The sequence below is a fragment of the Coregonus lavaretus genome, assembly GCF_964263955.1.
Source record: "Coregonus lavaretus genome assembly, chromosome: 33".
Taxonomy (NCBI): Eukaryota; Metazoa; Chordata; class Actinopteri; order Salmoniformes; family Salmonidae; genus Coregonus; species Coregonus lavaretus.
In genome coordinates this window covers 2,680,693-2,752,781 of record NC_140020.1, presented here as the reverse complement: position 1 = coordinate 2,752,781, position 72,089 = coordinate 2,680,693, and the positions used below count along the sequence as shown (strand labels likewise).

The 72,089-nt window shown below is 46.5% G+C and overlaps 2 protein-coding genes across 3 annotated transcripts; both read right to left on the bottom strand.

Annotated features, from left to right (window-relative positions):
- Nucleotides 1–45,925: 45,925 nt before the first annotated feature.
- Nucleotides 45,926–54,137, bottom strand: LOC311108679 (poly(A) polymerase alpha-like; the record flags this gene model as incomplete). The annotated part of the gene is made up of 8 exons (XM_084151389.1): nucleotides 45,926–48,231; nucleotides 49,089–49,160; nucleotides 51,505–51,732; nucleotides 52,732–53,007; nucleotides 53,266–53,387; nucleotides 53,551–53,660; nucleotides 53,750–53,869; nucleotides 54,055–54,137. Coding segments are annotated over 8 exons (1,107 nt in total), but the record flags the coding sequence as incomplete, so codon positions are not given.
- Nucleotides 54,138–56,903: 2,766 nt separating this feature from the next.
- LOC311108678 (poly(A) polymerase type 3-like) lies at nucleotides 56,904–66,444 on the bottom strand (the record flags this gene model as incomplete). 2 transcript variants are annotated; one of them, XM_084151387.1, is made up of 12 exons in its annotated part: nucleotides 66,244–66,444; nucleotides 64,819–64,989; nucleotides 63,877–63,943; nucleotides 63,539–63,620; nucleotides 63,005–63,114; nucleotides 62,687–62,740; nucleotides 62,417–62,528; nucleotides 61,915–62,004; nucleotides 60,309–60,447; nucleotides 59,958–60,030; nucleotides 57,841–57,961; nucleotides 56,904–57,474 (listed from the first exon to the last, which is right to left on the bottom strand). In XM_084151387.1, the coding sequence occupies exons 1-12, from the start codon at nucleotides 66,249–66,251 to the stop codon at nucleotides 57,041–57,043; spliced, it is 1,461 nt and encodes a 486-aa protein (XP_084007513.1). In that variant the 5' UTR covers nucleotides 66,252–66,444. The 2 variants fall into 2 exon arrangements, with proteins under 2 accessions (XP_084007513.1, XP_084007514.1); XM_084151388.1 differs by lacking the exons at nucleotides 56,904–57,474; nucleotides 57,841–57,961; nucleotides 59,958–60,030 and having other exon boundaries at nucleotides 60,305–60,447.
- Between the last annotated feature and the right edge of the window lie 5,645 nt (nucleotides 66,445–72,089).

Genomic DNA, 72,089 nt, shown 5'->3' with positions numbered 1-72,089 from the left:
TAAGGACAGACTGGATCAGGAGCTATGGTACGGTGCTGGAGGGACAGACTGGATCAGGAGCTATGGTACGGTGCTGGAAGGACAGACTGGATCAGGAGCTATGGTACGGTGCTGGAAGTACAGACTGGATCAGGAGCTATGGAACTGTGCCTGAAGGTCAGACTGGATCAGGAGCTATGGTACGGTGCTGGAAGGAAAGACTGGATCAGGAGCTATGGTACGGTGCTCAAGAGACTGAGACTGGATCAGGAGCTATGGTACGGTGCTGGAAGGTCAGACTGGATCAGGAGCTATGGTATGGTGCTGGAAGGAAAGACTGGATCATGAGCTATGGCACGGTGCTGGAAGGACAGACTGGATCAGGAGCCATGGTACGGTGCTGGAGGACAGACTGGATCAGGAGCTATTGTACGGTGCTGGAAGGACAGACTGGATCAGGAGCCATGGTACGGTGCTGGAAGGACAGACTGGATCAGGAGTTATATTACGGTGCTGGAAGGACAGACTGGATCAGGAGCTATGGTACGGTGCTGGAGGGACAGACTGGATCAGGAGCTATGGTACGGTGCTGGAAGGACAGACTGGATCAGGAGCTATGGTACGGTGCTGGAAGGAAAGACTGGATCAGGAGCTATGGAACTGTGCTGGAAGGACAGACTGGATCAGGAGCTATGGTACGGTCCTGGAAGGAAAGACTGGATCAGGAGCTATGGTACGGTGCTGGAAGGACAGACTGGATCAGGAGATATGGTACGGTGCTGGAGGGACTGAGACTGGATCAGGAGTTATGGTACGGTGCGGAAAGGACTGAGACTGGATCAGGAGCTATGGTACGGTCCTGGAGGGACTGAGACTATATCAAAAGCTATGGTACGGTGCTGGAGGTTGTGAGACTGGATCAGGAGCTATGGTACAGTGCTGAAAGGACAGAATGGATCAGGAGCTATGGTACGGTGCTGGAAGGACAGACTGGATCAGGAGCTATGGTACGGTGCTGGAAGGACAGACTGGATCAGGAGTTTTGGTACGGTGCTGGAAGGACTGACTGGATCAGGAGCTATGGTACGGTTCTGGAAGGACAGACTGGATCAGGAGCTATGGTACGGTGCTGGAAGGACAGACTGGATCAGGAGCTATGGTACGGTGCTGGAGGGCTGAGACTGGATCAGGAGCCATGGTACGGTGCTGGAAGGACAGACTGGATCAGGAGCCATGGTACGGTGCTGGAGTGTCAGACTGGATCAGGAGCTATGGTACAGTGCTGAAGGGACTGAGACTGGATCAGGAGCTATGGTATGGTGCTGGAAGGACAGACTGAATCAGGAGCTATGGTATGTTGCTGGAAGGACAGACTGGATCAGGAGCTATGGTATGGTGCTGGAAGAACAGACTGGATCAGGAGCTATGGTACGGTACTGGAAGGACAGACTGGATCAGGAGCTATGGTACGGTGCTGGAGGGACAGAGTGGATCAGGAGCTATGGTACGGTGCTGGAAGGACAGACTGGATCAGGAGTTATGGTACGGTGCTGGAAGGAAAGACTGGATCAGGAGCTATGGAACGGTGCTGGAAGGACAGACTGGATCAGGAGCTATGGTACGGTCCTGGAAGGAAAGACTGGATCAGGAGCTATGGAACGGTGCTGGAAGGACAGACTGGATCAAGAGCTATGGAACTGTCCTGGAAGGACAGACTGGATCAGGAGCTATGGTACGGTCCTGGAAGGAAAGACTGGATCAGGAGCTATGGCATGGTGCTGGAAGGACAGACTGGATCAGGAGCTATGGTACGGTGCTGGAGGGACTGAGACTGGATCAGGAGCCATGGTACGGTGCTGGAGTGACTGAGACTAGATCAGGAGCTATGGTACGGTGCGGAAAGGACTGAGACTGGATCAGGAGCTATGGTACGGTGCTGGAGGGACTGAGACTGGATCAGGAGCTATGGTACGGTGCTGGAGGGACTGAGACTGGATCAGGAGCTATGGTACGGTGCTGGAGGGACTGAGACTAGATCAGGAGCTATGGTACGGTGCGGAAAGGACTGAGACTGGATCAGGAGCTATGGTACGGTGCTGGAGGGACTGAGACTATATCAGGAGCTATGGTACGGTGCTGGAGGGTGTGAGACTGGATCAGGAGCTATGGTACAGTGCTGGAAGGACAGAATTGATCAGGAGCTATGGTACGGTGCTGGAAGGACAGACTGGATCAGGAGCTATGGTACGGTGGTGGAGGGGCAGACTGGATCAGGAGCTATGGTACGGTGCTGGAAGGACAGACTGGATCAGGAGTTATGGTACGGTGCTGGAAGGACAGACTGGATCAGGAGCTATGGTACTGTGCTGGAAGGACAGACTGGATCAGGAGCTATGGTACGGTGCTGGAAGTACAGACTGGATCAGGAGCTATGGAACTGTGCCTGAAGGTCAGACTGGATCAGGAGCTATGGTACGGTGCTGGAAGGAAAGACTGGATCAGGAGCTATGGTACAGTGCTCAAGAGACTGAGACTGGATCAGGAGCTATGGTACGGTGCTGGAAGGTGAGACTGGATCAGGAGCTATGGTATGGTGCTGGAAGGAAAGACTGGATCATGAGCTATGGCACGGTGCTGGAAGGACAGACTGGATCAGGAGCCATGGTACGGTGCTGGAGGACAGACTGGATCAGGAGCTATTGTACGGTGCTGGAAGGACAGACTGGATCAGGAGCCATGGTACGGTGCTGGAAGGACAGACTGGATCAGGAGTTATATTACGGTGCTGGAAGGACAGACTGGATCAGGAGCTATGGTACGGTGCTGGAGGGACAGACTGGATCAGGAGCTATGGTACGGTGCTGGAAGGACAGACTGGATCAGGAGCTATGGTACGGTGCTGGAAGGAAAGACTGGATCAGGAGCTATGGAACTGTGCTGGAAGGACAGACTGGATCAGGAGCTATGGTACGGTCCTGGAAGGAAAGACTGGATCAGGAGCTATGGTACGGTGCTGGAAGGACAGACTGGATCAGGAGATATGGTACGGTGCTGGAGGGACTGAGACTGGATCAGGAGTTATGGTACGGTGCGGAAAGGACTGAGACTGGATCAGGAGCTATGGTACGGTCCTGGAGGGACTGAGACTATATCAAAAGCTATGGTACGGTGCTGGAGGTTGTGAGACTGGATCAGGAGCTATGGTACAGTGCTGAAAGGACAGAATGGATCAGGAGCTATGGTACGGTGCTGGAAGGACAGACTGGATCAGGAGCTATGGTACGGTGCTGGAGGGGCAGACTGGATCAGGAGCTATGGTACGGTGCTGGAAGGACAGACTGGATCAGGAGTTTTGGTACGGTGCTGGAAGGACTGACTGGATCAGGAGCTATGGTACGGTTCTGGAAGGACAGACTGGATCAGGAGCTATGGTACGGTGCTGGAAGGACAGACTGGATCAGGAGCTATGGTACGGTGCTGGAGGGCTGAGACTGGATCAGGAGCCATGGTACGGTGCTGGAAGGACAGACTGGATCAGGAGCCATGGTACGGTGCTGGAGTGTCAGACTGGATCAGGAGCTATGGTACAGTGCTGAAGGGACTGAGACTGGATCAGGAGCTATGGTATGGTGCTGGAAGGACAGACTGAATCAGGAGCTATGGTATGTTGCTGGAAGGACAGACTGGATCAGGAGCTATGGTATGGTGCTGGAAGAACAGACTGGATCAGGAGCTATGGTACGGTGCTGGAAGGACAGACTGGATCAGGAGCTATGGTACGGTACTGGAAGGACAGACTGGATCAGGAGCTATGGTACGGTGCTGGAGGGACAGAGTGGATCAGGAGCTATGGTACGGTGCTGGAAGGACAGACTGGATCAGGAGTTATGGTACGGTGCTGGAAGGAAAGACTGGATCAGGAGCTATGGAACGGTGCTGGAAGGACAGACTGGATCAGGAGCTATGGTACGGTCCTGGAAGGAAAGACTGGATCAGGAGCTATGGAACGGTGCTGGAAGGACAGACTGGATCAGGAGCTATGGTACGGTGCTGGAAGTACAGACTGGATCAAGAGCTATGGAACTGTGCTGGAAGGACAGACTGGATCAGGAGCTATGGTACGGTCCTGGAAGGAAAGACTGGATCAGGAGCTATTGCATGGTGCTGGAAGGACAGACTGGATCAGGAGCTATGATACGGTGCTGGAGGGACTGAGACTGGATCAGGAGCCATGGTACGGTGCTGGAGTGACTGACACTAGATCAGGAGCTATGGTACGGTGCGGAAAGGACTGAGACTGGATCAGGAGCTATGGTACGGTGCTGGAGGGACTGAGACTGGATCAGGAGCTATGGTACGGTGCTGGAGGGACTGAGACTGGATCAGGAGCTATGGTACGGTGCTGGAGGGACTGAGACTAGATCAGGAGCTATGGTACGGTGCGGAAAGGACTGAGACTGGATCAGGATCTATGGTACGGTGCTGGAGGGACTGAGACTATATCAGGAGCTATGGTACGGTGCTGGAGGGTGTGAGACTGGATCAGGAGCTATGGTACAGTGCTGGAAGGACAGAATTGATCAGGAGCTATGGTACGGTGCTGGAAGGACAGACTGGTTCAGGAGCTATGGTACGGTGGTGGAGGGGCAGACTGGATCAGGAGCTATGGTACGGTGCTGGAAGGACAGACTGGATCAGGAGTTATGGTACGGTGCTGGAAGGAGAGACTGGATCAGGAGCTATGGTACGGTGCTGGAGGGACAGACTGGATCAGGAGCTATGGTACGGTGCTGGAAGGACAGACTGGATCAGGAGCTATGGTACGGTGCTGGAAGTACAGACTGGATCAGGAGCTATGGAACTGTGCCTGAAGGTCAGACTGGATCAGGAGCTATGGTACGGTGCTGGAAGGAAAGACTGGATCAGGAGCTATGGTACGGTGCTCAAGAGACTGAGACTGGATCAGGAGCTATGGTACGGTGCTGGAAGGTCAGACTGGATCAGGAGCTATGGTATGGTGCTGGAAGGAAAGACTGGATCATGAGCTATGTCACGGTGCTGTAAGGACAGACTGGATCAGGAGCCATGGTACGGTGCTGGAGGACAGACTGGATCAGGAGCTATTGTACGGTGCTGGAAGGACAGACTGGATCAGGAGCCATGGTACGGTGCTGGAAGGACAGACTGGATCAGGAGTTATATTACGGTGCTGGAAGGACAGACTGGATCAGGAGCTATGGTACGGTGCTGGAGGGACAGACTGGATCAGGAGCTATGGTACGGTGCTGGAAGGACAGACTGGATCAGGAGCTATGGTACGGTGCTGGAAGGACAGACTGGATCAGGAGCTATGGTACGGTGCTGGAAGGAAAGACTGGATCAGGAGCTATGGTACGGTGCTGGAAGTACAGACTGGATCAGGAGCTATGGAACTGTGCTGGAAGGACAGACTGGATCAGGAGCTATGGTACGGTGCTGGAAGAAAAGACTGGATCAGGAGCTATGGTACGGTGCTCAAGAGACTGAGACTGGATCAGGAGCTATGGTACGGTGCTGGAAGGTCAGACTGGATCAGGAGTTATGGTACGGTGCTGAAGGGACTGAGACTGGATCAGGAGCTATGGTACGGTGCTGGAAGGACAGACTGGATCAGCAGCTATGGTACGGTGCTGGAAGGACAGAATGTATCAGGAGCTATGGTACGATGCTGGAAGCACAGACTGGATCAGGAGCTATGATACGGTGCTGGAAGGACAGACTGGATCAGGAGCCATGGTACGGTGCTGGAGGACAGACTGGATCAGGAGCTATGTTACGGTGCTGGAAGGACAGACTGGATCAGGAGCTATGGTACGGTGCTGAAGGGCCTGTATTACGAGGCCAGACCAGTGAAATACATTGCTCTCGCTCCCGTTTCTCTCCCTCTCCTTCTCTCGTTCTCGGTGCCATCGTCATTAGGACAGTGAGAGGACAGTTGGTTAGTGTGTCTCTGGCTTTCATTAGAGTGAGGACAACAGAGGTAGCTAACAGTCTGTACTTTGGAGTGGAGGTCACCTCAGTCTCAGGGGAATTTATTATACGGAGTGGCTGCGTATCCGACATTTCTGGACCGTTCTTCCCGACAGTTAAAGGTCCCGAAGCTTATAAAATAAAATAAAATAAATTGGTCATTTAGCAGACGCTCTTATCCAGAGCGACTTACAGGAGCAATTAGGGTTAAGTGCCTTGCTCAAGGGCACATCGACAGATTTTTTACCTAGTCGGCTTGGGGAGCATTTGCAGGGTTCTCTGCTTTACACTCTGCTCTACTTGTTCGGCTGCCCAGAGAACAGGCTACTCTGGCCAATGGTGCTCGTTTTAATAAGTTAGCTCAATGCTGTATACATTTTTGGGTCCGGAAAAGTCAGATCCGCAGCCTTGGCCTTGATATAAAGACAATAATAACAAAATGGTTGTTTTGCAGGCACTTCTGTCTTAAGCCATGTGGTAATCAAACCCAAAACCTATCACAATGATGATTGTGATTGCATTATTTATCAACAGAGCACCTAAAAGCCATTGAAATATCACAAACTTTGCAATAGTCAATGGATCAATATTGATATTAATAATCAATCAATAAATCAGTCAATAGATCAGTTCATTACATCTCACCAATATACTGCTGCAGTCTGTCAACACTTCCCCATCAGTCTCCTAGGTATGCATCTGCATAGCTTCATGCCTACACAGCACACACACGCACACACAGCACAAACACACAGCGCACACACACACACACAGCACACAAACACAACACACACACACAGCACACAAACACAACACACACACACAGCACACGCACACACACACACACACACAGCACACAGCACACACACACACGCACACACACACACACGCGCGTACACACACACAGCACACATACACCCACACAAAATGGAGGGCAGTGCAGCTGTGAGGTTCCAATTCAGAACTAATTTGAGTCGGTGTGAGCCCCCTACTCGCTATGGCGTCGCCATAGAGACCCAGGGGAGCCCTATCACAGCTCTATATGCAAATATCCTTCCACCTGGCCAACAGCCTGGGCAAGCTGAGACCCACCGCTTATTTATGCAAATCTCAGAGAGAGCACAACACTGAACAGAGCGCACACACACATGCACACACACACACACGCACACACAAACACACACGCTGCCGGCTATATCTCACTGGGAGAATAGAGTTCATTTGCTGTCCTGAGGAAAACAGAAAAGAGACTTGAGGACCATTAGAGAAAGTAATATTAGAGGAGTGGAGAGGAAGGTCATTTAGGTTAGTGTGTGATATTAGAGGGGTAAAGGGGAAGGTCAAATAGGTTAGTGTGTGATATTAGAGGGGTAAAGGGGAAGGTCATTTAGGTTAGTGTGTGATATTAGAGGGTTAAAGAGGAAGGTCATTTAGGTTAGTGTGTGATATTAGAGGGGTAAAGGGGAAGGTCATTTAGGTTAGTGTGTGATATTAGAGGGGTAAAGGGGAAGGTCATTTAGGTTAGTGTGTGATATTAGAGGGGTAAAGGGGAAGGTCAAATAGGTTAGTGTGTGATATTAGAGGGGTAAAGGGGAAGGTCATTTAGGTTAGTGTGTGAAATTGTCACGCCCTGACCTTAGAGATCACCTGTATTCTCTGTTTGGTTAGGTCAGGGTGTGATTTGGGATAGATTCTAGTTTATGTATTTCTATGTTGGCAGGGTGTGGTTCCCAATCAGAGGCAGCTGTCGATCGTTGTCTCTGATTGGGGATCATACTTAGGCAGCCATTTTGCCTACCTATGTTGTGGGATCTTGTTTCTGTTTCGGATTGTTGCTGTTAGCCTTTAGAACTTCACGTTCAGTTGCTTTTGTTATTTTGTCAAGTGTTTATTATAATAATTAAACATGTACGCATACCACGCTGCACCTTGGTCCAATCCTTTATATAACGAACGTGACAGAAGTTCCCACCACCAACGGACCAAGCAGCGTGGCCAGGAGGAGCAGACTCCCTGGACACAGGTGGGGAAGACATTTTGGACATGGGAGGAGATATTAGCCGGTAAAGGACCCTGGGAGAAGAAGGAAGCCCAGGAAGGAGAGGATCAACGGTGACGCCGACGGTGCCGACCGCGAAGGAAGCACGAGCGGCAGCCCCAATCAAAAAATGTTTGGGGGGGCACACGGAGCAGAAGGAGGCCCTGAAAGGGCTGACTGTGGAGGAAGAGGAGGCCGCTATTATAGAGGTCCTCCAAGACATGCAGCTCAGCACTCTGAGAAAGGAGATCTACCTTACGGGGGCTGTTAGCTAAGAGAGAGCAGGAGAGCTCCCTTCAGAGGGAGGCGCTGCAGGAGGCCCACAGGGAGAAGGAGTCAGTGGATGCACGGAGAGAGGAGCTGGCTAGGCAACAGGAGGAGCTGAGAGAGGAGTTAACCCTACAGCAAAAGAGAACGCAGTCCTTAGAGCAGAGGCTGGCGGAGCCAGGTTTCAGAGTAGAGCCAACTCCCCGCACTCGCGTTAAGGAGCTTGGGACCATACAGGCACCCTGTTATGCTGTGATACGCACTGTATCTCCAGTGCACATTCACAGCCCGGTACGCTTGGTGCCCGCGCCCTGCTCTTGCCGGGCTAAAATGAGCATTCAGCCAGGACGGGTTGTGCCTGCTCCTCGCACCAAACCAGTGGTGCGTGTCTCCAGTCCGGTACGGCCCGTTCCTGCTCCTCGCACCAAACAAGTGGTACGTGTCCCTAGCCTGGTAAGGCCCGTGCCTGCTCCTCACTTTTATACAACGAACGTGACAGATATTAGAGGGGTAAAGGGGAAGGTCAAATAGGTTAGTGTGTGATATTAGAGGGGTAAAGGGGAAGGTCAAATAGGTTAGTGTGTCAAAGATGGCGCCGATAGGCATGGCCAACCTATTTCTGGCTCCTAAGAAACTTTGCAGTATTTAGTTTTTTTGTGTGTTATTTCCAACGTTATTAGCCCAGAATATTTTTTGCATTATTACATACAGCCGGAAAGAACTTTTGGATATCAGAGCGGCGGTAACTCACCAGCATTTTGACTTTCCTGAATTTGATTTTTGTTCATACCCCCCAAGGCGATTGAACTTATCCCAGAGGCTGCTCCAAGATGCGCCGGCGGAGAAGAGGTATTCGGAGTGCACTTTTAGTCCGACTCAGGAGGCGTGCACAACATCCACGAGCTCAGGGTGAGGATCTCCTTCTAGAGAGACATCAAGGACTGTAACATACTCTGTTTCACGGAATCATGGCTCTTTCCGGATATACTGTCCCCGTCCATACAGCCAGCTGGGTTCTCAGTACATCGTGCAGATAGGAATAAAGAACTATCCGGGAAGAAGAAAGGCGGAGGTGTATGTTTCATGATTAACTACTCATAGTTTGATTGTGGTAACATACAGGAACTCAAGTCCTTTTGTACACCCGACCTAGAATACCTCACAATCGTGTATATTCCCCCTCAAGCCGATACAAGGAACTACTCTGGACTTTGTGCAAACTGGAAACCGCATAACTCTCGACCATTGTTACTCTCCCTTCCGGGATGGCTACAAGGCCCTAACCCGCCCTCCCTTCGGCAAATCAGATCACGACTCTATTCTGCTCCTCCTTTCCTATAGGCAGAAACTCAAACAGGAAGTACCTGTGCTAAGGTCTATTCAACACTGGTCTGACCAATCGGAATCCATACTTCAAGATTGTTTTGATCACGCGGACTGGGATATGTTCCGGGTTGCCTCTGAGAATAACATTGACGTATACACTGACACGGTGACTGTGTTCATTAGGAAGTGTATAGGGGATGTTGTTCCCACTGTGACGATTAAAACCTCTCCAAACCCAAAAAACTTGGATGGATGGCAGCATTTGCGCAAAACCACCGCATTTAACCACAGCAAGGTGACTGGGAATATGTTTGAATACAAACAGTCCAGTTATGCCCCCCGTAAAGCAATCAAACAGGCAAAACGTCAGTACAGGGACAAAGTGGAGTGGCAATTAAACGGCTCAGACACCAGACATACAGTATGTGGCAGGGGCTCCAGACAATCACGGATTATAAAGGGAAAACCAGCCACGTCACCGAAATCGACGTCTTGCTCCCGGACAAGCTAAACACCTTCTTTGCCCGCTTTGAGGATAACATAGTGCCGCTGACGGTGGCCACTCCTGAGGACTGTGAGCTCTCATTCTCAGTGGCTGACGTAAGACATTTAGGCATGTTAACCCTGGCAACCCTAGCCACGTCCTCAGAGCATGCGCAGACCATCATGCTGGAGTGTTTACAGACATATTCAGTCTCTCCATTTCCAAGTCTGCTGTCCCCACTTGCTTCAAGATGTCCACCATTGTTCCTGTATCCAAGAAAGCGAAGGTAACTGAACAAAATGACTATCACCCCTTAGCACTCACTTCTGTCATCATGAAGTGCTTTGAGAGGCTAGTCAAGTATCATATCACCTCCACATTACCCAACACCCTAGACCCACTTCAATTTGCATACTGCCCAAATAGATCCACGGATGATCCAATCGCCATCACTGCCCTAGCCCATCTGGACAAGAGGAATAGCTATGTAAGAATGCTGTTCATTGACTACACAGCTCAGCCTTCAACACCATAGTATTCTCCAAGCTCATCATTAACCTAGTAGGACCCTGGGTCTGAAAATCGCCCTGTGCAACTGGGTCCTGGCCTTCCTGACGGGCCGCCCCAAGGTGGTGAAGGTAAGCAACAACACCTCCACTACGCTGATCCTCAACACAGGGGCCCCACAAGGGTGTGTGCTCAGCCCCCTCCTGGACTCCCTGTTCACCCATGACTGCGTGGCCACGCATGCCTCCAACTCAATCATCAAGTTTGCAGATGACACAACAGTGGTAGGCCTGATTACCAACAACGACGAGACAGCCTACAGGGAGGAGGTGAGGGCCCTGGCGGAGTGGTGCCAGGAAAATAACCTCTCCCTCAATGTCAACAAAACGAAGGAGCTGATTATGGACTTCAGGAGACAGCAGAGGGAGCACGCCCCTATCCACATCGATGGGGCTGCAGTGGAGAAGGTGAAAAGCTTCAAGTTCCTTGGCGTACACATCACTGATAATCTGAAATGGTCCACCCACACAGACAGTGTGGTGAAGAAGGCGCAACAGCGCCTCTTCAACCACAGGAGGCTGAAGAAATTCAGCTTGGCCCCTAAGACCATCACAAACTTTGACAGATGCACCATTGAGAGCATCCTGTCTGTATCACCACCTGGAACAGCAACTGCACCGTCCACAACCGCAGGACTCTACAGAGGGTGGTGCGGTCTGACCAACGCATCACTGGGAGCATACTGCCTGCCCTCCAGGACATCTACAGCATCCGGTGTCACAGGAAGGCCAAGAAGATCATCAAGGACCTCAGCCACCCGAGCCACGGCCTGTTCACGCCACTATCATTCAGAAGGCGAGGTCAAAGGTGCATCAATGCTGGGACCGAGAGACTGAAAAACAACTTCTATCTCAGACTGTTAAATAGCCATCACTAGCCGGTCTCCACCCAGTACCATGCCCTGAATTAGTCACTGTCACTAGCCGGCTATCACCCGGTTACTCAACCTGCAGCTTAGAGGCTGCTGCCCTATGTACAGTGGGGAAAAAAAGTATTTAGTCAGCCACCAATTGTGCAAGTTCTCCCACTTAAAAAGATGAGAGAGGCCTGTAATTTTCATCATAGGTACACGTCAACTATGACAGACAAAATGAGAAAAAAAATTCCAGAAAATCACATTGTAGGATTTTTAATGAATTTATTTGCAAATTATGGTGGAAAATAAGTATTTGGTCAATAACAAAAGTTTTTTAGTACTTTGTTATATACCCTTTGTTGGCAATGACACAGGTCAAACGTTTTCTGTAAGTCTTCACAAGGTTTTCACACACTGTTGCTGGTATTTTGGCCCATTCCTCCATGCAGATCTCCTCTAGAGCAGTGATGTTTTGGGGCTGTCACTGGGCAACACAGACTTTCAACTCCCTCCAAAGATTTTCTATGGTGTTGAGATCTGGAGACTGGCTAGGCCACTCCAGGACCTTGAAATGCTTCTTACGAAGCCACTCCTTCGTTGCCCGGGCGGTGTGTTTGGGATCATTGTCATGCTGAAAGACCCAGCCACGTTTCATCTTCAATGCCCTTGCTGATGGAAGGAGGTTTTCACTCAAAATCTCACGATACATGGCCCCATTCATTCTTTCCTTTACACGGATCAGTCGTCCTAGTCCCTTTGCAGAAAAACAGCCCCAAAGCATGATGTTTCCACCCCCATGCTTCACAGTAGGAATGGTGTTCTTTGGATGCAACTCAGCATTCTTTGTCCTCCAAACACGACGAGTTGAGTTTTTACCAAAAAGTTATATTTTGGTTTCATCTGACCATATGACATTCTCCCAATCCTCTTCTGGATCATCCAAATGCACTCTAGCAAACTTCAGACGGGTCTGGACATGTACTGGCTTAAGCAGGGGGACACGTCTGGCACTGCAGGATTTGAGTCCCTGGCGGCATAGTGTGTTACTGATGGTAGGCTTTGTTACTTTGGTCCCAGCTCTCTGCAGGTCATTCACTAGGTCCCCCCCGTGTGGTTCTGGGATTTTTGCTCACCGTTCTTGTGATCATTTTGACCCCACGGGGTGAGATCTTGCGTGGAGCCCCAGATCGAGGGAGATTATCAGTGGTCTTGTATGTCTTCCATTTCCTAATAATTGCTCCCACAGTGGATTTCTTCAAACCAAGCTGCTTACCTATTGCAGATTCAGTCTTCCCAGCCTGGTGCAGGTCTACAATTTTGTTTCTGGTGTCCTTTGACAGCTCTTTGGTCTTGGCCATAGTGGAGTTTGGAGTGTGACTGTTTGAGGTTGTGGACAGGTGTCTTTTATACTGATAACAAGTTCAAACAGGTGCCATTAATACAGGGAAAGAGTGGAGGACAGAGGAGCCTCTTAAAGAAGAAGTTACAGGTCTGTGAGAGCCAGAAATCTTGCTTGTTTGTAGGTGACCAAATACTTATTTTCCACCATAATTTGCAAATAAATTCATAAAAAATCCTACAATGTGATTTTCTGGATTTTTTTTTCTCAATTTGTCTGTCATAGTTGACGTGTACCTATGATGATAATTACAGGCCTCTCTCATCTTTTTAAGTGGGAGAACTTGCGCAATTGGTGGCTGACTAAATACTTTTTTTCTCCACTGTACATAGACATGGAACACTGGTATCACTTTAATAATGTTTACATACTGTTTTACCCCTTTCATATGTACAGTGGGGAGAACAAGTATTTGATACACTGCCGATTTTGCAGGTTTTCCTACTTACAAAGCATGTAGAGGTCTGTACTTTTTATCAAAGGTACACTTCAACTGTGAGAGATGGAATCTAAAACAAAAATCCAGAAAATCACATTGTATTATTTTTAAGTAATTAATTTGCATTTTATTGCATGACATAAGTATTTGATCACCTACCAACGAGTAAGAATTACGGCTCTCACAGAGCTGTTAGTTTTTCTTTAAGAAGCCCTCCTGTTCTCCACTCATTACCTGCATTAACTGCACCTGTTTGAACTCGTTACCTGTATAAAAGACCCCTGTCCACACACTCAATCAAACAGACTCCAACCTCTCCACAATGGCCAAGACCAGAGAGCTGTGTAAGGACATCAGGGATAAAATTGTAGACCTGCACAAGGCTGGGATGGGCTACAGGACAATAGGCAAGCAGCTAGGTGAGAAGGCAACAACTGTTGGCGCAATTATTAGAAAATGGAAGAAGTTCAAGATGACGGTCAATCACCCTCGGTCTGGGGCTCCATGCGAGATCTCACCTCGTGGGGCATCAATGATCATAAGGAAGGTGAGGGATCAGCCCAGAACTACACGGCAGGACCTGGTCAATGACCTGAAGAGAGCTGGGACCACAGTCTCAAAGAAAACCATTAGTAACACACTACACCGTCTAAAGTTTGCCAATGACCATCTGGATGATCCAGAGGAGGAATGGATGAAGGTCATGTGGTCTGATGAGACAAAAATAGAGCTATTTGGTCTAAACTCCACTCGCCGTGTTTGGAGGAAGAAGAAGGATGAGTACAACCCCAAGAACACCATCCCAACCGTGAAGCATGGAGGTGGAAACATCATTCTTTGGGGATGCTTTTCTGCAAAGGGGACAGGACGACTGCACCGTATTGAGGGGAGGATGGATGGGGCCATGTATCGCGAGATCTTGGCCAACAACCTCCTTCCCTCAGTAAGAGCATTGAAGATGGGTCGTGGCTGGGTCTTCCAGCATGATAACGACCCGAAACACACAGCCAGGGCAACTAAGGAGTGGCTCCGTAAGAAGCATCTCAAGGTCCTGGAGTGGCCTAGCCAGTCTCCAGACCTGAACCCAATAGAAAATCTTTGGAGGGAGCTGAAAGTCCGTATTGCCCAGCGACAGCCCCGAAACCTGAAGGATCTGGAGAAGGTCTGTATGGAGGAGTGGGCCAAAATCCCTGCTGCAGTGTGTGCAAACCTGGTCAAGACCTACAGGAAACGTATGATCTCTGTAATTGCAAAAAAAGGTTTCTGTACCAAATATTAAGTTCTGCTTTTCTGATGTATCAAATACTTATGTCATGCAATAAAATGCAAATTAATTACTTAAAAATCATACAATGTGATTTTCTGGATTTTTGTTATAGATTCCGTCTCTCATTGTTGAAGTGTACCTATGACAAAAATTACAGACCTCTACATGCTTTGTAAGTAGGAAAACCTGCAAAATCGGCAGTGTATCAAATACTTGTTCTCCCCACTGTATATACTGTATTCTAGTCAAGGCCATCCTATTTAACTATTGCTGTACATATACTGTTCTCTCCTACATATTCTTCAGATATACTATACATTCTACCCACATACAGTCCATAATGTCTATACATCCCATTACATATATATATTTATACTCCGGACTGCGACATTGCTCGTCCTAATATTTATATATTTCTTAATTCCATTATTTTACTTTTAGATGTGTGTATTGTTAGATATTACTGCACTGTTGGAGCTAGGAACACAAGCATTACACTACACCCGCAATAACATTACATTTACGTCATTTAGCAGACGCTCTTATCCAGAGCGACTTACAAATTGGTGCATTCACCCTATAGCCAGTGGGACAACCACTTTACAATTGTTTTTTTGTTTGTTTTGTTTTTTGGGGGGGGGGTTGAAGGATTACTTTATCCTATCCCAGGTATTCCTTAAAGAGGTGGGGTTTCAAATGTCTCCGGAAGGTGGTGAGTGACTCCGCTGTCCTGGCGTCGTGAGGGAGCTTGTTCCACCATTGGGGTGCCAGAGCAGCGAACAGTTTTGACTGGGCTGAGCGGGAACTATGCTTCCGCAGAGGAAGGGGAGCCAGCAGGCCAGAGGTGGATGAACGCAATGCCCTCGTTTGGGTGTAGGGACTGATCAGAGCCTGAAGGTACGGAGGTGCCGTTCCCTTCACAGCTCCATAGGCAAGCACTATGGTCTTGTAACAGATGCGAGCTTCAACTGGAAGCCAGTGGAGTGTGCGGAGGAGCAGGGTGACGTGAGAGAACTTGGGAAGGTTGAACACCAGACGGGCTGCGGCATTCTGGATGAGTTGTAGGGGTTTAATGGCACAGGCATGGAGCCCAGCCAACAGCGAGTTGCAGTAATCCAGACGGGAGATGACAAGTGCCTGGATTAGGACCTGTGCCGCTTCCTGTGTAAGGCAGGGTCGTACTCTCCGAATGTTGTAGAGCATGAACCTGCAGGATCGGGTCACCGCCTTGATGTTAGCGGAGAACGACAGGGTGTTGTCCAGGGTCACGCCAAGGCTCTTCGCACTCTGCATACACATCTGCTAAATATGTGTATGCAACCAATACAATTTCATTTAATTTCATTTTAATATTAGAGGGGTGAAGGGGAATGTTATTTAGGTTAGTGTGTAATATTAGAGGGGTGAAGGGGAACGTTATTTAGGTTAGTCTGTAATATTAGAGGGGTGAAGGGGAATGTCAAATAGGTTAGTGTGTAATATCTGAAGGGTGAAGGGAAATAGTGTTTGGGAAAGGTGCATGTAGGTTAGTATTGAATCAGTGGCAGCTGGTTAAAATGGATGTGATTGGTTGACAGAGGTCAGAGACTAAGGTGAAGGGGTATTGATATGGGTGTCCATTTGATCAGCAGCACAAGACATCCATACACCATCACTCTGTCTCCCTCTCTTTGTCACATAGAGGTTATGGGTGAGGGTGTTGGTGGCATGTGTTCGTGCACGTAAGGCACACAAAACACACACACACACACACACACACACATACATTTACACAAAAACACACACACACAAACACACACATCCTCCCCCACACAGGTGTCTATTATCACAACACCATCTACAGGTTGTGGCCACTGAATGTGTTAAAGCTCTCTCTCTCTCTTTCTCTCTCTCCACCCACACCACCCGTAGGAAAGCTATCACACAGGGAAACACACCCCTCGCCGCTCATAACATGCCACATTAATGTGCAAATGTATGCAAGAATTACACAGCCAAATGAGCTAGCTACAGTTGAATTGTCGACATTATGGATAATTACTGACTATTTTCTGTAACTTTGTTTTGCGGGGTAATTTTCCGGTGGCCGGTAGTGAGACACAGCAGGGGGAAACTAGAATCGAACTTCACCCTGTTCCGTTACACAATATGTACCTTTCACTGCGTTTTACACGCACAGGTAACTGGCCAAATAAAGGAAACACTTGAGTAAATGAGGGATACAAAGTATATTGAAAGCAGGTGCTTCCACACAGGTGTGGTACCTGAGTTTAATTAAGCAATTAACATCCCATCATGCTTAGGGTCATGTATAAAAGTGCTGCAGGCCATTATTTTGGCTACCATGGCTATGCCCCAATAGGATGACAATGTCCCCATCCACCGACCGGCTCTCACAGTCTCACGTCAGAATTAGACGTTCATTCATTCGTTTCTCAAAGGGAAAATTTCGAAGTTGTTCCAAATGGCACATTTCTAAGTGTTTAAATATTAAATTTAGGGATTCATTCAGAATTTGTAAGGTTAGGGTTAAGTTTAGGCATTAACTACAAAATCATAAGGTTAGGCATTAACTCAGAATGGTTAAGGTAAGGGTTAAGGTTTGGGATAGGTTTAAAAGAAAAACTCAAAAACAACTTTCTATCGCATGCAACCTTTGGAATCAGAAGCAGATATCACGCCCATCCGCCATCCCCATCCCCGCCATAGCAAAACCCAAACCTACTTGAAGGTAACAGCGCTCACTGTTGCCCCTAGTGGCCGGTTTCCACGTCATCTCCCGACGACCTCAGACATGGATGGACGTCGAATACTGACTTGTATCACGGGTGACCCCGGAATGGTTTGATGAGCATGAAAACAATGTAAACCAAGGTGCATTAAAAGTTCACTGGCATCAAAAGTTCCGTTTCATCATCACTCTGACATCTGTGACATCACATCAGCCTCTCTGAGGTAAGAGCAGAAGCTAGCTGCTCCAGGGATTGTACGCCTGGCGCTGTTCGTCTATCCCCCCGGTACGGTGCGTCAGCCTGGGGGCACACTGTCAGCTTTGATGCTCTGATTACCGGGCCCCTGCATTTCACCCCCACAAGAAACCAGGAGGAGGAGGAGGAAGAAGAAGAAGAAGATGGGAGGAAGTAGAACAGAAAGAAAGATGATGTCATGACTTGTCATGGCGTGATTGAGAGTGATAACGAACCTGGAACGTGAAGTATATTTTTAAAAGGGAGGATGAGTGAATGTTAGAAGAGGAGTCTTTGGTGGACAAAGAAGGGAAGGTGTCAAGAAATCCAGCAGGAGGGACGGAAGAAGGGAGGGAAGATGAAGGAGTGTTGAGCTGTGTGTTGTTATTGTGTTTGATGCTTGACAGAGTTTAGAAGTCCTTGTGCTGTACGAGGTGTCGGTAGCGCTAGAGAAGGAGATTCATTTAAATGCATGCTCACTCTATGCCTGGGTGGAGTGGTGATGGAGTGGAGAGGGGCACGCTCTGTCTGCTGAGAATTCATCCGGGCCTCGTTGTAGCCTAGCGCAGATGGGCTGATCAATCTTTAGCCCCAGTGGTCCTGTCCAAATGTATTGTTTTGATTTTTTTTTGTATTGCTTTTTTAGGTGCTAAATTATCATTATTTGGTTAATAATGGGGGCCCCGAGGAAAAAAAAATGGGCTGGTGCGTTAGAAATGCCGGGGCCAATTTCTGTCCCTGTCACCTAGTGGTGCAGCCCTGGCCTCTCAGACAGGACAGCGCTGAAGAAAGGAGATGGACAGCAATGAGATTTGCTTAATGGACACTCGTTATGTAGAAATACATAGCCTAGGCTGTGGACTCAACTATGACCATTTAGATCAAATCCATTTGTTGTCCATTTCCTCAGTTGAATAGACACATTCTGTATAGTTATATGTATGGCAGTGTACTACATCAAAACAACTTGGACTGATTGGTCAGATACATCATCATTTGGTCCAATGTTCTCATTGTAACACAAGACCGGTGTCCTTCTCTCCAATGGCAATTACCATGCATGCAGAATCACTAGAGTCTTTGGACACAACATAGACCCATTCACCCTATGTAATTTACTGTAGTGTGAGATAGACTCATTTGGAGATGGTAGTAAGAACAGGGAGAATATTCTATCTAGTCCAATAGATGAAGAAGTAGCGAAGGGCACAGTCATATAAAACACCATTTCAAAACAGATCATTCAACTCTGAGGGCTAATTAACGCTCAGGCAAAGACAAACAGCCAGGAGAACAATGGGATTCAATCTTAAGTGGTGTGTTTGTGAGCGTGCGCATGTGTGTATATATGTATGCAAGTGTGTCCACGTGCAGTATTTGTGTGTGTGTTTGTGTGTGTGTGTACGTGTGTATATGTAAGTGTGTCCACGTGCAGTATTTGTGTTTGTTATTCCTAATAGATGCTAATCATAATTGACAGATTGAATCTGACTTTTAAGTGTTTAAAGTGGTAAAAGTGTTGTGTTGTGAATTCAGACCGTCGCTGTGGATGAAACAGCTTTAAAACAAGGCTTAAAAGCAGCAGATAAGTCGACTTAAACTGTAACCTTTCTCACTGTAACCAAGATAATGAGTAGTCCTCCATGCAGGTGTGGTTCTATTCAAGCTTCATCAGCACAATGACTCAAGAGTTTCTGCTAACACTGCTTAAACTCAAAAACATCTCAAGGTTTTACCAATTTGACTTCTGTAGTTTATCCACTTTTTCTCCAATCGTCAAATTTCAAAGTGTTTTGACACCCTGGGTTGCTCTTCCTGCTCCGCAGCGTTCCGTTTCTCAAAATGTCACATTTCGAAGTTGCTCCAAACGTCACATTTCAAAGTTAAGCATTAAGGTTTGGGATAGGGTTAAAACATTACGTTTAGGCATTCATTCCGAATGGTTAAGTTAAGGGTTAAGGTTTGGGATAGGGTTAAAACATTACGTTTAGGCATTCATTCCGATTGGTTAAGTTAAGGTTTAAGGTTTGGGATTAAAACATTTAAGTTTAGGCATTCATTCCGATTGGTTAAGTTTAGGGTTACGTTTTGGGACAGGGTTAAAACATTACATTTAGGCATTCATTCCGATTGGTTAAGTTAAGGCTTAAGGTTTGGGATTAAAACATTTAAGTTTAGGCATTCATTCCGATTGGTTAAATTAAGGCTTAAGGTTTGGGATTAAAACATTTAAGTTTAGGCATTCATTCCGATTGGTTAAATTAAGGGTTACGTTTTGGGATTAAAACATTTGTTTGTGTTTTTTATCAGTGTCTACCACTGGGATTGAACACGCGACCTTCGGATCCAGAGTCATGGGATTACGGCCATTAGCCACCCTGGTCCAGAACACCCTCGCAAAATCCAAACCTACTTGATGGTAATAGCGCTCACTGTTGCCCCTAGTAGCCAGTTTTGAAGGCCTTTCCCAAAGTCCTCAAGACATGGACAGACATCCAATTTCGAAATAAATCTTGTGCGATCTGGCAGTTTAAACTATAGTCTATAACCCTGATAACTCCCTCCTCTCCTAGGACATTACCATTCTCCCATGTCACCCGACTCTTCACAAACCACAAATAGGAAGCTCAGGATGGTGTAGTTGGCAAATCAGCAAAGCCCATTCCTCCTCAGAGATCAATGGACTACACACTAACATCCCCCCACTCGCACCTCCATCTATCTAAAAAGTTATCAGTAACAAACCATCAATTGGCTGAAAGGAAGTGGAAACTTTTTGAAGGGCTGTAGGTGTTGGTGGGTTTTGGTGGGTGTTGGTGGAGTAGCTAGTCTAGGTAGCAATTAGCGCAGCGCTAATGAATTCCCACTCATTATCAGTAAATCAACAGGCCCATGCTAATTACGGTTAGCGTACAGGACAGACTCGTCTCTCTCACGGCGGCGGTGCGGGCGGCACAGCGTCAGCCTCTCAAGGTCCCTCCGGAGCCAAACCCACCAGCTGTGCCGCGCTGCCAACAGTCACAGGTGCTCCCAACACACAAAGACCTCCCTACATTTACACACGTACGCAAGCACACACACACAGCCAATGTTAAAAGACACACCGAACAACAGTGTATTTAGCTATCCATTTCCCTGATGTCCTCAGTCATCCAAGGGCCTACAGTATATCAAATCACATGGAAATTATATGGTCTTTCAATCTCGCGTCCGCGTCCAACATCTGTCCAACATGAACATCTGCTGTGGCCCAATACAAACATATCAACTGACTTCTTTACAATTGAAGCTTGTCAGGCAACAGGCAAGCACAGAGATGGCGCCGAATGAGTTGACAAAACGTCAGCCTAAACAGTAGTTGGTCTCATAGATCAAGACCAGTTTAAAAATATGCTTGTGAGAACTGTAACCAAAATATAAATAGATGATTTGTAATAAAAGTTGTTTAATGAGATTTAAAAGGTTTAATAAATAAAGGTTTGCTAATTAGCAGAGGTTTCACCAAACGGTCCCCAGCATCAGGTCACAGTGTGAGTCATAAGAACTAACCTGACGACACACACACACTGTAACACACACACTCAAAAATCAAGAAAATATGTGAAAACTTAATGCACCCGAAATTATCTTCTGTAGTCAGACCATTCTAAATCTAGTGAAGGAGGAGCAATGCTTTTTGATGACATTATGAAGTACTCAAAAGGTCCTGGCTGAGCTTCGGGCTGCAGCACACACACAGACAGCACTGGCATGGACACGTGACACACACTGTAAAATAATCCGACCAGCAAAACAAAAAAACACACTGTTTACGCAACCTATGGTAGCCTAACACCACTATCACCAATAGCAACAACAACAGTGTCACATCAAAGGTGACAGGCTCGTGGTGCTGAAAGGACAGCGACCGAGACAGTATTGGTCAAACACATAGACACAGCTGACAGACAGGCAACAGCGGTCACACACAGCATCACATGACGTTACAGAATAAGCAGCCCATTCACTCCAGTAGGCTCCATGGAATCAGAACAACACAAAAGCACAACCATTTCATTTCCAAACTGAAATGAAAGAAATCAGCTATTACTTCCCATTGCAAATAGATTTTATCACGTTCATCACACTAACCGGTGATCTAAGGTTTAAATTTAACGATGTTTCACAGTCATTATTTTCTAAGAGATACAGGGCAGTCAACTTTTGAAGAAAGCTTGGAGTGAGATTTGCTATGTGAATTTCATTGCCGCCTGGCACAACCCCTAGATGGGAGGGTCTTGGGGGGTGCTCCCCCAGGAAGATTTTACTGTTTCAAAGCTGATTTCCTGCAATTCTATGTATTTTGCCATGACCAGGATGGATGATAAAGACTATAAAAACTACAGGTCAGGTGTTTTCAGGATGTTTTGAACATTAAATGAACACTCAAAATTTGACGACTTCGTTATTTTTAGATTTTTTTTGGGGGGGGGGGGGGGGGTATGAAATTAAGGCTAATATTTTTTTTTGTAAACAGCTTGACACTTTATTCAGACAGTAATGAAATGAGATGGGGTGACAAATGGGAGAAACAGTCGGAAGGTTGGAAGCAGGGATTGATCTCTGTTCTCAGCTGGAAAGTATTTGACACGTGCTGGAGAGTGTAACCACTACACAAAAGCTTTGCACAGGAAATACTAATATTAATGGTTGATGGCAGTGGGTAACCAAATCATAGATCACAGTCTCCTTGTCCATAGACTGCTTTCAAGGTAAGGACACAAACATTTATACTGAACAAAAATATAAATGCAACATGCAACAATTTCAAAGATTTTACTGAGTTACAGTTCATACGAAGAAATCAGTCAATTGAAATGAATGAATTAGGCCCTAATCTATGGATTTCACATGACTGGGAAAACAGATATGCATCTGTTGGTCACAGATAGCTTGAGAAAAAGGTATGGCCGTGGATCAGAAAACCAGTCAGTATCTGGTGTGACCACGATTTGCCTCATGCAACGCGGCACATCTCTTTTGATGTGGAGGTGGCTTATGGTAGAGAAATTAACATTAAATTCTCTGGCAACAGCTCTGGTGGACATTCCTGCAGTCAGCATGCCAATTGCATGCTCCCTCAAGACTTGAGACATCTGTGGCATTGTGTTGTGTGACAAAACTGCACATTTTAGAGTGGCCTTTTATTGTCCCCAGCACTAGGTGCATCTGTCTAATGATCATGCTGTTTAATCAGCTTCTTGATATGCCACACCTGTCAGGTGGATGGATTATCTTGGCAAAGGGGAAATGTTCACTAACGGGGAGGTAAACACATTTATGCACAACATTTGGAACCCCATTAGTTCTTGCCAAGGCAGCAGCTACTCTTCCTGGTGTCCAGCAAATTTAAGGCAGTTATACAATTTAAAAAACATTACAATACATTCACAACAGATTTCACAACACACTGTGTGCCCTCAGGCCCCTACTCCACCACTACCACATATTTACAGTACAAAATCCATATGTACGTGTGTGTATAGTGTGTATGTTATCCGATCCTCGTTTGTTAAGTCTAATGACACTGCTGGTCCTGCTCACACTGCCCTACCCTATGCTTTGACTTCTTTCTCCCCTCTCTCTCCAGATAAAATCCTGCGACTTGTGACTGCAGGCCGCCCAACAACCTGCCCGCTTGACCCCATCCCCTCCTCCCTTCTCCAGACCATCTCCGGTGACCTTCTCCCCTACCTCACCTCGCTGATCAACTCATCCTTGACCGCTGGCCATGTCCCTTCCGTCTTCAAGAGAGCGAGAGTTGCTCCCCTTCTCAAAAAACCAACACTCGACCCCACTGATGTCAACAACTACAGACCAGTATCCCTTCTTTCTTTTCTTTCCAAAACTATTGAGCGTGCCGTCTTTAGCCAACTCTCTTGCTATCTCTCTCAGAATGACCTTCTTGATCCAAACCAATCAGGTTTCAGGACTGGTCATTCAACTGAGACTGCTCTTCTCTGTGTCACGGAGACTCTCCGCACTGCTAAAGCTAACTCTCTCTTCTCTGCTCTTGTCCTTCTAGACCTGTCTGCTGCCTTTGATACTGTGAACCATCAGATCCTCCTCTCCACCCTCTCCGAGCTGGGCATCTCCGGCGCGGCTCACTCCTGGATTGCGTCCTACCTGACCGGTCGCTCCTACCAAGTGGCGTGGCGAGAAGCTGTCTCCGCACCACGTGCTCTCACCACTGGTGTCCCCCAGGGCTCAGTTCTAGGCCCTCTCCTTTTCTCCCTATACACCAAGTCACTTGGCTCTGTCATATCCTCACACGGCCTCTCCTATCATTGCTACGCTGACGATACACAACTAATCTTCTCCTTTCCCCCTTCTGATAACCAGGTGGCGAATCGCATCTCTGCATGTCTGGCAGACATATCAGTATGGATGACGGATCACCACCTCAAGCTGAACCCTGGCAAGACGGAGCTGCTCTTCCTCCCGGGGAAGGACTGCCCGTTCCATGATCTCGCCATCACGGTTGACAACTCCGTTGTGTCCTCCTCCCAGAGTGCGAAGAGCCTTGGCGTGACCCTGGACAACACCCTGTCGTTCTCCGCTAACATCAAGGCGGTGACCCGCTCCTGCAGGTTCATGCTCTACAACATTCGGAGAGTACGACCCTGCCTTACACAGGAAGCTGCACAGGTCCTAATCCAGGCACTTGTCATCTCCCGTCTGGATTACTGCAACTCGCTGTTGGCTGGCCTCCCTGCATGTGCCATTAAACCCCTACAACTCATCCAGAATGCCGCAGCCCGTCTGGTGTTCAACCTTCCCAAGTTCTCTCACGTCACCCCCCTCCTCCGCACACTCCACTGGCTTCCAGTTGAAGCTCGCATCCGTTACAAGACCATGGTGCTTGCCTTTGGAGCAGCGAGGGGAACGGCACCTCTGTACCTTCGGGCTCTGATCAGTCCCTACACCCAAACGAGGGCATTGCGTTCATCCACCTCTGGCCTGCTGGCTCCCCTTCCTCTGCGGAAGCATAGCTCCCGCTCAGCCCAGTCAAAACTGTTCGCTGCTCTGGCACCCCAATGGTGGAACAAGCTCCCTCACGACGCCAGGACAGCGGAGTCACTCACCACCTTCCGGAGACATTTGAAACCCCACCTCTTTAAGGAATACCTGGGATAGGATAAAGTAATCCTTCTACCCCCCCCCCCCCCCCCCCCCCCACACACACAGCGGAGTCGCTCACCACCTTCCGGAGACATTTGAAACCCCACCTCTTTAAGGAATACCTGGGATAGGATAAAGTAATCCTTCTACCCCCCCCCCCCCCCCCCCCAATCTATTTTTTTAAATCTAATTTTACTGCTTGCATCAGTTATGTCACGGATTCTGCCGAGGCTACTCCTCCTCCTAGTTCGGGCAGGCTTCGGCGTTCGTCGTCCCCGGAGTACTAGCTGCCACCGTTGAATGTTTCTATGTTTGATTGCTTTTGTCTGTCTATTACACCTGTGTCCGTTTGTGTCTGATTACGTGTTCTATAAGTTGCCTGTGTTGTATTGGTTAGGTTGTGTGTTGTTTTTCGCCTGTCTGTAGTGCTGCGTGTTTTTTTCTCTGTTTTGTTGTTTTATTGTTTTACGCATAGTTGCGTAATTGCTCGCCTCTGTTTTGTTTTGAGGCCGTTCATTGTATCTTTGCCTTGTGGTTTCACAAGTAAACTTTGTTGGAATAAGCTTCGGTGTCCTGCGCCTGACTCCCACACCACATACACCTCAGCCTTGACAGAACAACACACCAGTATGGAGTCAGCAGGAGCAGTGGCGGCAGCCAAGTCGCTGGAGGATCGGATCAGCGACCAAGACACCATGATCCGGCAACTTGGGGCCGCCATGAACGAGGTGTCCAACACTCTGCGCCGGTTGGTTACGGGAGAGGTGCCCACGCCTTCTCACACCATACCATCACCAACGGCCAGTCCTCCTCTCTCAGCACCGGAACCCAGTGGCATTCGGCTCTCGCTCCCGAGGGCATATGATGGTTCTGCAGCCGGGTGTCAGGTAGCTTAGTGGTTAAGAGCGTAGTGCCAGTAACCGAAAGGTCGCTGGTTCTAATCCCCGAGCCGACTAGGTGAAAAATCTGTCGATGTGCCCTTGAGCAAGGCACTTAACCCTAATTGCTCCTGTAAGTCGCTCTGGATAAGAGCGTCTGCTAAATGACTAAAAAAAAAAAAAAAAAAAAAAAAAAGGGGTTCCTCCTGCATGTGGAACTCTACCTGGCCACCATACACCCAGCGCCCTCGGGATACGAGAGCGTCTCCGCCCTCATCTCCTGTCTATCCGGCAAGGCGTTGGAGTGGGCCAACGCCGAATGGAGGGGAATAGACGCCGCTACCATCACCTACGCGGAGTTCTCCCGCCGCTTCAGGGCTGTCTTCGATCATCCACCTGAGGGGAAGGCGGCGGGGGAGCGTCTGTTCCACCTCCGACAGGGGAAGAGGAGCGCACAGGAGTTCGCCCTGGAGTTCCGGACTCTAGCGGCGGATGCGGGGTGGAATGAGAGGGCCCTCATCGACCATTACCGGTGTAGCCTACGAGAGGACGTTCGTCGTGAGCTGGCCTGCAGGGACACCAACCTATCCTTCGACCAGTTGGTGGACATCTCCATCCGTCTCGACACCCTGCTGGCTACCCGCGGACGTCCCGAGTGGGGGTCGTCCATTCAACCCTCCAGCACCTCCGAGCCGATTCCCATGGAGCTCGGAGGTGCTGGCGCTAGAGAGAGGAGGAGAGAGAACCCGAGGGGGGCCATCCCCTGCACCAACTGTGGTCGTGGAGGACACACCGCGGCCAGGTGCTGGGGAGGGTCTCCTGGGAGAGGGGACAACAGGTCACGCACTGGGGAGTCATTTCAGGTGAGTAGGCGCCACACTTACCCAGAGCTCTCTGTTGGTCACATGAGTATACCTGTGAGATTTCCACAGGTGGCACCTCATTCCCAGCATAAGGAGCTAGTAGATTCAGGCGCAGCTGGGAATTTTGTTGATTGTGCATTTTGTTATAGGTTAGGAATTCCCCTTCGGCCGGTAGAAGCCCCCTTTCCTGTTCATGCCCTAGACAGCCGGCCGTTGGGGTCGGGGTTGATCAGAGAAGTCACAGCACCACTTAAGATGACGACGCAGGGGGGTCATGAGGAGATCATTCAGTTTTATCTGATTGACTCTCCTGCGTATCCCGTGGTGCTGGGGCTTCCCTGGTTAAGCGCCCATGATCCTACCATTGCGTGGCAACAGAGGGCTCTTATGGAGTGGTCTGCCCAGTGTGTAGGGAGATGTCTAGGTGTTTCCTTAGGGGCGACCTCGGTAGAGAGTCCGAACCAAGTGCCCGCAATGCGCATTCCCCCTGAATATGAGGATTTAGCACTTGTGTTCAGCAAAACGAGGGCAACACGGCTACCACCTCATAGACAGGGGGATTGTGCGATAGATCTCCAAACAGGAGCGGCACTTCCACAGAGCCGTGTGTATCCCCTGTCTCAAGAGGAGACTTACATAGCCGAGTCCTTGGCACAGGGATATATACGGTCCTCCACTTCCCCGGTTTCCTCAAGTTTCTTCTTTGTGAAGAAGAAGGACGGGGGTTTGCGCCCGTGTATTGATTACCGTAGTCTCAATCAGATCACGGTTAAGTACAGTTACCCTCTTCCACTGATTGCGACTATGACAGAATCATTACGCGGAGCGCGGTTCTTCACAAAGTTGGATCTCAGGAGCGCGTACAATCTGGTGCGCATTAGGGAGGGGGATGAATGGAAGACAGCATTTAGCACCACCACCATGCTCCTTCAGTCTTCCAATCCTTTGTTGACGAGATTTTCCGGGACATGCATGGGCAGGGTGTGGTAGTATACATCGACGACATCCTAGTGTACTCTTCTACACGAGCCGAGCATGTAGCCCTGGTGCGCCGAGTGTTGAGGAGACTGTTGGAGCATGACTTGTATGTCAAGGCAGAGAAATGCTTGTTCTTCCAGGAGTCTGTCTCCTTTTTGGGTTATCGGTTGTCCGCGTCTGGTGTGAAGATAGAGGTTGACCGTGTGTCGGCCGTGCGTAATTGGCAAACTCCAACCACTGTAAAAGAGGTGCAGCAGTTTTTGGGTTTTGCTAATTACTACCGGAGGTTTATCCGGGGCTTTGGACAGGTTGCAGCTCCCATTACGTCCCTGCTAAAGGGGGGTCCGGTTCACTTGCAGTGGTCAGCTGAGGCGGACAGGGCATTTGTCAAACTGAAAAACCTGTTCACCTCGGCTCCGGTGCTAGCGCATCCGGATCCCTCTTTACCATTCCAAGTAGAGGTAGACGCGTCCGAGGCCGGTATTGGGGCCGTCCTGTCGCAACGGTCCGGCACGCCACCCAAGCTCCGCCCCTGTGCGTTCTATTCTAAGAAGCTCAGCTCGGCGGAGCGTAATTATGACGTAGGGGATAGGGAGCTGTTAGCTGTAGTCCAGGCCCTAAAGGTGTGGAGGCATTGGCTTGAGGGGGCTCAACACCCTTTCCTCATTCTGACTGACCACCGTAACCTGGAGTACATCCGGGCAGCTAGGAGATTGAACCCTCGTCAGGCTAGGTGGAACATGTTCCTGACCCGGTTTGTTTTTAAGATCACATACATCCCAGGGTCCCAGAACGGTAAGGCAGACGCCCTGTCCCGGCGGTATGACACAGAGGAGAGGTCCATTGAGCCTACTCCCATACTGCCGGAGTCTTGTCTGGTGGCTCCGGTGGTGTGGGAGGTCGATGCGGAGATCGAGCGGGCACTGCGTACCGACCCTACTCCCCCCGAGTGTCCTGTGGGGCGGACGTACGTTCCGCTCGAGGTTCGTGATCGCCTTATTTATTGGGCTCATACATCACCCTCCTCTGGACATCCAGGTATTGGCCGGACAGTGCACTGCCTTAGCGTGAAATACTGGTGGCCAACGTTAGCTAAGGATGTGAGGGTTTATGTCTCCTCCTGCTCGGTGTGCGCCCAGTGTAAGGCACCTAGACATTTGCCCAGGGGAAAGATACATCCCCTGCCCGTTCCACAACGACCATGGTCCCACCTCTCGGTGGATTTTGTGACCGACCTACCCCCCTCCCAGGGGAATAGCACCATTTTGGTCGTTGTGGATCGGTTTTCCAAGGCCTGTCGTCTCCTCCCAATGCCGGGTCTCCCTACTGCCCTACATACCGCTGAGGCCCTATTTACCCACATGTTCCGGCACTATGGGGTCCCCGAGGATATTGTGTCTGACCGAGGTCCCCAGTTCACCTCCAGAGTCTGGGGGGCGTTCATGGAACGCTTGGGGGTCTCGGTGAGCCTTACCTCGGGGTACCACCCAGAGAGCAATGGGCAGATGGAACGAGTCAACCAGGATGTGGGTAGGTTTCTGAGGTCCTATTGCCAGAGCCGGCCGGAGGAGTGGTCTAGGTATATCCCCTGGGCAGAGATGGCCCAGAACTCTCTCCGCCACTCCTCCACCAATTTAACACCTTTCCAGTGTGTTTTAGGGTATCAGCTGGTCCTGGCACCATGGCACGAGAGCCAGATCGAGGCCCCTGCGGTGGATGAGTGGATTCGGCGCTCGGAGGAGACGTGGGACGCTGCCCATGTCCATCTGCAGCAGGCCATCCGTCGACAAAAGGCGAGCGCCGCTCGCCACCGCAGTGAGGGACCGGTGTACGCACCGGGAGATCGAGTCTGGCTCTCGACTCGAAACCTGCCCCTCCGCCTGCCCTGCCGGAAGCTGGGTCGGCGGTTTGTGGGGCCCTTTAAAGTCCTGAAAAGATTGAACGAGGTGTGTTACAGGTTACAACTGCCTATTGATTACAAGAATATTAACCCCTCGTTCCATGTGTCTCTTCTCAGGCCGGTGGTAGCTGGCCCACTCCAAGAAGATGAGACAGGAGAGACCCCTCCGCCCCCTTTGGACATTGAGGGGGCCCCGGCGTACAGGGTCCGGACCATCTTGGACTCGAGGCGCCGGATGAGTGGTCTCCAGTATCTCGTGGAGTGGGAGGGGTACGGTCCGGAGGAACGGTGCTGGGTGCCTAGGAGGGACATCCTTTATCCATCCCTCCTGACTGAGTTCCACCGTGGGCATCCCACGCGCCCGGGTCCGCGTCCTCCTGGCCGTCCCCGAGGCCGGGGTCGGCGCACGGCTGGAGCCGCGCGTCAAGGGGGGGATACTGTCACGGATTCTGCCGAGGCTGCTCCTCCTCCTAGTTCGGGCAGGCTTCGGCGTTCGTCGTCCCCGGAGTACTAGCTGCCACCGTTTAATGTTTCTATGTTTGATTGCTTTTGTCTGTCTATTACACCTGTGTCTGATTACGTGTTCTATACGTTGCCTGTGTTGTATTGGTTAGGTTGTGTGTTGTTTTTCGCCTGTCCGTAGTGCTGCGTGTTTTTTTTCTCTGTTTTATTGTTTTACGCATAGTTGCGTAATTGCTCGCCTCTGTTTTGTTTTGAGGCCGTTCATTGTATCTTTGCCTTGTGGTTTCACAAGTAAACTTTGTTGGAATAAGCTTCGGTGTCCTGCGCGTGACTCCCACACCACATACACCTCAGCCTTGACAAGTTACTTGACGTGGAATAGAGGTCCACGTAGTCATGGCTCTATGTAGTACTGTGCAGCTCCCACAGTCTGTTCTGGACTTGGGGACTATTAAAACACTTACATTGGGTTTACATTCAAACACCCAGAGCTCAGCTTAGTTGCACTACTTTTCATGGTTTCATTACACAATCATGGTGTTTTGAGTTTTGCCTCCCATGGTCTGTTCTGGACTTGGGGAGTGTGAAGAGACCTCTGGTGGCCACTTGTGTAGGTCTGTCTGCTGCCTTTTCGTTGTAACAGCCTAAATGCCAATCACCAAACGAGGGGATTAAATCGACTGTAAAGTTTGGTGGAAGAGGAATAATGGTCTGGGGCTGTATTCCATGGTTTGAGCTAGGCCCCTTAGTTCCAGTGAAGGGAAATCGTAACGCTACAGCATACAATGACATTCTAGACGATTCTGTGCTTCCAACTTTGTGGCAACAGTTTGGGGAAGGCCCTTTCCTGTTTCAGCATGACAATTCCCCCGTGGAACACAGACTGCGAGCCAGGCCTAATCGCCCAACATCAGTGCTCGACCTCACTAATGCTCGTGGCTGAATGGAAGCAAATCCCCGCAGCAATGTTCCAACATCTAGTGGAAAGCCTTCCCAGAAGAGTGGAGGCTGTTATAGCAGCAAAGGGGGGACCAACTCCATGAGATGTTCGACAAGCAGGTGTCCACATACTTTTGATCATTTAGTGTAAAAGCAGTACTTTTCAATGCGTGAGATATAAGAGGTGTGCCGTGAGAGTGTGAGAAGAGGGTAAAATGCTTGTGTCACACGGCCAATGCGTGAGAGTTGGCAGCTCTGGTAGCTAACAGCAAGCGAGCTGCAACAAAAAACAGTGCCACTCACAAGATGATCATTTGAAAACGAAGTTTGAAAGTTAATCTTGATGAGGGTGAAGCTAACAAATTAGCAACAACATCCACCTTGAAGTTGATAAGAGCTGCTGCAGCCGCAGTCGCCAGTGTGACACTACTACAACATAAGTTAGCTAACATTGTCACACTACAACAACACAAGCTTGCTAACATTACTAGCGTTAGCATGGGGAAACTACTGCTTGTGCCACTGATTATCATCTCTTGGGCTCTCAGTAGTGACTCTACCAGTGGTTCCCAATCCTTTTCAGTTACTGTACCACCAATTGAATTTTGCTCTGCCTGGAGTACCCCTGAAGTACCCCTTCATGTGATGTTTACCAGTAGGCCTATGGTCTCAGGAGTCTTCTCAAGTACCCCCTGTACCCCAAGGGGTCCTAGTACCCCTGGTTGGTAACCACTGCTCTAGGCCTTCAAGACACTTCACTTTTTTTTTTACGGCCCCACCCATGGCATGTCAAAATGTGATTGGTTCATTCCACTGTCACTCCAAAATTCTGAAAGCCTAGCCAATGGCTGGCTGAGCTAGCTAGATTTTTCTACCCAGAGACCACCAAATAATATCCTGATTGGATGTTTTTTTCTCCAACACAAACTGAATAGATGAACTCAGAAGATCATAATCTCTTGCACATCTATCATTCCAGTGTTAATACTAATTGTAATTATTTTGCACTATAGCCTATTTATTGCCTTACCTCCATAACTTGCTACATTTGCACACACTGTATATATATCTTCTGTTGTATTTTTGACTTTATGTATTTTTTTACCCCATATGTAACTCTGTGTTGTTGTTTTTATCGCACTGCTTTGCTTTATCTTGGCCAGGTCGCAGTTGTAAATGAGAACTTGTTCTCAACTGGCTTACCTGGTTAAATAAAGGTGAAAAAAAAGATTAGGAAAGATTAGGAAATCATTAGGAATGAAAACAAAATTGTATAAAAAAATAGATTTATACATTTTATGAATCCTTAAGGCTTCTCTGAAGGCCCTCGCGGTTCCCCATTGGGAAAGGGGATACCTAGTCAGTTGCACAGCTGAATGCATTCAACCGAAATGTGTCTTCCGCATTTAACCCAACCCCTCAATTAGAGCGGTGCGGGGGGCTGCCTTAATCAACGTCCATGTCATCGGCGCCCAGGGAGCAGTTTTTATTGGGGTTTAACCTGCCTTGCTCTAGGGCAGAACAGCAGATTTTTCCACCTTGCCGGCTCAAGGATTCAAACCAGCGACCTTTCGGTTACTGGCCCATGCTCTAAACCGCTAGGCTACCTAGCGTATGTGTTGGTTGGCAGCGATGCCAATTATGATTATGATTGGTCAACGTGTCCCTTCAGAACATAACAATACAGGAAGTTATTGACCTCACATTATACAACTCAAATGACCAAACAATTTAATTTGGCTGTAAATCTATAACATGTGACCCTAATCTAAACATAATGTAAAACACACCTGGTGTATTACGGTATTGCGTCACATTCATCTACATTTTATGCAAGGACATTTTAATAAAACGTCACTCCGTAGCAATACAAATTCAATTCCGGAGAGAAATGAAAGAGTATAGCGTGACTAGGAGGTAGGCCTTAAGGCAGTACACACAAACACTCAAAAACAATATGAAATAGTGAATAGAAGTAAATGAAACACAAAAATCATGTTTAACGTTGTAACTAGAACATGCAGGCATTTGTGATTGTGAAATTAGCCTACATCTTTTTGCAGAGGTTGGAAGCGATAGACCTAGTAAGAGACAGGCCTAGGGGTAATTCCACGGTAACAGAATTGCGCTGAGACTCTGATTTTTCACTTAAAATGTATGCCAAACAAATACCATTGATTTCAAAGTTGAACAAAAATAACAACTCAATGCACAAGGACTACTTTTAAAAATGTACACTTCCTGGAAGAACTGGGCAGATGCAAAGTTTGGTAACAGAATTTCAGTAAAATCTCTGTTTTTCCAAAAACTCTTAAATAACTGCTCCGAATTCAAATTCAACGATGCCTGCAGAAAGAATGCGGTGTCAACTACGACTTGACTCATTGACTTCGAACAAATCTCTTTTGATTATTGAACTACAGTAAGTGAAGTGGATTTATAGCCAGTAATGGAATTGTGGTAACGGAATTTCATCATGGGTCCCTGAGCTGTACTTCACAGAAATACATCATTATGGATATTAATATCATTCTCTTCATGGTGATCTAAATAGGTACACAATGGTATTAATATGCAATATTGTCCTTTGAATATTTGGGTAGACCAAATTTGGTTGGTCAGGACCGGACCAAACCTGAACCAATCGTAGACATCTATGTTTCAGAAGTTTGGACATCAAAGTACAGCACAGTAGAGCTCAGTAAAATACAGTAATGTACAGTAGAGTTCAGTAGAGTTAGATATGTGAGTTTTTGGTAGCAGAATTTCAAGGCACAAAGCAATGTTTCTTAAATTTACAGGAGGCAGAAAAATGTATCCAAAACTAAATATAAGTGTTGATATTAGTAGGCAGGGGTCTTCAACATTGTGTTTTGATGTATTTCTGATACCTTTTAAGTCTTTTTCTGGTAGCTGTTTTCTAAGACCCCTTTTCCACCTGTTTGACCAGAAATCAAAGCCTTTAGTTATGCCTAATTTTGAGGATGTAAAATGGTTGATAAAATGTATATATGCCTTAATTTTCAGAAAAACATAGACTCTTAGCTTTCATTTGACACCCAATTTGACATGCTCCTATGAACTTCACATGTGGGTGCTCATGGGTCCTTTCACATGGAAATGACCCTATATAAATGATCAGCTAGGTCACATCAGATAGACTTCAGTATTCTACGTTTGTGCAGGTCCCCAGGACGTCGGTAGATGCCTTCAATACCGTCCACTAGGGGGCAACGTGAGTGGCCATCATGATCTAGTCTGCTCGCTACAGCTCTGAGGATCGTTTATATTTTAACCCTATTCCAAACCTTAACCCTTACCTTAACCAGTCGGAATGAATACCTAAACATAACCCGTCAAAATTGTAAGTTTATCCCCCCCACCCCCGATCAGACCATGATACCTTGTTGAATTTATAAGCCCAGAAGATACAGATAGGTCCTGTTAATTGTTTTAATATGATTAGCAACAGTGCTGCAGAGGATGATAAAAGAGAAATCCCTCCCCTGTGCTGACCTCTGGCTGACCTCTAATGAATAAACAGCTGACAGTACAGGGATCTCCATACATCACACTGTGCATGTTCTCACATTAATAGAATAACAGTGAGGAACAGTGGCGGCTCCTGAAAAAATTCTCAGGGGGGGGCAATTTTTCTGATGATTTAGGTGACCTACACACATTTTAAAAAAGATATGTCCAGCAACAACATGAAGACAGGGGCAGCATATAAGTCAATACCAGAAGCATTTATTGACTGATCTCAAAAGTGTTGGTTTACCAGGGTTGGTGGAGCCCTCAGTTTCATCTTTGCCTCGCAAAGCTAACTCAAACACTCCGCAAAACTTCACACACTGGATTAGCCGGCTGAGGATGTGGCGGTTCTTGCTAATGTCGTAGTAAATATATTTGTTATAGTGAATATGGAATATGATATGTTGAGTAAAATGTTGTGCTAAGATCTATTTAGGTCAGGAGCTGGTTATAAGTTATGTTCCTATCCAATAACAATGGACAAAAGGGTCCTATCTTGTCAGCCTTGTCAGTTTCAGTTCTCCAGTAAACTTGTGATTATCAACACTAACCTCATCGTTGTGGCGGCGGACAGCTAGCCTGTATCCCTCATCCAGTTGAGTGGGAATGTTCACTCTCCCCAAAGCAGACAATCTCAAACAGCTATCCATGTGGGTCTTTGACAGCTCATGTTTCTTAATCTTTCCTGAAAGATGGTGCATGTCCGTTACACACCAGTCGCTGTCCAAGCGGTGCTGTCTGCCGTGCCGCCTTCAGGGTGAAAGAGTAAGCAGGGGGTAGCAGAAGACTGCATTAGCTACATCGCAGCCTGCTAGCCAGGTTTTTCGTTCGTACCAATTTTTGGAAAATCCTCGGGTGTAGGACTTCCCCCCTTTAGTAGAAACCTGTTGAATTATTAAATTTGGTCTGGGAGGTCCTAATTGTTTCGTTGCCAATTTATCTTCATTTGTTTGCCGACAAAAAGGAACTTCTTTCAAAGACACAATCGAGTTGCACTGAAGCCTAGCCATTTTGATAGTAGTAGTGAATTGATTGAGGCTGCTACCCGCTCTTTTCTTAGTTACGTTCATGGTTATGTTACGTATGACGAAAGCGCGTAAGTGCAAGCCCTCAGAAACCCATAGAGATTGTATTGAAAGCTCTGATATTTGAAAAAAATTGATTTTACATGGGAGTCTATGACAGACTTCTGGGCGATTTTCAACCTGACTGAAATCGCCCCAAAAGGGGGGGGGGCCATTTGAAGCACGACTTTAGCCTGATTGGACATTTAGTGGCACTGTGGCAGATCAGACGTCTAGATTACAACACTGATAACTACTGTTGCCGTGATATAATTGATTAGAAAAAAAATCCCTTCCTTTTCCCGTTTGGCAGTGCGTCGCCCATATCGCCCTATTGAACACACCGCCCCTGGTGAGGAAGCAACGTGTGTGTGTGTGTGTGTGTGTGTGTGTGTGTGTGTGTGTGTGTGTGTGTGAACTCTCTCTCTCTCTGTATGAAATCTCTGCAGAGAGACTAGAGCATGCCCCCGAGGTCTGTGTATCAGTGATAACCTTTAGAGTAAGGTGTAGTTCACGCCTCCTGCCCTCTGCTCTGCTCTATCTATCTGATGAAAGGATACGGAGGTGGTGCAGATAGATTGTCATGCAGAGGAAGGGAAGACAGGCAGCCAGGCAGACAGACAGGCAGGCAGCAGGCAGCTAGGCAGACAGACAGGCAGGCAGCTAGGCAGACAGACAGGCAGGCAGACAGACAGACAGACAGACAGTCAGACAGACAGATAGGCAGTCAGACAGGCAGTCAGGCAGTCAGACAGGCAGGCAGTCAGACAGGCAGGCAGCTAGGCAGACAGACAGGCAGGCAGCTAGGCAGACAGACAGGCAGGCAGACAGACAGACAGACAGTCAGACAGACAGATAGGCAGTCAGACAGGCAGTCAGACAGGCAGGCAGTCAGACAGGCAGGCAGCTAGGCAGACAGACAGGCCGTCACAGGCAGTCAGACAGGCAGGCAGCTAGGCAGACAGACAGGCAGTCACAGGCAGTCAGACAGGCAGTCACAGGCAGTCAGACAGGCAGGCTGGCATGTGTGATTGATGTCATCTTTTTGTATTAAGTCTCATAAGGTGTAGCAGAGTATATAGTCATTGTATCTTAGCTTCCTGTAAGGGTTGTCTTTGACTGAAAGGAGAGTGTAGTCATGTAAGGGTTGTCTTTGACCGATAGGAGAGTGTTGTCATGTAAGGGTTGTCTAACTGAAAGAAGGGTGCTGTCATGTAAGGGTTGTATTCGACTGAAAGGAGAGTGTTGCCATGTAAGGGTTGTCTTTGACAGAAAGAAGGGTGTTGTCATGTATCTCAAATCAAATAAAATGTATTGGTCACATACACAAGGTTAGCAGATGTTATTGCGAGTGTAGCGAAATGCTTGTGCAGCGAAATGCTTGCGCTTCTGGTTCCGACAGTAGAATTGACTCTGTCCTTTTGGGTTCTGGTAATGGTACTAGCTGCCTCTTTTGTGTGATATGCCCATGTCTGTGCCCTGAAGAGCTCTGCTACGAGGAGTCATAGTGTCATTCATTCATCTAGTGTAATTCTACTCTCTCACACATTCTGACAGCAAAAAATAAATTAATAAATTGAACACACTTTCCTTACCAGACACTCATATTTCAATTAACTTTTGATTGAGTTATGAAATATGAGTCTAGAACTAAACCCTGACAAAATGACAAGACATTTTCTTGTTTGTGATATTCGTCATAGAATTTCTTAAGAGTATTCTACATGACATTCAGTTAATTCCATTTGCAGTGGGGACAGGTGGATTGTCGGTAAAAGTCATTTAGTCAATCCGTTTTTCCGGCCCTTGTGTTCTATTTTTCAAACGCAAAATATGTTGCTAATTTTGCCTGTGCTCTTCCTAGACACTGCAGGTTTAATTGCTAATTGTTAAACTGGGAACGAATATATTTGCATATTAATTAGTTAGACCATTTGCATTTTTAATTTGGTGCCTTCAAAGGAGGTGAGATAAAAGGTCGAGCAATTCTGAATAATTTATGCTCCATTGGTGAAAAGAAGCCGAACAGAAGTGCTTTGCGGATGTTAACCCCGGAGAGCTTTTAGCGAATAAAGCACTCCAAAAATTGTTTTTACAAATCTAATTAAAAGGAAAAAGGTCTGAACATACAGCTGTCACCCAGAGCAGTAGAGGAGAGGGAGAGTAGTGTCCTCAGGAAGAGAGATGGAGGGATGGAGAGAGGGGGAGAGAGAGGGGAGAGAGGGAGCGAGAGAGGTCTGAAGATGCCACCCAGAGCAGTAGGAGAGGGAGAGAGTAGTGTCCTCAGGAAGGGAACATAGAGCAAGGGCGAGGGCGAGAGCGAGAGCGAGAGAAGGTGGCCTAACATGTAATCCTTCATATTGATCATATAGCCCTAAAGGGATTAAGCTGATGGAGTTATTACAGTGTTGCATTACACAAGCAAGTCACTCTCCCACGTTTAACGTTTCTGTAAATACAGTGTATTAGATATTGTGTTTTAAGATCCTCCCGTGGCATTGCAGTCATTAACACCAGTGGTTCTGATTGTACAGTAAATTAACCAGCTACCTTTGCTTTCCCTGGGAAGTGAGGAGATGAGCTCACTCACACACACAGACTCACACAAACACTCACTCAGTTGAATGCATTCAGTTGTACAACTGACTAGGTATCCCCTTTCCCTTTCACACAAACAGGGACCATCCATGCGTTCAGCGCTTCTCGTCCCTGCCACAGCCGAGGTGAACCAAACCAACACAGCCAAGACAGAGGACAGCTAGATACAGGGTGTGATTCCATTCCTCTCCATGGTCGTTGTGGATAATAAAGGTTAATTACAGTGGTTAACCGTGTCATATTTGACATGACCAGTCATCGCTCTAATTACAATCATTACAAAGGTTGTCTAGTTATCCCCTCTAAACAGACGGCCGCACAAAGACAAACTATTATTCAATCAGAGCAGAGCCATTCAGATCAGACCTGCCTGAGTTCACTTCATCAATAGGCCTGCCATCGCGAATACGCCCTCTGAACCCTAGAGAAGGAGAACCATAAAAGAGCAGTCATTTCAACCCTTTCAGACGGTCAATCACATTATCAAAGGAATGCTTTAAGTTTACTCTGACAATCAGGATATGTGAATGCATTTCATCTGCTGTTTAACATGAAACAGAGGGGATGGGTTGTCAGGTTGCCTCTGGCTTCCTCTCTGCTCCTCCCTCTCTCACCTCACCTCTCCCATATCCTCCATCTGCTAAACTTATGTAATTTAAGAGCAACAGGCCCATAATGGTGGCTGGTGTGATGTGTTCTGATTTAAATGGGGGCGAGCATTCGGCTTGCAGCACAGGCCCACGGTGTGTAATTAAGATCACCAGGACAAAGGAGAGGAGAGGAGACAGTGTCACAATGCATAGACAGGACCTGGGAAGTGGAGGGGGAGCGAATATCAGCTCCATTCACCCACAATTGAAAAGGGGAGATTGTTATGGACACTTGAGTAGCTGAATAGAAGAGAGTCACAGAGAGGAAGTCTAGTCCTTCATACCTCTAGTCTACTTACATTTACATTTTAGTCATTTAGCAGACACTCTTATCCAGAGCGACTTACAGTTAGTGAATACATATATATATATATTTTTTTATACTGGCCCCCCGTGGGAATCGTACCCACAACCCTGGCGTTGCAAACGCCATGCTCTATCAACTGAGCTACATCCCTGCCGGCCATTCCCTCCCCTACCCTGGACGACGCTGGGCCAATTGTGCGCCGCCCATGAGTCTCCCGGTCGCGGCCGGCTGCGACAGAGCCTGGATTACTTGATTGTTACTGTGTCTTAGTATTCCAGATTGGCTGATTACTCAGGTGATTCATTTCTAATGATATTATGATCATGATAATTGTGGACTGGTTGAAATGTCACAGCTACAGCAAGGAAAGAAATCAGGACCATCATCTCTATAAGTTTGTTTATAGAACGTGAAATTCTGCAAAGAGCAACTTAATTTAAACTCAAGAATGGCTGCTCAGCCCCCACCTCAGTCACAGCCAGCGAGAGAGAGCAAGAGAGAGAGAGAGAATTTACAAAATGGGACAAACACCAAATTGAGACTCTGCATGCAGAATTCTGCAAAAATATCCTCAGTGTACAAGGTAAAACACCAAATAATACATGCAGAACAGAGTTAGGCCGATATCCGCTAATTATCAAAATCCAGAAAAGAGCCGTTAAATTCTACAACCACCTAAAAGGAAGCGATTCCCAAACCTTCCATAACAAAGCCATCACCTACAGGGAGATTAACCTGGAGAAGAGGCCCCTGGGCATGCTGGTCCTGGGGCTCTGTTCACAAACACAAACAGACCCCACAGAGCCCCAGGACAACAACAACAACAACACAATTAGACCCAACCAAATCATGAGAAAATAAAAAGATAATTACTTGACACATTGGAAATAATTTACAAAACAACTGAGCAAACTAGAATGCTATTTGACCCTAAATAGAGAGTACACAGTGGCAGAATACCTGACCACTGTGACTGACCCAAAATAAAGGAAAGCTTTGACTATGTACAGACTGTGAGCCTTGCTATTGAGAAAGGCCGCCGTAGGCAGACCTGGCTCTCAAGAGAAGACAGGCTATGTGCACACTGCCCACAAAATGAGGTGGAAACTGAGCTGCACTTCCTACCCTCCTGCCAAATGTATGACCATATTAGATACAAATATTTCCCTCAGATTACATAGAATCCAATTCTGATAAACTCCCTTATCTACTGGGTGAAAAACCACAGTGTGCCATCACAGCAGCAAGATTTGTGACCTGTTTCCACAAGAAAAGGGCAACCAGTGAAGAAACAAACACCTTCATAAATACAAACTATATATATATATATGTCTATTTATTTTCCCATTTGTACTTTAACTATTTGCACATTGTTACAACACTGTATATAGACATAATGAGACATTTGAAATGTCTTTATTCTTTTGGAACTTTTGTGAGTGTAATGTTTACTGTACATTTATTATTGTTTATTTCACTTTTGTTTATCATATTTTTCACTTGCTTTGGCAATGTAAAAATATCTTTCCCATGCCAATGAAGCCCCTTAAATTGAATTGAAATGGAGAGAGAGGCCTCCACCTCAGCCTCCTCCTCTCCTCGTCACCAACACTTCGAGCCCCGTCGTTGCCCTCCTGACAAACCTCCAGGGGCGGAGCTGCCAGGCTGTGTGCCAGCAGCTGTGGAGACGCTCATTTGCATATGAAGGCCTTAATTAGGCTCTGTGTAGTGCAAGCACCCGTGAGAGAGAGTGCTTGTGTAGGGAGAGTGTGACCAGCGGGTGTGAGGTGGCACACGACTAGGGGGTGGGATGGCAACTGGGCGGTGGTATAGGGAGGGGGTATTGGTGCTGAGGGATGGGAACAGTACCAGGGAGGAAGCTAGTACAGGGATAAGGTGCAGGGCAGGGGTTGAGATGGGCTTGCCAAATCAACCTGTCACGTTCGTTGAATGACGGGTCAGACCAAGGCGCAGCGTGATATACGTACATGTTTATTAACTTATAAACACAACGACAAAACAACAACCGAAACGAAACGTGAAGTCCAAGGTAGAACACACAACATACCTACAAGGAACACAACTATACAGTGCCCAATCAGAGACAACGAGCGACAGCTGCCTCTGATTGGGAACCACACCGTCCAACATAGAACTATACATACTAGATCACAACATAGAATAAACACAACAAAGAATATCCACACCCTGACTCAACATATATACGAGTCCCCTGAGTCAGGGCGAGAAAGTACCCCCCCCCCCAAAGGTGTGGACTCCGACCGCACAACCTTCACTTAACAGGGTAGGGGCCGGGTGGGCATTCCGCCTCGGAGGCGGATCCGGCTCCGGGCGTTACGACCTCATACTCTCCGCCTCCCTGTTGCGCCCCTGGTCTGGTCTGGACCTCGGCGCGCTACTTCCCCTCTCCTTCCTCCCACGATACTCCAGGCCCTGTCTGGACCCTGGTGTGGGAGACCCCGAACCTGAAGAGGGGCTGACGTCATGGTCTGGACTGGAGCCGCTGACCGGAGCTGGACCCGGCACCGGTGGAGCAGACTGCTCAGGCTCCGGACTGGAGCCGCTGACCGGAGCTGGACTGTGCACCGGTGGAGCGGACTGCTCTGGCTCCGGAGTAGAGCTGCTGACCGGAGCTGGACTGGACCCCGGTGGAGCGGACTGCTCTGACTCCGGAGTGGAGAAGCTGACCGGAGCCGGTCCAGGCACCGGTGGAACGGGCACGGGCAGTGCCGGACTGGACACACGCACCACTGGTCTGGTGCGAGGAGCAGGAACAGGCCGGGCCGGACTGGCGACGCGCACCACTGGCTTGGTGCGAGGAGCAGGAACAGGCCGGGCCGGACTGGCGACGCGCACCACTGCCTTGGTGCGAGGAGCAGGGACAGGCCGGGCCGGACTGGCGACGCGCACCACTGGCTTGAAGGGAGGAGCAGGAACAGGCCGGGCCGGGCCGGACTGGCGACGCGCACCACTGGCTTGGTGCGAGGAGCAGGAACAGGCCGGGCCTGACTGTGGAGGCGGACTGGAGGTCTGGAGCGGAGAGCTGGCACAACCCGTCCTGGCTGAATGCCTACTTCCGCACAGTATGTGTGAGGCATCAGCACAGGACGCACTGGGCTGTGCACGCGCACTGGCGATACAGTTCGTAGAACTGCCGCAGGATATGCGGGACAGAGGAGGCGTACTGGAGACCAGCAGCGTTGAGCCGGCACACCCCGTCCTGGCTGGATGCCCATCTTCGCACGGCACGTGCATGGTGCAAGCACAGGACGTACAGGACGACACAGTAGGTAGCTCCGCATAACACGGAGCCTGCCCAGTCATACGCTTCCTCGCGTGAGTACGGGGAGTTGGCTCTGCTCTGACACTAGGCTCCGCCAACCACCCCGTGTGCCCCCCAAAAAAATGTTTTATTGGGGCTGCTTCTCGGGCTTCCTCCTCGACCGGCCTCCTCCGTGTTGCCGTTGCACCTCTCCTGCCTGGGCATCTACCTTAGCCCATGGTCCTCTCCCCGCAAATATCTCTTCCCATGACCACAAATTGCCCACCTGTGACATGGCTATTTGCTGCGCCTGGGCACACTGCTTGGTCCTCGTTTGGTGGGATCTTCTGTCACGTCCGTTGAATGACGGGTCAGACCAAGGCGCAGCGTGATATACGTACATGTTTATTAACTTATAAACACAACGACAAAACAACAACCGAAACGTGAAGTCCAAGGTAGAACACACAACATACCTACAAGGAACAAGATCCCACAACTATACAGTGCCAATCGGCTGCCTAAGTATGGTCCCCAATCAGAGACAACGAGCGACAGCTGCCTCTGATTGGGAACCACACCGGCCAACATAGAACCACACATACTAGATAATACATAGAATAAACACAACAAAGAATATACACACCCTGACTCAACATATATACGAGTCCCCTGAGTCAGGGCGTGACACAACCGCTCGTGGTGGGAGCTCAAACATTGTCCTGCTAACAAATAAACACACCACTTTGGTAAAATATCATAATTTACCTTGACATAAATGATGATGATCTCAAACCAAAGTTTTGATAAAACACCTACGTCAAAATATTGGTTTGAGACCCATTCTCCTGCTACAGGTAGCACCAATAGCAGATATAGCATGGTAAAGAGGTTAGCATCAATAGCAGATATAGCATGGTACAGAGGATAGCATCAATAGCAGATATAGCATGGTAAAGAGGATAGCATCAATAACAGATATAGCATGGTAAAGAGGATAGCATCAATAGCAGATATAGCATGGTAAAGAGGTTAGCATCAATAGCAGATATAGCATGGTAAAGAGGATAGCATCAATAGCAGATATAGCATGGTAAAGAGGATAGCATCTAAAAGGAAAGGATAGCAGCATTGGGTTAACTGGGAGGGAAACTTTAATTAGTCAGGACACCAGAGGATTTAGACTTCACAGACAGCAACTCTGAGAGGAAGAGGAGGAAGCAGGGGAAGAGGAGGAAGCAGGGGAAGAGGAGGAGGCAGGGTAGGAGGAGGAGGCAGGGGAAGAGGAGGAGGCAGGGTAGGAGGAGGAGGCAGGGTAGGAGGAGGAGGCAGGGTAGGAGGAGGAGGCAGGGTAGGAGGAGGAGGCAGGGAAAGAGGAGGAGGCAGGGTAGGAGGAGGAGGCAGGGTAGGAGGAGGAGGCAGGGTAGGAGGAGGAGGCAGGGGAAGAGGAGGAGGCAGGGTAGGAGGAGGAGGAAGGGTAGGAAGAGGAGGCAGGGTAGGAGGAGGAGGCAGGGTAGGAGGAGGAGGCATCCAAGTCAAAGGAAAGTCTGGTCTGTCTGTCTGTCTGTCTTTGCATAGTACCTAATGCATGGTTACAATATGAACCAGGCTGCACTCTCCTGGGTGCCACTTAGGAGAGGTTATTAAGAACACTGTAACCCTATATCAACTCATATCACTATGGCCCTATTTCAACTCTGAAATTTACATTGACATTTTAGTCATTTAGCAGACGGTCTTATCCAGAGCGACTTACAGTTTAGTGAATACACATTTTTTTTTATACTGGCCCCCCGTGGGAATCGACCCCACAACCCTGGCATTGCAAACGCCATGCTCTATCAACTGAGCTACATCCCTGCCGGCCATTCCCTCCCCTACCCTGGACGACGCTGGGCCAATTGTGCGCCGCCCATGAGTCTCCCGGTCGCGGCCGGCTGCGACAGAGCCTGGATTTGACCCAGGATCTCTAGTGGCACAGTTAGCACTGCGATGCAGTGCCTTAGACCACTGCGCCACTCAGGAGCATGCAATGCTATTAATTAATTGAAAAGTCAATGCAGAAAATAAGGAAAACGTTCAATTCATTCACTGATAGAAAACAGGCGTGCCTATAAACCAGACTCCCTGAAGACAGTACAGTACTCTCATCAGGAGCCGTACTGAATTAAAATACAAGTCCCAGTATGCATTGCCAGACCATTCCCTCCCACCAGCCTTGGCACGTTGCCCGTGGTGACCATAGTGTGTGTGGTCATGGCAACATAGATGTGGGCCAGTAGGTGGTACAGAACCCCTCTGTCACTCACATGGTACCCGTGTCCCGTCCTCCTTGTCCCGTCAATCTGGTGGTCTAACAACCTCCAGCAGATGGAGGCCCAGCAGGAGGACAGGGGGCCATGCCCTGGGCCTCTACCCCACACAGAGAGCACTCTGCTGGGCTAAGAGGGGCCACAATACCGGGGGTAACCCATGGCCCAGCCCATCTCTCCCACAGAGTAGACACACGTCTGGATGAAGGCCTAACATAGAGGATGATTTATGAGAACAGCATATAATTAAATACAACAGTAATTGAATGCGTTTCTATGGAGGAAAGTATGAATATCCATGCATAGAACTAGAATCACTAGAATGGCCATTCCTATTCATTTTCCATGGTCCAGTGTCACTGCTGTGGTTAGAAAGTACATGGTGGTTTATGATGGGGGGTCCATCTGAATTAGCCCAGCTAAAGCACAACTGAGTCTGCATGTGATAATGATGCAATAGGAACAGCCAGCAGAGACAGTCATACAAACTACCAAGTTCTGTATTTCTTATGTACCTCTGCCTCTTTATCTATGGGATTACTGACTGAAAGCTGTGTGCCACAGATAAAGTTAGCTGTAAATACATAGGACCTGTAGAGTCAAAGTTAGGCCCTATATAAAGCAGAGACATGAACGCAAACACCTTACCATATTGAAGCAATAAATAAACTAGTGATAAACATGATCTGGGAATGAACAAGGTGGTGTGTGTCCCATAATGATATTCAAAAGATGACGGACCACCTGCTGAGCCAGGAGGAAGACTGTTCCTAAGCAACAAGAAACTCTTATAAGCTCCTTCTAACCTCTTGGGAAATCCGGACCGGATCGGGACGCAGACAGGAATAACAACAGACATCTTTAACTAGGCCGAGTTATGAGCCTGCTCTCTGGGTAACCACGGTTTCCAGTCTTTTACATTTCCTTTGTGATATTTCAGAAACTATTGTCTGACTTGTGATTCTACTCTCTGGGTATTGGTCTCTTCGTCTACTAGGAGTTGAGAAACTTTTTTTACTTTATAAATTTACTTTCCTCCCTCTCTCAGATTATTATGAACAATTGAGGATTTCTTCTTCGATTTTAACCACATTTTGGAAAAGTAATGAAAATGTCAAAACTGCCAGCAATGAACAAGAATATGATGAAACATCTGATAATGTAAGCACTGCCAACGCCTCCTAAAGCACCAGGCTCCTACAGCACCAGGCTCCTACAGCACCAGTCTCCTACAGCACCAGGCTCCTACAGCACAAATGAAAGAAAGAACAAAACCGATGACTTGTTGGGAAACCGCAGGGATAAAAGTCTGCTGGTGTTATGTCGCTGTGTCGGAAGCGCTAACTGTATTTTTTTCATGGCGGTGGGGTACTTCGAACAAGAACACAAGACAAATGCATCTTTGCAACAACGTAGACCTTTATTTGTGAAAAAAAGTACAATACCTCGTCCTTACAAATACGCCTAAGAAAAAACGTTGAACTGAAAAAGAGCATTGTAAGAACGGGAAATAATGTTTCATCGTCATTGAAGAAAAGTATCTATTCATGTAGATTAACGCACCATAGGTTGACAGTGGTCTAAATTCAGATTCATCGTTAACATACGACTAGCACAAACGAGACAAAAGCTACATGTTGTTAATACATCAACAAAATATTGAGAAAGTGAAAATTCAGTACACTTTGTTTTAAAACTTTCCAAAAAACAGTGAACCAAAATAACTGTTGTGTTGTCCGCTAACCACACTACCAAGTTTTCAACCCGTTGGCTCTTCTTGCAAATTTCAATTCTGTTATGATGTGACCTAGTAAATCAAAAATAAATAGCCAACAAAGAGAATTGGTGCTCTTAACCTTCTGCGTGATGTTTGAAGAATTATATTTTTATTCAAATCGCACCACTTTATGCAACATTCAAATAATCCATCAAGGCGAAAGCTCAAGTCTTTTATGTTGCACGCAAAAGAAAAGCATTGTTTTTCATCATTTTAATGTTTTTGTACATGACACTAACAGTTACTGTACAATGCATGTATACATAGAATCAGAATGAATAGAATGGTCAGAGGTACTACTCCCGTTCTATGCATTCTAATTCTATGCATGTATAACTAAATGGTCTACTCAGACACCAGACCACCTCTCCACTCAATATGCCAGCCATAGCACTCTGTTGCCATCTTTTAATGTAGCATTCCTCTGATATAATGTTTACATTCGTGTAGAAAGATGACTACTCTTAACTCTGTGTCATCTCTAGATTATAGACCTGTATCTCTATCGACGATCCTATCAAAATATTAGACTATAAATTGTGCCTTCCTGTATTATACTGATGCTAAAAGGTATATTCTATTCTACTGAGCCATTTACTTTATGTTCCTATTCTTATATTTTATTATTTCTTATTGTTGTTGCATTGTCCAGAAGGAACCTGTAAGCATTTCATTGGATGATGTATTCCATGTGTATCCTGTACCATACGACTAATAAAACATGAAACTATCCTAAAAGAGACTACGCTATTCTGTTCCCACAGACATTGTGAGCTTTTTTGGTCAAAGTTATTGTGTTGTGGATGTACTCAAACCTGAGCTAGTTCCTTTAGCAAGCGTTAGCTAGTTCCCTTAGCAAGCGTTAGCTGCATGTATCTGTGTCCATGTCTTTTTGATGTATCCCAAATACCCTCATACCCTTCCTATACATCCCCATACACCCCAAACGCCACCTCATATCCCAACAGTTGACTGACTGACAGTGGTTACCTGGTGATGGATTTTAGGCCGCAACCCGAATGGAACCCTATTGCTTTTATAGTGACCTACCTTTGACCAGGGAATAAGGTACTATTTGGGATGCAGTCATAACCTGTCATCTGTTACACACTACAGTATATAACAGTAGATTAGTGATCACAACGGTAACAGATCTAAGACCACTGACCCAATCTTTCATTTCCTGTTCTGTTCTTCTTTTCTTTATTACTCAAAGTAGGTTTTGACATCATAACAAGGTGCTTCACACATACACACACACACACACACCGTAAACCACTGGGACAAAGAAATCACAACATCATTATTCAACAGAACTTGTTTCGCCATTGTCTCTTCTCTGGACAATACAACACAATGAGAAGAAGAGAGGAGAGGAGAAAAACCAAATGAGCATCCACGTGTATATCCACGATGCCTCTACATGTTGATCTAGGGTCCGTTTTGTGTTTTACTAAGACTCAGGGGAAGGCGAGCTGATCCTAGATCTGTGCCTATGGGACAACTTCTACCCTTTAACCAGTAAGGTAGAGGTTGGAAGCTGCCTGGGACAATCCAGCAGAAGGGCAACATCGCCATCTTGTGGAGACAGTTGCAGCTGCGCCCTGCATGTCAACTGACAATGTCCCTGGTTGAAAGAGTGCTGTCTGTCTGTCTGGTCGCCTGTGTGTCTGTCCGTTCGTCTATCCGCCCGTCCGTCTGTCTCTTTATCTGCAGCACTGTGGGCATTCCGTGGCAGAGGACTGAGAATGCGTAAGTACCTTCGGACATCCACAGTAGAGGTCAGGGTTTGGGGGCCGGGGAGGCGAGCTGGGTGGGTAGGTGCCTCTCTCCTACCTGCTGAGGCGAAGCTTGATAGAGTTCTTCACCACTGGAATTGGGTTGGCTGGCAGGAGGGGCACGTCAGACAGGTCCGCACTGACCATTCTCTGAGGGGAGAGTAAGATAATTAAATTGATTAAATTAACAATATAAACAGACCAAAGTGGAACTATAGGACATCTGTAGCCTATTTAGACAGGAACTATGAAAGTGAGAGCCAGACAGACAGAGAGAGAGAGAGATTAGAGACACATATTTCCCTCAGATTACAGAGATCCACAAAGAATTCGAAAACAAACCCAATTTTGATAAACTCCCTTATCTACTGGGTGAAAAACCACAGTGTGCCATCACAGCAGCATGATTTGTGACCTGTTGCCACAAGAAAAGGGCAACCAGTGAAGAACAAACACCATTGTAAATACAACCCATATTTATTTTCCCATTTGTACTTTAACTATTTGCACATTGTTACAACACTGTATTAAGACATAATATGACATAATATGACATTCTTTTGGAACTTCTGAGTGTAATGTTTACTGTTAATATTTATTGTTTATTTCACTTTTGTTTATTATCTACTTCACTTGCTTTGGCAATGTTAACATACGTTTCCCATGCCAATAAAGCCCTTAAATTGAAATCGAAATGAATTGAGAGACAGAGACACAGAGAGAGAGAGAGAGCGAGAGAGAGAGAGAGAGAGAGAGAGAGAGAGAGAGAGCGAGAGAGAGCGAGAGACAGAGAGAGAGCGAGAGACAGAGAGAGAGAGCGAGAGACAGAGAGAGAGAGAGCGAGAGACAGAGAGAGAGAGAGCGAGAGACAGAGAGAGAGAGAGCGAGAGACAGAGAGAGAGAGAGCGAGAGACAGAGAGAGAGAGAGCGAGACAGAGAGAGACGCAGAGACAGACAGAGATAGACAGACACCGAGAGACAGACAGAGAGAGAGAGAGAGCTCATACCTTAATATCTGCCTCCATCTTCACTTCCCCTTCAGAAGCAGGCATCTCCTCAGACATACTGTCCTCATTGACCTGTGAACACCAGGACCCACATAACAGTTTATCACAACTATCTAACCATGATAGACAGCAGTTAGTCTCAATTAGCAATAGTGTGAGATTTTGGCAATGAAGCACTTTATCTACTTCCCCAGAGTCATGGATACCATTTTTATGTCTGTGCTAGCCGTTCCGGTAGACGCTAAAACTACCTCTTACAGTTGCTTGCGAAAGTATTCACCCCCCTTGGCATTTTTCCTATTTTGTTGCCTTACAACCTGGAATTCAAATTGATTTTTTTGGGGTTTGTATTTTTTGATTTACACAACACGCCTACCACTTTGAAGATGCAAAATATTTCTTATTGTGAAACAAACAAGAAATAAGACAAAAAAAACCAGAAAACTTGAGCGCGCATAACTATTCACCCCCTCAAAGTCAATACTTTGTAGAGCCACCTTTTGCAGCAATTACAGCTGCAAGTCTCTTGGGGTATGTCTCTATAAGCTTGGCACAACTACCCTAGTACTCCTGAGTGGCGCAGTGGTCTAAGGCACTGCATCGCAGTGCTAACTGTGCCACTAGAGATCCTGGTTCGAATCCAGGCTCTGTCGCCGCCGGCCGCGACCGGGAGACTCATGGGCGGCGCACAATTGGCCCAGCGTCATCCAGGGTAGGGGAGGGAATGGCCGGCAGGGATGTAGCTCAGTTGATAGAGCATGGCGTTTGCAACGCCAGGGTTGTGGGTTCGATTCCCACGGGGGACCAGTATAAAAAAAATATGTATTCACTAACTGTAAGTCGCTCTGGATAAGAGCGTCTGCTAAATGACGTAAATGTAAAAAAATGTAAAAATACCCACTGGGATTTTTCCCCATTCTTCAAGGCAAAACTGCTCCAGCTCCTTTAAGTTGGATGGGTTCTGCTGGTGTACAGCAATCTTTAAGTCATACCACATATTCTCAATTGGATTGAGGTCTTGGCTTTGACTAGGCCATTCCAAGACATTTAAATGTTTAGCCTTAAACCACGCACATGTTGCTTTAGCAGTATGCTTAGGGTCATTGTCCTGCTGGAAGGTGAACCTCCATCCCAGGCTCAAATCTCTGGAAGACTGAAACAGGTATCCCTCAAGAATTTCCCTGTGTTTAGCGCCATCCATCATTCCTTCAATTCTGAACAGTTTCCCAGTCCCTGCCGATGAAAAACATCCCCATAGCATGATGCTGCCACCACCATGCTTCACTGTGGGGCTGGTGTTCTCAGGGTGATGAGAGGTGTTGGGTTTGCGCCAGACATAGCATTTTCCTTGATGGCCAAAAAGCTCAATTTTAGTCTCATCTGACCAGAGTACCTTCTTTCATATGTTTGGGGAGTCTCCCACATGCCTTTTGGCAAACACCAAACGTGTTTGCTTATTTTTTTCTTTAAGCAATAGCTTTATTCTGTCCACTCTTCCATAAAGCCCAGCTCTGTGGAGTGTACGGCTTAAAGTGGTCCTATGGACAGATAGTCCAATCTCCGCTGTGGAGCTTTGCAGCTCCTTCAGGGTTATCTTTGGTCTCTTTGTTGCCTCTCTGATTAATGCCCTCCTTGCCTGGTCCGTGAGTTTTGGTGGGCAGCCCTCTCTTGGCAGGTTTGTTGTGGTGCCATATTCTTTCCATTTTTTAATAATGGATTTAATTGTGCTCTGTGGGATGTTCAAAGTTTCAGATATTTTTTTTAACCCAATCCTGATCTGTACTTCTCCACAACTTTGTCCCTGACCTGTTTGGAGAGCTCCTTGGTCTTCATGGTGCCCCTTGCTTAGTGGTGCTGCAGACTCTGGGGCCTTTCAGAACAGGTGTATATATACTGAGATCATGTGACAGATCATGTGACACTTAGATTGCACACAGGTGGACTTTATTTAACAGATTATTTGTCTTCTGAAGGTAATTGGTTGCACCAGATCATATTTATTTAGGGGCTTCATAGCAAAGGGGGTGAATACATATGCACGCACCACTTTTCCATTATTAATTTTTTACAATTTCCTGAAATAAGTTATTTTTTTCCTTTCACTTCACCAATTTGGAATATTTTGTGTATGTCCATTACATGACATCCAAATAAAAATCCATTTAAATTACAGTTTGTAATGCAACAAACTAGGAAAAACACCAAGGGGGATGAATACTTTTGCAAGGCACTGTACATCCTTCATATGGGACGCAGAGACATAAAAAAATGGTATCCTCAAGTTCATCTGACTCCTCAAAATCTAGCACTAGCCCTTTTAATAGATGCTACTTATAATATCATCAAGAAGATAGATTACAACAATTAATATATTTCTACATGATGATGTGACACTATGGATAAGCTTGTTGCGTACCTGTGCCTCCACAGTGGTGCAATCCTCTCCATCTTTAGGAGCTGCAGCACCATCCTCTGGGACTGGGGAGGGGTCCTTCATCTGGTGCTCCTCCTCGGGGCTCTCCTCCTCCAGCATCTCCCGGTGAGGGGTCTGGGGGGCAGCTGGGGGGCCCATGGTGGGGGGAGTAGAGGGGGTCAGGCTTGTGGGGACTGGGTCTCCTGAAGGATTTTTCTCAGTGGCTGAATCCTACAAGGAAGAGAAGTTTATCAGTAAAAAAAAAAAAGATTTACTAGATCAATAAAATGCTCCCCACTACCAGTGTCGGGAGTAACGCGTTACATATTTCAGATTACTTTTATGAGTAACGGAGTTAAGTAACGTGTTAATTTGGGTCATATTATTACAGTTACTTTGTCAAACAACACGTGGTTACTTTCAGAAATCATATCTCTACCGGGCGACTTGTTTCCTCATTTAGTTATTGAGCGAGCGGAGAAAGGCTGTTTGGAGAAATGTCATGACAGCTGCTGCCCATAGAAATGTATAGAGGGCACAACCCTAATCTTTGCCATTGATCGCTTCTCTGATAGCAAAGCCCATAGAGGGCTTTCCCGTCTAGTGGGAAGTGTGCCCTCTATACATCTCTATGGGTCCGTGTACATGCGGTCTATAACCAGAACTGGCAGCTCGAGAGAAAGATTTTGAATAAAAAGATAGGAAGTCTGTACAGATGTTTGTCTTACAGTATATACATGGCTAATTCAGCAGCCCATATGATAGCGCAGCACATGTAGACCAGCACAGGAAAGCAGCGCCACAGATGAAAGGACAAAGTAGTGATCAAAGCTGAGTTGGTAAGTAGTCTATCTTTGGTAGATCTGAGTTGGTAAGTAGTCTATCTTTGGTAGATCTGAGTTGGTAAGTAGTCTATCTTTGGTAGATCTGAGTTGGTAAGTAGTCTATCTTTGGTAGATCTGAGTTGGTAAGTAGTCTATCTTTGGTAGATCGTCCTTGGTCCTCCCTGTTACATTCGTTTTTTTTTAAACTAATCCCAACACTGCCCACCACTATGCCAGAAATAAGTGACAAATATGTAGACAGAGGAGGGGAGGTGTCTCAAAATGCCAGCAAACAGTTGGAACAAAACAGAACATATATGGAATATGCATTTTACTGTATTATCTGTAAACTCCGGGCTTCACAATGAAAATTAATTTCTCTACTGGGACAATAAAGATTGAATACCTCAGCGTCTGATTTTAACCTCTTCCTCTCTTCCTGCATAGGAGAGCCAGGTCTCTTCACAGCTGGGGGACACATGGTGGAAGCTGGGGCCTCAGGCTGGCTGGCTGCAGCGGCGATGGGACTGGGAGGGGGACCTAGTGGGCCACTCTTCACTGGGGTCGACGTGGGCACAGTGGCCGGCACGGCCGTGGGGGAGGGCACTGACATGCTGTTGTCACTGTCTAGCGATAGGTCCAGACTACTGTCGTTCATCTGACGAAGCCCCTCTGTGGAGTGCTGCAGAACAGAACAAAATGCCATGGGTTACAACACAATACTGTAAGCAAGCATGTAGTCAGTCAAGAGACCGTTGTGAAAAGCAGAATATAAACACACTATAAATTAAATCTGTTACACCTCTATAGTTAAAAAGTAGGAGCTGAAGGTGCACATCCAAATGGTTAATGAGGTGCAGACTAACGGACCATGAATTACAATAAGAATTAATCACATATAGCTACAGGTAGAGGAGGAGGAGGAGGAAGCCTGTCGTACCTTCCTTCGTTTGGGCATGACCAGATTGGGCAGTAGCTGGTGCAGTTGTCTCCTCTTCACATGCATGGCCTGGATCTTCATGTCCACCTCAAACATCTTGCTGTTCATCGCCTGGCGGTACACTGCAGGAAACATTTAGAAGATAACAATGATTACGGTCCTTTTTATATAACATTAACAGGCTAGTTTGTGTCAAATAATAGAACTAGACACAAATGCAGAAAACATCACAAATATCCTTTCAAATTCGACATTCCAGAGTTGAATTGAGTAAGGTGATCATACCTGTGTCAGTAAAAGACTGGATGTCAATGGTCAGGTCAACATTGAGGTTCTCTGATGCCTCCATCTTCTTAAAGATGACCCCTATCACCCACATGGTGCTGACCTCCTCTCTGGAAAAGAATGAAAGACAGGTGAAAAATGTCCATGGTCAAGTAAGAGCTTACTACAATCTTGCATAGAAAACCTATAATATACTCACTTCTCCCTGCTTTCCTTGGGTCCAGGGAATGACTGGGGGTTGACATGGGCCAACGTTATGAACTCATTCTTCTCCAGGTTTCCTACTAGGATCCTGATCTTGGACTCAACCAGACCAACCCTGCCAGGACAGAGAAAACCACACTTTTCATAATGTATTCCCCAACAGTAGGCTAATAAGAGCAACATTGACATGGATGAAAAATGTAATACACCGTGTCTCCACCCTAATTCATTCAGTCATATAATCTCATTCACATCAAGGTTTTTCCAGTGCTTTTTTTTTTCTCTACAGTCAGTACTCACCACTCAAGGTGCTGCTTCTCGGTGGGGGCGCTTGCTAGCAACACAATATAATGCCTTGGAACATAAGAAACAGAACAATACCATTACACCCTAAAGACAGCAGCCAGGCAACGAACCCAGGCTAGGAGAGAGCCCCAGGCCAGGAGAGAGCCCCAGGCCCCAGGCTAGGAGACAGTTCCAGGCCCCAGGCTAGGAGACAGTCCCAGGCCCCAGGCTAGGAGACAGTCCCAGTCCCCAGGCTAGGAGACAGTCCCAGGCCCCAGGCACAGAGGGGGCCCGGACCAGATTTGTTTTATTTACTTTTTATTTAACTAGGCAGGTCAGTTAAGAACAAATTCTTATTTACAATGACGGCCTACACCGGCCAAACCCAGACGACGCTGGGACAATTGTGCGCTGCCCTATGGGACTCCCAATCACAGCCGGTTGTGATACAGCCTGGAATCGAACCGGGGGTCTGTAGTGACGCCTCAAGCACTGAGATGCAGTGCCTTAGACCGCTGCGCCACTCGGGAGCCCAGATCACCCAGCCCTCACCACAACAGGTCATGGAAATAGGTTTCTTTGTAACACACTTCTCTCAAATGAAACAGCTAAAAACTACATGACTAATACCAACGTCCGTGTTTTAAGGCAATAAATTATATTGACACACAAAATGTCCTTAGCTGAACACACACGCAGTCGTCTTTTACACAAACATGTCAGAGTAATGGCTACAAACGCTCCACAGCAAATCAAATTAGCCAGAGAAAACCAATCGAACTACCAAGATCATTAATTCACCAAATCATCTTCACGTCGACTGAGAATGAACCTAATTCACTGTAAAATATATCTTCCACAATATTCAAGTATCCTGAAAGTCACTGTTACTATATTATAACTGAGTAAAAGTATTCACTTACATTCTTGTCTGCCTATATGTACAATATCCATGCAGTTACCACAGTAGCACCAAACAAAGTTATTTCTGTGCTTTGTCTGGAATACCTCTGCCCGTCACCTGTTGAAAACCCACACTACCTCACTGTTCGTCCAATCACAGGAGCCCGTGCTTGTTCTGATTATTTCCCATTAGGTTGAATATTATAAAATTGGATTACATTGACAAGCAGATGAATGGAAAGGAAAGATTTTTCATTTTCAGGCCACGTTGAAAATAAAAAGGTCTGAGCCCAGGACGAATGATTGATTTATTCAAACAACAGTACAGAGAAACCAGTGCAGTAACAAGCAGGGCGCCAGCCAGATCAGATGGTCTGATTCTGAAGTATGTTAATTAAGCCTGATGTGTGAAAGGGTCAAACCTGGATAACAATCTCTAGCGTAATAACGTTTGTCTCCTCTAACACTGCAGTCCAATCCACAGGCTGGATATATACTATCTCCTCTAAGACTGCAGTCCAATCCACAGGCTGGATATATACTATCTCCTCTAAGACTGCAGTCCAATCCACAGGCTGGATATATACGGTCTCCTCTAACACTGCAGTCCAATCCACAGGCTGGATATATACTGTCTCCTCTAAGACTGCAGTCCAATCCACAGGCTGGATATATACGTTCTCCTCTAACACTGCAGTCCAATCCACAGGCTGGATATATACTGTCTCCTCTAAGACTGCAGTCCAATCCACAGGCTGGATATATACGGTCTCCTCTAACACTGCAGTCCAATCCACAGGCTGGATATATACGGTCTCCTCTAACACTGCAGTCCAATCCACAGGCTGGATATATACTGTCTCCTCTAACACTGCAGTCCAATCCACAGGCTGGATATATACTGTCTCCTCTAAGACTGCAGTCCAATCCACAGGCTGGATATATACGGTCTCCTCTAACACTGCAGTCCAATCCACAGGCTGGATATATACGGTCTCCTCTAACACTGCAGTCCAATCCACAGGCTGGATATATACTGTCTCCTCTAACACTGCAGTCCAATCCACAGGCTGGATATATACTGTCTCCTCTAAGACTGCAGTCCAATCCACAGGCTGGATATATACTGTCTCCTCTAAGACTGCAGTCCAATCCACAGGCTGGATATATACTGTCTCCTCTAACACTGCAGTCCAATCCACAGGCTGGATTTATTTAATCACTTTAAATTGTATCCATTTTTTCAGGCTCTCCAGTGCAGTCAAACGACAGTCCAGAATGTGCTGATGCATGTTCTCCTTTCCTCTGTCAGCAACCCAGAGGATGAGGAGCTGTGCTTAAGCCACGGTGTGCTTAAGGCAATACATCAAATGTTCTGAAACTTTTCTGTCAAAGAAAGGGTGGCTGGATCAAACTGATTTCCCAAAAGACTGAGGGTATTTTATTTCAAATTGAGAGCTTCGGGAATGGAAGATTTAGGTAAATGAAGGGGATTGGAACGCGAGTCAATTGGGAAGCAAAATGATTGGCATTTTGCAAATAGGTCTGCATGTTGATTGGGGCTGCAAAGGGAGAAATGTCTCCTCTTCCAAGGACAATGCCTCTTGGGTAACAGAACTGTGGCCACTGTTCTAGGCTAGCATCATGCTCTTGCATATTACTGATAAACCAATTAACAAGTGACCTATTCAGCTTTACTTTTCACTTCAGATTTCAACATTCATATCTCAAGATTGAGCAGAACTGATGAGTGAAAAGGGAATCCAGGGTGTGAGTTAGTGAGCTGTATCTATAAATTACCCACATGTATAGAATGAAACTGAAAGATCCAATGACTTAAATGTTGTATTCTTCACATGGCTTCCTGCTAGCGCGGCGTTACAATTTACAGATTTATCATGATCAAAACTTGATAAGGAAAATAAAAAACTTGTCTACAAAATGAAGACTAACAAGAAATACATAGTGCAAATTGTTAACTAAAGCATTTTATTTGGGAAGTAGATGTACAGTATAATAAGGAAACCTTACAGCTGAAGTACCCACCTTTAGTAAGATATTAAAATATACAAACATCAAATATTGAGTTGTGCTTACATTAGAGGCACAGTCTATACTTAATAGTAGTGATCATACTGGGCTTCAGGCACTGCATAACATTAACATTGTATTTGCTTTTATGATCATTGTTTTGTGAATCAAAGAGGGTGCTTAGGCCAGAAGAAAGCATCTTTTGAGTCTTGTCTGTTAGCCTGAAGTGTTTATTTAATAATAAAAATAATGCAAACTGAATGAGTCGATTACACATAAAGGGGAACAAGAGAACTTCACATTTACTGAAAAGGTGCAAGTGAGGTGGTGGTGTATTTTGAAAATCGAAATCTTTATTGAAATAGTTGGTTTGTCTCACCATGCGTGTCCCACAGGATAAGCTGCTTAATACATACTTGTATTTCTGAAAGAAGTTTGGTGCTTCAAATAGTTTCGACCACTCTGCTTTATTCTGCAATATTTCATCTGTGATGGCCAGACCTGTGGAGGGAAGGAGGAAGGACAACGTGTTTAACAACGAGGAGAACCAAAGGAAAACTACAGATGAGACAACTTATCTAGGCTACAAGCCGGACGTTAGGAACCCCTTGAGAAAAGAAAAGACTTCCGACGAGGCTGAATTAACTTTTTTTGACATAGGCACAACTTACATTTGATGAAACTTCCCTTTGACATCAATGGATCATTTATGTGAATGTTTGAGTACGTTTCTTGCTCAAGGCTCTTAAGTTAGGACTCTGGCCTGAAGGGTTTCGTATGAAGAGAATTCCGTTTCAGAGGGACTACACAGAGGTGTGGATGCAAAGGCTTGCGTATGAAGTTAGAATTCGAGACGGCTTTACGGACCGTGTTTGAACTCGTCCACCATGACGGCACGTGTGGAGGCAGAGACGTTGTAGGTGGAGTTCTGCTGGGGGTAGGCTGGTGTGATGATGGGCATCAGGTGATACCTGTCACTGGGGGTCACCTGGAACAACAGATAGCACACTTAGAGCCAATTAAAACCTTCCACCACATGCAGAAGGGGTCACTTGGAACGATAGAACTCTGAGAATGTGTGTGACTATCTTTGATGTAGTGATTTGAAGGCTCTAATGCATCTGAATCAAATGTGTTTGTACTGGAACAGATAAAAGAAGTGGGACTGACTGGGGGGGGGGTACAGGTCACAGGAAAATAAAACGTGGCCCTAGACTTTAAATGGTTAACACCAGTGGGATATGTAGTGGAGGAACTGGTGTTTTTAGTGTAGTGTCCTTAACATGGCAGCTCTGCTACTAAAACGCTTAAGGCAGTTAAGTTCATGTTTATGACAGTCCTTGATGTACAGTGCATTTGGAAAGTATTCAGACCCCTTGACTTTTTCCACATTGTTACATTACAGCCTTATTCTAAAATGAATAACATTTTTTTTATCCTCAATCTACACACAATACCCCATAATGACAAAGCAAAAACAGGTTTTTAGAAATGTTAGCAGATTTATTAAAAACTAAAGAACAGAAATACCTTATTTACATAAGTATTCAGACCCTTTGCTATGAGACTCGAAATTGAGCTCAGGTGCATCCTGTTTCCATTGATCATACTGGAGATGTTTCTACAACTTGATTGGAGTCCAACTGTGGTAAATTAAATTGATTGGACATGATTTGGAAAGGCACACACCTGTCTATAGAAAGGTCCCACAGTTGACAGTGCATGTCAGAGCAAAAACCAAGCCATGAGGTCGAAGGAATTGTCCGTAGAGCTCCGAGACAGGATTGTGTCGAGACACAGATCTGGGGAAGGGTACCAAAAAATGTCTGCAGAATTTAAGGTCTCCAAGAACACAGTGGCCTCCATCATTCTTAAATGGAAGAAGTTTGGAACCAACAAGACTCTTCCTAGAGCTGGCCGCCCGGCCAAACTGAGCAATCGGGGGAGAAGGGCCTTGGTCTGACAGAGCTCCAGTTCCTCTGTGGAGATGGGAGAACCTTCCAGAATGACAACCATTTCTGCAGCACTCCACAAATCAGGCCTTTATGGTAGAGTGGCCAGACGGAAGCCACTCCTCAGTAAAAGGCACATGACAGCCCGCTTGGAGTTTGCCAAAAGGTACCTAAAGGACTCTCAGACCTTGAGAAACAAGATTCTCTGGTCTGATTAAACCAAGATTGAACTCTTTGGCCTGAATGCCAAACGTCACGTCTGGAGGAAACCTGGCACCATCCCTACGGTGAAGCATGGTGGTGGCAGCATCATGCTGTTGGGATGTTTTTCAGTGGCAGGGACTGGGAGACTAGTCAGGATCGAGGGAAAGATGAATGGAGCAAAGTACAGAGAGATCCTTGACAAAAACCTGCTTCAGAGCGCTCAGGACCTCAGTGGGGCTAAGGTTCACCTTCCAACAGGACAATGACCCTAAGCACACAGCCAAGACAACGCAGGAGTGGCTTCAGGACAAGTCTCTGAATGTTCTCGAGTGGCCCAGCCAGAGCCCGGACTTGAACCCGATCGAACATCTCTGGAGAGACCTGAAAATAACTGTGCAGTGACGCTCCCCACTCAACCTGACAGAGCTTGAGAGGATCTACAGAGAAGAATGGGAGAAACTCCCTAAATACAGGTGTGCCAAGCTTGTAGCATCATACCCAAGAAGACTCGGGCTGTAATCGCTGCCAAAGGTGCTTCAACAAAGTACTGAGTAAAGGGTCTGAATACTTACGTAAATGTGATGTTTTTTTATTTGTAATAAATTTGCACACATTTCTAAAAACCTGTTTGCTTTGTCTTTATGGGGTATTGTGTGTAGATTGAGGGGGGAAAAAACTATTTAATCAATTTTAGGATAAGGCTATAACTTAACAAAATGTGGAAAAAGTCAAGGGGCCTGAATACTTTCCGAATGCACTGTATCAGTGTTGCTCAGGACAGGACTAGTATCAGTATGAAAAAATCTTGTTATTATGGATCAACATTACCCTGGGGTCCCAGACTGGCAAGTTGAGGTTGCAGTCCTCTGGCTGCTTCAGGAGAACAGGGTTAGGCCATTCCCTGCATAACACAAACACACGTTTAATTTAGTGTGATGGTACAGACCAAGTATACCAGTAGGTCAGTCAGTCAACCCTTTACACACGCCATCTTGTTTCACTATGTTCCTAATAAAAACAGTAGTAATACAGCTGCCACAAGCACCAAGGAGTGAGAAAATGAGATGACAATGTAGAGAGAGTGATCTATGGAAACTCCTTCACCAGCAAAGACAGGAAAAACAAAATGCCCATCAGAAACAGGTCACAGAGCACGTCCGAAAGAGAGCGACTGCTCACCACTTAGAGAAGACCAGGAAGAACTTGTGTACGAGGGTGGAGGCCACAGCGTTGGGGTAGAGCTGGCAGGTCCTAGCTACCAGCATGGCCCAGGAGACGCCACCCAGGAAGCCCAGGATGTTACTGTAGATGTTATGACCTATGGGAGAACAATAACATAACAGTATTATATATAAATGGCGTTGGGGTAGAGCTGGCAGGTCCTGGCTACGAGACGCGGCCCAGGAGACGCCACCCAGGAAGCCCAGGATGTTACTGTAGATGTTATGACCTATGGGAGAACAATAACATAACAGTATTATATATAAATGGCGTTGGGGTAGAGCTGGCAGGTCCTGGCTACGAGACACGGCCCAGGAGACGCCACCCAGGAAGCCCAGGATGTTACTGTAGATGTTATGACCTATGGGAGAACAATAACATAACAGTATTATATATAAATGGCGTTGGGGTAGAGCTGGCAGGTCCTGGCTACGAGACGCGGCCCAGGAGACGCCACCCAGGAAGCCCAGGATGTTACTGTAGATGTTATGACCTATGGGAGAACAATAACATAACAGTATTATAAATAAATGGCGTTGGGGTAGAGCTGGCAGGTCCTGGCTACGAGACGCGGCCCAGGAGACTCCACCCAGGAAGTTACTGTAGATGTTATGACCTTGGGGAGGACATATCACTTTAGATTGTGTAGATTTAGTTTGGTTGTTGTTGCTGACCTAATGGGGCGGCAGGTAGCTTAGTGGGTAAGAGCGTTGTGCCAGTAACCGAAAGGTCGCTGGTTCTAATCCCCGAGCCGACTAGGTGAAAAATCTGTCGATGTGCCCTTAAGCAAGGCACTTAACCCTAATTGCTCCTGTAAGTCCCTCTGGATAAGAGCATCTGCTAAATGACTAAAATGTAATGTAAAATGTAATAAGTGCATTACATCAAGGACCATCAGGCACCAGTGTAATTTTTCTGATTTTGCAATGCAAAAGGCAATTCCTTGATGTTTCTGCCTTGCCTCCCAATAAGCTTGGCGATGCTTATGCCATATAGTTTACATCTATCTAGTTCCTAAAGATCACCAAAAGGGTTGGGGGGGGGCTGGGGATGTTTTTTGGATTGGGCTTAGTTATGCACCTGGCCTAGCCTACAAGCCAGTGAGTGACTCTCTGCGGATGTTGTTCCCACAAGACAAAACATGATTGGACAGTTGGTTGCCATGCAGTGTACGCAAGCCAAACAAATTCACCGTGGCCACGAGGGGCGTGGTCTGTCCTGTGTAAAAATGCCGTGACTCACAGTTTTATTTTAGAGGCTAATACTGTTTAGGGAATAGGACCTGAAGGCTGTCAGTTTGGGTCCAGCATGTTGACATGTCATTAGTGTTGTGGCTGTCATTAGAGTGAGATAATCCCACCTGCCTAGCCACAACAGTGTTGGTCCCTCCGTGTTACACAGCAAGACGTACAAACTGATAAGAGTACACACACACACACAGGGACCAACTCAAACACACCAGTAGACACACACACACGCTTACAGGAGATGCCGACTCAACACACAGTTATGTTTCCACCAAGGCAAATGATTGTGCTACTACGCTTGACGCTAGGCAACTCACGTTTAGCCCACAGCTTGATGGTCCTCAGCGTCAGTCTGAAGTTCTCAATGTTGGGCACAAGGTGGAGGATCTCATCTGTAACTCTGCAACCTGAAAACATAACGTCAAGCCATTATGGTCCCCACTCCTCACTCACAATAGAGACGGACAGGTACGACACAGACAATGCAGAGAGATTACTTGAATTCTACAACACAGCAGTTGCTTTCAACTAAGTGTAGGTAGGGTCAGAGGTGAACCAACAACCAATTGTTAGACCCTGTATTTTTAACACAGATCAGATATCACTGTTTATAGTGCAACATCAGTGACGTGAGATACCGTTCAGCAGATTATTTCATCCAAAGAGACTTACAGTACAGTGTATACATTTTACCATTTGTGACCCCAGCGATAATCGAACCACAACACTGTTGTTGACAGCGGCACGCTTTTACCAACTGAACCACATCAGGACCACATCAGGACCACAGCTCAGTGGATACAAAGAGCTCAGTGTTACCGTTAAGACTCCTGATGCAGCGGATGTCAAGGTTCTTCAGCAGCCCGTCATCTCGGAGGTCCAGACTCTCTGGGATGGTTTGCAACGCTAACCGGGCAAACAGGATGTCAATCTAGAAATATACAAAACTCATGGACATTTAAAAAAGCAGCAAATCTCAATTCATATTGGATGAACTGAACCAACTTCGCCCAGTTCTCTTGCAATAATCAAAATGGTCACATTTAGGCCTAGAATACAATCATAAACAAATACTTTCAAACGTCACACCTCAATGCTGTCGAAAGACAGCTTTATCACCGGGACAAATGCCTCCTCAACAGCCTGGGAAAAAAAAGAGAACAGTTGATGAACAGTCTGCACCTCGTTAACTTTTGGGTACACATCTTCACCTCCTAGTCTACCAACACCATGGAAGAATCTTTATTATGCTGCCTTGATTCCTCGCATCCTTCTCAAAACCCATTGGATGAGAAGGTCAGAGGGGCGGGGCCTCTTACCGTCTCATCCAATGGGTTTTGAAAAGGAGGCAAGGAAAGAAAATGCGAGGAATCAAGGCAATGTAATAGAGATCGTCCAGATACCCACCCTCAAATCTTTGACCTCCTCTTGCTCTTTCAGCTTTTCCAGGAACGAGGAGAAGAAGTCTGTTCTCTCCACATGACGAGGAGCCACACACAGGGCGTCAATGTCAGCACCTACACCAGGACAAGAGATATCAATTCATTTTTTTTTAAAAAAGGTCATTTCGGTGGTACGGCATTTTGTGCAAAAATGTTACCGGTGTGGTGTGACCATGCTGTGTTTAATAATAATAAATACTATTTTATATAGTGCTTTACATTACGAAGAGAATCTCAAAAGGTGCTTTAAAAACCAAACAGGAGAAAATGTTTTGAAACCGAAAACAAGTGTTGCTATTGGACAAGTCCTCCTAAGAGGACAACGTCAGAATGGAAAGGCTGACTGCACAATAGTTCAGCCTTCCTTCAGTGTGGATCCAAATGTGTTAACCACAACTCAAGACCCTGCATCCCTCCTAAAGCTGACATAATTACCTTTAGTGTGAACTCCTAACCACAACTCAAGACCCTGCATCCCTCCTAAAGCTGACATAATTACCTTTAGTGTGAACTCCTAACCTGTAGGATCCAAATGTGAAGATCTTCCCTCCAACAGTTTCAATCACTGAGGCAGGCAGATTCTAGGAGGAAAAAAAACAGTACATTCAATCATTAGAACCTGTTGCATCATGGGTAGGCAACACTGCCTTGCTGTTGTGATATCATCCCAATATTACCTGTGTCCCAAATGGCACCCTATTCCATTTATAGTGCAGAGCCCTGGTCAAAAGTAGTGCACTAAAAAAGGGAATACAGTGACAGTTGGGACACACCCACGGATCACCAGACCCCTGCTGTATCAGAGCGAACTGTCAGAAGGAGGAAGTAAAAGCATACCTTTGTCTCACTGACGTCACGGATCCATTCCTTCACTAGTGTGTTCAGTTTTCCCAACACATGTATTCTATGGAAAACAAGGCATGATTTAGAGGAAGTCTTTGGTATTTTTACATTTAAAAAATAATAAATAACTACACAAGTATGGCACTTTATAACCACAAATACAGTTTACCTAGTATTGACCGAAACACCAACCTAAGAATAATTGACTGATGTACTGGCAAGATATTGGATAAAGTTATTATTCTCTTCCTACTACCACCACCACTACTATTTACATTTAAGTCATTTAGCAGACGCTCTTATCCAGAGCGACTTACAGTTAGTGAGTGCATACATTTTTCATACTCTACAACTCCTAATAGACCTCATCCTACTACCACCACTACTCCTAATAGACCTCATCCTGCTACCACCACTACTCCTAATAGACCTCATCCTACTACCACCACTACTCCTAATAGACCTCATCCTACTACCACCACTACTCCTAATAGACCTCATCCTACTACCACCACTACTCCTAATAGACCTCATCCTACTACCACCACTACTCCTAATAGACCTCATCCTACTACCACCACTACCCCTAATAGACCTCATCCTACTACCACCACTACTACTCCTAATAGACCTCATCCTACTACCACCACTACTCCTAATAGACCTCATCCTACTACTACCACTACTCCTAATAGACCTCATCCTACTACCACCACTACTCCTAATAGACCTCATCCTACTACCACCACTACTACTCCTAATAGACCTCATCCTACTACCACCACTACTCCTAATAGACCTCATCCTACTACCACCACTACTCCTAATAGACCTCATCCTACTACCACCACGTCTACTACCACTCCCAATAGGCCTTGATGCAACTTGTGTCCATTCTAACATGACCATTCGGCCTACTAGTGACAACCATCCTACCTGCGCTGTAGTTCCAGCTCCTCTTCGAACACCCCGTATGGTTTCAGGGCCTCAGTCAGGCTGTGTGTGAGGGCCAGGTCAGACTCCTTGGCTTGGGCCAGGCTGATAGGAGACGTGATCCCATAGTGCTTGGGCGTCTCCCGACCCAACAACACCTGGTTAGTAGTCGGACTGAAAACCGGACAGATGTGGTCGTGATCAGAATCAGAAGACTTTATAGCCATGCAACAAACGTTACTATGAATTTATCTTGGTGTTGTGCAAAGAAACACATCAACAGCAATACAAATAAAGGATTTGAATATCAATACAAATATTAATGATAACCCGTACAGAAAGAGCTCCATGGCATCAGAAAGCACATAGCTAGCTACAACTGTTGCTCCTACTGTGTGCTTTTAGCTTATTTCTATATACCGATTTACATAGCTACATTGCTTTCTGTGGTTTGTTTGAATGTGGTGGTGGTAGAGGCAAATGGACATACAGTAGGTAGGTGTACATCTAAATGTTGGTCTCTGGGTAAAAACAAGTGTATTCTTCTCATTCCTCGTACTTTATAGTTAAATGTGTTTTGACTGTGTTTGGGTGTAAAGCACCAATAAGGAACTCAACATCAACTTGGTGACCTATTGTACAGTTTCGTGTTGACATGACATTGCAATTGTGAAAGACAAACATTTTCTGTATGCCTTATTCTGTCCCGTTACAATGCACAAAAAGGTAGGAACTAAAGACTCCCAAAACTTGATTTGTCCTCCCCAATTATGATGGCATCGGCTATAGGTTCGTGTCAGATATAGCTAAAAAAAAACAACAACAATGTAACTTACTTAAGTAATCTACCAGATGAATATGATCATGATTAGTTTCAGAGAATGATTACAAACTGAAGTTACGTCTTACAACAGACAACATGCAATATTGCAAATGTTCCGTCACGTGCACTGATGGTTCGTTAACTACTTCTGCGGATATTCATTGAACGTTACACTTCAACAACCTGGACACTAGTAAACACGTAGTTAGCAGTCAATTGTGATTTGGTAACTAGCTAGGTAACGTTACGTGGTCACAAAATAGCAATTTACCGCTGTGCCGAATTGCGGCGTGCTAGCTAAAATAACTAGCTAGCGTGCGTTGTTATGCTAACATTACTAGCTACAAAATGCAGCTAAGTGGCTTGATACAGTTTGCACCTTTTCAAGAACCTTTAAATTACTAGACTAGAATATCAGACCTACGTAACGTTAGCTAGCCAATACTCAAAACAATATTTCAATACCATTTCCCGCTACACAACCTGCTAGCTATTTTTTTTTTTTAGCAAACATGGACTGGCTACCTCGCATCGGTAGGCCCAATACCCATTCCGAAACTAACCACACACTCAGTACATATTGTCCACGGAAGGGAGATACTTACAAGGGCATTGTAACAACCTCCAGCAAGTCCAATCAGCCCCCCCAAAATTCCCTTCTCATACTCGTTTCTTCTTTTTCATCAAACTTAGCTAGCTAGCCAGCGATGTTATTTCTTTACCCAGCAACGGAGCAGTGGAATTTGCACCTTTTGTGTCCACTGAACATGGCGCGTGTGCAGCTGTGCTGTCACCGCAAAAACCGCAACCTTGAGAGGGTGGGTGTGTTGTGTGACCGTCGTGACGTATTGCACAATTTTATTTTATCACATGGGAACTGTAGTCCTTTACATTTTCGATTAGGATTGTGGACTTCAACCGCCTGTATTCAATCGAGAGATATGCTACGCGACTAGCCTCATGTCATGAATATGCATAGCCATCTCGAGACAACTCTGATATAAAGTGTGTTTTTTTTCTTCAAAGTTGACGGACTGTCACGTGTCCTACTTATATCAGTACACTCTTAACAACTTAAGCATTACAAAACCTATATTCGATCAAATAAACCTCACGTAGCAAATAAGCCATTCATTTTTTTGTTGACCGAATTCAACACGCTCTCTTTGACCTCCATACAAAAACTCCTTGCTTGGTAGGCAAAAAAAACGAAAAACCGCCACCTGATGGAGGGAGACAGATTTTCCGCCTAGTTGGGCCTCTCTCTCTTCCTCTTCCTCTCTGGCCATAGTGGCCAAAAGTCTATTTTAGCATGGGCACTCTATAATGGCACAGGTATAAAGATGAGTCCTCTATCTATCTCTACAGTTCCACCTCTGCAGAATGACATGGGGAATTTCTCGTTTCAGCAAAACTCTGGCCAAATCCCAAATCAACCCCTAGACCAGGGTTCTATTTGGTTTGATTTGGTCCCTCAAGTATTCTGAGCCCCCCCACATATATATACAGTGAGGGAAAAAAGTATTTGATCCCCTGCTGATTTTGTACGTTTGCCCACTGACAAAGAAATTATCAGTCTATAATTTTAATGGTAGGTTTATTTGAACAGTGAGAGACAAAATAACAACAAAAAAATCCAGAAAAACGCATGTCAAAAATGTTATAAATTGATTTGCATTTTAATGAGGGAAATAAGTATTTGACCCCCTCTCAATCAGAAAGATTTCTGGCTCCCAGGTGTCTTTTATACAGGTAATGAGCTGAGATTAGGAGAACACTCTTAAAGGGAGTGCTCCTAATCTCAGTTTGTTACCTGTATAAAAGACACCTGTCCACAGAGGCAATCAATCAATCAGATTCCAAACTCTCCACCATGGCCAAGACCAAAGAGCTCTCCAATGATGTCAGGGACAAGACTGTAGACCTACACAAGGCTGGAATGGGCTACAAGACCATCGCCAAGCAGCTTGGTGAGAAGGTGACAACAGTTGGTGCGATTATTCGCAAATGGAAGAAACACAAAATAACTGTCAATCTCCCTCGGCCTGGGGCTCCATGCAAGATCTCACCTCGTGGAGTTGCAATGATCATGAGAACGGTGAGGTATCAGCCCAGAACTACACGGGAGGATCTTGTCAATGATCTCAAGGCAGCTGGGACCATAGTCACCAAGAAAACAATTGGTAACACACTACGCCGTGAAGGACTGAAATCCTGCAGCGCCCGCAAGGTCCCCCTGCTCAAGAAAGCATATATACAGGCCGTCTGAAGTTTGCCAATGAACATCTGAATGATTCAGAGGAGAACTGGGTGAAAGTGTTGTGGTCAGATGAGACCAAAATTGAGCTCTTTGGCATCAACTCAACTCGCCATGTTTGGAGGAGGAGGAATGCTGCCTATGACCCCAAGAACACCATCCCCACCGTCAAACATGGAGGTGGAAGCATTATGCTTTGGGGGTGTTTTTCTGCTAAGGGGACAGGACAACTTCACCGCATCAAAGGGACGATGGACAGGGCCATGTACCGTCAAATCTTGGGTGAGAACCTCCTTCCCTCAGCTAGGGCATTGAAAATGGGTCGTGGATGGGTATTCCAGCATGACAATGACCCAAAACACACGGCCAAGGCAACAATGGAGTGGCTCAAGAAGAAGCACATTAAGGTCCTGGAGTGGCCTAGCCAGTCTCCAGACCTTAATCCCATTGAAAATCTGTGGAGGGAGCTGAAGGTTTGAGTTGCCAAACGTCAGGCTCGAAACCTTAATGACTTGGAGAAGATCTGCAAAGAGGAGTGGGACAAAATCCCTCCTGAGATGTGTGCAAACCTGGTGGCCAACTACAAGAAACGTCTGACCTCTGTGATTGCCAACAAGGGTTTTTCCACCAAGTACTAAGTCATGTTTTGCAGAGGGGTCAAATACTTTTTTCCCTCATTAAAATGCAATTATAATTTATAAAAATTTTGACATGCGTTTTTCTGGATTGTTTTGTTGTTATTCTGTCTCTCACTGTTCAAATAAACCTACCATTAAAATTATAGACTGATCATGTCTTTGTCAGTGGGCAAATGTACAAAATCAGCAGGGGATCAAATACTTTTTTTCCCTCACTGTATATATATTAATTATTATTATTATTATTGTTGGACATAAAAGGAAATCAGCTCCAAGTGATTTTCATTTTGGAAATCGGTTCCCAAGTATTCCTATGAATAATAGAGAGACACAAGGTATGAAAGGATTATGTTTTAGTCAAATGTTATATCTGTTTGGGCTTCTTGCGGTCAATTAGCAGTTTACAAATTATTTGTAATTATGTTCTGGCCCCGACCATCCGCTCAAGAGAAAATTAGACAGCGGCTGAATCTACACTGAACAAATATATATTTTTAAATATAAATGCAACATGTAAAATGTTGGTCCCATGTTCCATGAGCTGAAATAGATCCCGTACATCTTCCATATGCACAAAAAGGTTATTTCTCAAAAAAGTGCTGCAAAAATGTGTTTACATCCCTGTTAGTGAGCATTTAATCTTTGCCAAGATAATCCATTCCCCTGAGAGGTGTGGCAAATCAAGAAACTGATTAAACAGCATGATTATTACACAGGTGCACCTTCTGGTGGAGACAATAAAAGGCGACTCTAAAATGTGCAATTTTATCATACAACACAATGCCACAGATGTCTTAAGTTTTGAGGGAGCGTGCAACTGGCATGCTGACTGCAGGAATGTCCACCAGAGCTGTTGCAAGAGAACTGAATGTTAATTTTTCTACTATTAGTAACCTCCAATTTAATTGTAGAGAATTTGGCAGTATGTCCAACCGGCCTCACAACCGCAAATCAAATCAAATTTGATTTGTCACATGCACCGAATACAAAAGGTGTAGACCCAGCAACTTCACACAGCAATTTAAGAGGAGTGGGACAACATTCCACAGGCCACAATCAACATCCTGATCAACTCTATGCAAAGGAGATGTGTCGCACTACACCCGTTGTTGTCAGGTGTATAAAATTGAGCACACAGCCACCTTTCCAACAAGTCAGTTCGTCAAATTTCTGCCCTGCTAGAGCGGTCAACTGTAAGTGCTGTTATTGTGAAGTGGAAACGTCTAGGAGTCTATAAAAAGCTCACAAAATGGGACAGCCAAGTGCTGAAGCACGTAGCGCTTAAAAATCGTCTGTCCTCGGTTGCAACACTCACTACCGAGTTCCAAATAACCTCTGGAAACAACGTCAGCACAATAAATGTTTGTCGGAAGCATCATGAAATGGGTTTCCATAGCCGAGCAGCCGCACACAAGCCTAAGATCACCATGTGCAATGCCAAGCGTCGTTTGGAATGGTGTAAAGCTCGCCGCCATTGGACTGTGGAGCAGTGGAAATGCGTTCTCTATCACGTTTCACCATCTGACAGTCCGACGGACGAATCTGGGTTTGGCGGATGCCAAGAGAACGCTACCTGCCCAAATGCATAGTGCCAACTGTAAAGTTTGGTAGAGGTGGAATAATGGTCTGGGGCTGTTTTTCATGGTTCGGGCTAGGCCCCTTAGATCCAGTGAAGGGAAATCTTAATGCTACAGCATGCAATGACATTCTAGACGATTCTGTGCTTCCAACTTTGTGGCAACAGTTTGGGGAAGGCCCTTTCCTGTTTCAGCATGACAATGACCCGTGCAATAAGCGAGGTCCATACAGAAATGGTTTGTCGAGATCGGTGTGGAAGAACTTGACTGGCCTGCTGACCTCAACCCCATCGAACACCTTTGGATGAATTGGAACGCCGACTGCGAGCCAGACCTAATCGCCCAACATCAGTGCCCGACCTCACTAATGCTCTTGTGGCTGAATGGAAGCAAGTCCCCACAGCAATGTTCCAACATCTAGTGGAAAGCCTTCCCAGAAGAGTGGAGGCTGTTATAGCAGCAAAGGGGGGACCAACTCCATATTAATGCCCATGATTTTGGAATGAGATGTTCGACGAGCAGGTGTCCACATACTTCTGGTCATGTAGTGTACCTTAGATAAGCTAGTGAGTTGTTATACCTTAGATAACCTAACCTTGACAAAGTAGATGTATCTGATGGAATTTAACTACCTGAATATCTACAGAAGCTATACAGAATATATGTAGTTATTGATTAACTATCTATAGTATGCATACAACTGATGTATCATCAGTACAAACTAAATGCCAGCCAGGTAGGTATTGGATGGAGACTGCAGTGTGGTCATAAGAAACTCTTCAAAATATTGTATTGGCTTGTTATAATTTTAGTTTACTTATAGATGAAGAACAGTCTTGAAAAAAGAGGTAGAAGAGATAGTGGTGAATACAAGTCTAAGTGGTAACCCTCAGCACTCTGAGGCGGGGTGGTACAGTTGGGCTTTCACAAAGCCCATCCTGATCCGGAGCAAATGATTGGACAGCTTTACGCAGAATATATGAACTCAGAAGAGGAACTTAAAGCATCTAATTATCAACACTCAACTGATGTCATTCAAATGCATTAATACAAGTTGAACAAGGAGAAGAACTCACAACTAAATAATGCATACTTCACCTAGAGGAAAACAAAAATACTCCACTGCACTTTTGGTCATGTAGTGTGTCTGTGACCAACAAATGCATATCTGAATTCCCAGTCGTGAAATCCATATATTAGGGCCTAATGAATTTATTTGAATTGACTGATTTCCTTATAAGAAATGTAACTCGGTAAAATCTTTGAAATGGTTGCATGTTGCATTTATATTTTTGTTCAGCATAGTTGATAATCCCTGCACTAGACCCTACGCCCTACGCCCTAGACCCTACGCCCTACGCACTACGCCCTACGCCCTACGCCCTAGACCCTAGACCCTACGCCCTACGCACTACGCCCTACGCCCTACGCCCTAGACCCTACGCCCTAGACCCTACGCCCTAGACCCTACGCCCTACGCACTATGCCCTACGCCCTAGACCCTACGCCCTACGCCCTAGACCCTACGCCCTACGCACTACGCCCTACGCCCTAGACCCTACGCCCTACGCACTACGCCCTACGCCCTAGACCCTACGCCCTACGCCCTAGACCCTACGCCCTAGACCCTACGCCCTACGCCCTAGACCCTACGCCCTACGCCCTACGCCCTAGACCCTACGCCCTAGACCCTACGCCCTACGCCCTACGCCCTACGCCCTAGACCCTACGCCCTACGCCCTAGGCCCTACGCCCTACGCACTACGCCCTACGCCCTACGCACTACGCCCTAGACCCTACGCCCTAGACCCTACGCCCTACGCCCTACGCACTTGTGGAGATCTGAGAGGATTTGACAGGTGCAATCAATCTGGTAATAGCTCCTCCTTGCCCTCTGATAGGCTGGGTGGAAGTTTCCCCATATTACATAGACCCATCAAATCATCTCAGATTTCTACAAATGCATAGGGGTCAATTTG